General features: G+C 29.0%; 12 protein-coding genes and 3 long non-coding RNA genes across 30 annotated transcripts in view; 9 read left to right on the top strand and 6 right to left on the bottom strand.

The window, feature by feature from the left end:
• The window catches only part of LOC123274288 (beta-1,3-galactosyltransferase 1-like), a 3,095-nt gene extending 219 nt beyond the window's left edge, over nucleotides 1-2,876 (top strand). The window contains exons 2-4 of the mRNA XM_044741848.1: nucleotides 1-9; nucleotides 1,957-2,453; nucleotides 2,516-2,876. The exon at nucleotides 1-9 is cut by the window's left edge and continues 115 nt beyond it. Of these exons, the coding sequence (XP_044597783.1) occupies nucleotides 1-9; nucleotides 1,957-2,453; nucleotides 2,516-2,861 (852 nt within the window). The 3' untranslated portion in view covers nucleotides 2,862-2,876. The remainder of the gene's footprint in view (nucleotides 10-1,956; nucleotides 2,454-2,515) is intronic.
• A 1,301-nt stretch (nucleotides 2,877-4,177) lies between these two features.
• LOC123274305 (dephospho-CoA kinase domain-containing protein) lies at nucleotides 4,178-5,781 on the top strand. Its single transcript, XM_044741889.1, has 3 exons — nucleotides 4,178-4,598; nucleotides 4,669-4,960; nucleotides 5,380-5,781. The coding sequence occupies exons 1-3, from the start codon at nucleotides 4,487-4,489 to the stop codon at nucleotides 5,678-5,680; spliced, it is 705 nt and encodes a 234-aa protein (XP_044597824.1). The 5' UTR covers nucleotides 4,178-4,486; the 3' UTR covers nucleotides 5,681-5,781.
• Nucleotides 5,782-6,426: 645 nt separating this feature from the next.
• On the bottom strand, nucleotides 6,427-16,635 carry LOC123274303 (zinc finger CCCH domain-containing protein 10-like). The gene is made up of 3 exons (XM_044741885.1): nucleotides 16,502-16,635; nucleotides 7,524-8,085; nucleotides 6,427-7,249 (listed from the first exon to the last, which is right to left on the bottom strand). Exons 2-3 carry the CDS (start codon nucleotides 8,063-8,065, stop codon nucleotides 6,469-6,471), a joined length of 1,323 nt encoding a protein of 440 aa, XP_044597820.1. The 5' UTR covers nucleotides 8,066-8,085; nucleotides 16,502-16,635; the 3' UTR covers nucleotides 6,427-6,468.
• LOC123274301 (sarcolemmal membrane-associated protein) lies at nucleotides 9,508-12,305 on the bottom strand. The gene has a single exon (XM_044741883.1). The coding sequence runs from the start codon at nucleotides 12,297-12,299 to the stop codon at nucleotides 9,918-9,920; it is 2,382 nt and encodes a 793-aa protein (XP_044597818.1). The 5' UTR covers nucleotides 12,300-12,305; the 3' UTR covers nucleotides 9,508-9,917.
• Nucleotides 13,307-15,086, top strand: LOC123274304 (G patch domain-containing protein 11). Of its 3 annotated transcripts, XM_044741886.1 has the most exons (4): nucleotides 13,307-13,347; nucleotides 13,484-13,696; nucleotides 13,793-14,030; nucleotides 14,283-15,086. In XM_044741886.1, the coding sequence occupies exons 1-4, from the start codon at nucleotides 13,345-13,347 to the stop codon at nucleotides 14,843-14,845; spliced, it is 1,017 nt and encodes a 338-aa protein (XP_044597821.1). In that variant the 5' UTR covers nucleotides 13,307-13,344; the 3' UTR covers nucleotides 14,846-15,086. The 3 variants fall into 3 exon arrangements, with proteins under 3 accessions (XP_044597821.1, XP_044597822.1, XP_044597823.1); XM_044741887.1 differs by lacking the exon at nucleotides 13,307-13,347 and having other exon boundaries at nucleotides 13,600-13,691; XM_044741888.1 differs by lacking the exon at nucleotides 13,307-13,347 and having other exon boundaries at nucleotides 13,628-13,690; nucleotides 13,773-14,030.
• LOC123274308 (otogelin-like protein) lies at nucleotides 15,085-18,584 on the top strand (the record flags this gene model as incomplete). The annotated part of the gene is made up of 6 exons (XM_044741891.1): nucleotides 15,085-15,193; nucleotides 15,261-15,385; nucleotides 15,483-15,648; nucleotides 16,557-16,678; nucleotides 16,982-17,107; nucleotides 17,810-18,584. Coding segments are annotated over 6 exons (798 nt in total), but the record flags the coding sequence as incomplete, so codon positions are not given.
• A 2,347-nt stretch (nucleotides 18,585-20,931) lies between these two features.
• Nucleotides 20,932-40,366, bottom strand: LOC123274300 (eukaryotic translation initiation factor 4 gamma 3-like). 5 transcript variants are annotated; one of them, XM_044741878.1, is made up of 20 exons: nucleotides 40,257-40,366; nucleotides 39,292-39,810; nucleotides 31,815-32,176; nucleotides 31,466-31,729; nucleotides 31,258-31,381; nucleotides 30,978-31,175; nucleotides 30,705-30,892; nucleotides 29,774-30,611; nucleotides 25,491-26,329; nucleotides 25,300-25,404; nucleotides 24,056-25,088; nucleotides 23,696-23,963; nucleotides 23,561-23,613; nucleotides 23,164-23,471; nucleotides 22,908-23,080; nucleotides 22,726-22,805; nucleotides 22,113-22,486; nucleotides 21,932-22,007; nucleotides 21,669-21,818; nucleotides 20,932-21,569 (listed from the first exon to the last, which is right to left on the bottom strand). In XM_044741878.1, the coding sequence occupies exons 2-20, from the start codon at nucleotides 39,563-39,565 to the stop codon at nucleotides 21,382-21,384; spliced, it is 5,895 nt and encodes a 1,964-aa protein (XP_044597813.1). In that variant the 5' UTR covers nucleotides 39,566-39,810; nucleotides 40,257-40,366; the 3' UTR covers nucleotides 20,932-21,381. The 5 variants fall into 5 exon arrangements, with proteins under 5 accessions (XP_044597813.1, XP_044597814.1, XP_044597817.1 ...); XM_044741879.1 differs by lacking the exon at nucleotides 40,257-40,366 and having other exon boundaries at nucleotides 39,292-40,202; XM_044741882.1 differs by lacking the exons at nucleotides 39,292-39,810; nucleotides 40,257-40,366 and adding an exon at nucleotides 37,853-37,951.
• On the top strand, nucleotides 33,367-37,582 carry LOC123274309. Its single transcript, XR_006511487.1, has 7 exons — nucleotides 33,367-33,821; nucleotides 33,936-34,151; nucleotides 34,226-34,425; nucleotides 34,978-35,335; nucleotides 35,717-36,302; nucleotides 36,594-36,918; nucleotides 37,170-37,582. It is a non-coding gene; the product is annotated as an uncharacterized LOC123274309 (long non-coding RNA).
• A 137-nt stretch (nucleotides 40,367-40,503) lies between the features above and the next one.
• LOC123274307 (protein LZIC-like) lies at nucleotides 40,504-41,628 on the top strand. The gene is made up of 3 exons (XM_044741890.1): nucleotides 40,504-40,644; nucleotides 40,772-40,897; nucleotides 41,142-41,628. The coding sequence occupies exons 2-3, from the start codon at nucleotides 40,800-40,802 to the stop codon at nucleotides 41,620-41,622; spliced, it is 579 nt and encodes a 192-aa protein (XP_044597825.1). The 5' UTR covers nucleotides 40,504-40,644; nucleotides 40,772-40,799; the 3' UTR covers nucleotides 41,623-41,628.
• A 1,201-nt stretch (nucleotides 41,629-42,829) lies between these two features.
• On the bottom strand, nucleotides 42,830-48,827 carry LOC123274298 (zinc finger MYND domain-containing protein 11). Of its 9 annotated transcripts, XM_044741867.1 has the most exons (9): nucleotides 48,410-48,651; nucleotides 48,256-48,311; nucleotides 48,081-48,180; nucleotides 45,469-46,210; nucleotides 45,044-45,357; nucleotides 44,857-44,889; nucleotides 44,038-44,655; nucleotides 43,729-43,932; nucleotides 42,830-43,161 (listed from the first exon to the last, which is right to left on the bottom strand). In XM_044741867.1, exons 4-9 carry the CDS (start codon nucleotides 46,193-46,195, stop codon nucleotides 43,039-43,041), a joined length of 2,019 nt encoding a protein of 672 aa, XP_044597802.1. In that variant the 5' UTR covers nucleotides 46,196-46,210; nucleotides 48,081-48,180; nucleotides 48,256-48,311; nucleotides 48,410-48,651; the 3' UTR covers nucleotides 42,830-43,038. The 9 variants fall into 9 exon arrangements, with proteins under 9 accessions (XP_044597802.1, XP_044597807.1, XP_044597801.1 ...); XM_044741872.1 differs by lacking the exons at nucleotides 48,081-48,180; nucleotides 48,256-48,311; nucleotides 48,410-48,651 and adding an exon at nucleotides 48,658-48,827 and having other exon boundaries at nucleotides 44,038-44,352; nucleotides 44,449-44,655; XM_044741866.1 differs by lacking the exon at nucleotides 48,081-48,180.
• A 781-nt stretch (nucleotides 48,828-49,608) lies between these two features.
• On the bottom strand, nucleotides 49,609-62,327 carry LOC123274287 (protein I'm not dead yet-like). The gene is made up of 23 exons (XM_044741847.1): nucleotides 62,167-62,327; nucleotides 61,378-61,835; nucleotides 61,034-61,155; nucleotides 60,419-60,576; nucleotides 59,845-59,918; nucleotides 59,639-59,748; nucleotides 59,337-59,551; nucleotides 59,165-59,273; nucleotides 59,005-59,087; nucleotides 58,859-58,922; nucleotides 58,720-58,795; nucleotides 58,521-58,655; nucleotides 57,855-57,960; nucleotides 57,533-57,761; nucleotides 57,329-57,458; nucleotides 52,145-52,181; nucleotides 51,651-52,034; nucleotides 51,457-51,571; nucleotides 51,277-51,344; nucleotides 51,029-51,154; nucleotides 50,633-50,962; nucleotides 50,179-50,557; nucleotides 49,609-50,110 (listed from the first exon to the last, which is right to left on the bottom strand). The coding sequence occupies exons 3-23, from the start codon at nucleotides 61,073-61,075 to the stop codon at nucleotides 49,853-49,855; spliced, it is 3,228 nt and encodes a 1,075-aa protein (XP_044597782.1). The 5' UTR covers nucleotides 61,076-61,155; nucleotides 61,378-61,835; nucleotides 62,167-62,327; the 3' UTR covers nucleotides 49,609-49,852.
• LOC123274297 lies at nucleotides 52,144-53,010 on the bottom strand. Its single transcript, XR_006511486.1, has 2 exons — nucleotides 52,805-53,010; nucleotides 52,144-52,254 (listed from the first exon to the last, which is right to left on the bottom strand). It is a non-coding gene; the product is annotated as an uncharacterized LOC123274297 (long non-coding RNA).
• Nucleotides 53,088-56,253, top strand: LOC123274295 (GPI transamidase component PIG-S). 2 transcript variants are annotated; one of them, XM_044741861.1, is made up of 8 exons: nucleotides 53,088-53,500; nucleotides 54,055-54,285; nucleotides 54,549-54,743; nucleotides 54,812-55,030; nucleotides 55,095-55,283; nucleotides 55,359-55,654; nucleotides 55,713-56,065; nucleotides 56,152-56,253. In XM_044741861.1, exons 1-8 carry the CDS (start codon nucleotides 53,491-53,493, stop codon nucleotides 56,249-56,251), a joined length of 1,593 nt encoding a protein of 530 aa, XP_044597796.1. In that variant the 5' UTR covers nucleotides 53,088-53,490; the 3' UTR covers nucleotides 56,252-56,253. The 2 variants fall into 2 exon arrangements, with proteins under 2 accessions (XP_044597796.1, XP_044597795.1); XM_044741860.1 differs by lacking the exon at nucleotides 53,088-53,500 and adding an exon at nucleotides 53,597-53,728.
• A 1,754-nt stretch (nucleotides 62,328-64,081) lies between the features above and the next one.
• On the top strand, nucleotides 64,082-65,281 carry LOC123274296 (protein OPI10 homolog). The gene is made up of 3 exons (XM_044741863.1): nucleotides 64,082-64,386; nucleotides 64,470-64,599; nucleotides 64,666-65,281. The coding sequence occupies exons 1-3, from the start codon at nucleotides 64,357-64,359 to the stop codon at nucleotides 65,094-65,096; spliced, it is 591 nt and encodes a 196-aa protein (XP_044597798.1). The 5' UTR covers nucleotides 64,082-64,356; the 3' UTR covers nucleotides 65,097-65,281.
• A 651-nt stretch (nucleotides 65,282-65,932) lies between these two features.
• Nucleotides 65,933-68,081, top strand: LOC123274286. The gene is made up of 2 exons (XR_006511485.1): nucleotides 65,933-66,377; nucleotides 67,997-68,081. It is a non-coding gene; the product is annotated as an uncharacterized LOC123274286 (long non-coding RNA).
• The last annotated feature ends 18 nt before the right edge of the window (nucleotides 68,082-68,099 follow it).

Here is a 68,099-nt window from a genome sequence, read left to right as displayed (position 1 = left end):
AACTTATACATAAATCCAGAAAATAATACTTTGATACTGAGCCCGAAATTTGACATTTCAAAATGTATTCTTTGGTGTCGATGAAAAATTAAAAAAAAAACTTATAGAAATCATAATAGGTTTATCATACGGTTTATTGTGTATAGGCAATACTATATCATCGCGTTTGTTATTAAATAATCTTTATTTTGATATATATTTTGATTGGTAAACTGATTGATGCAGTCACTTATATTTACTTACCTGTTTACACCTGCTTACCAGGTAGCTATGAACGCAAACACGTAGGCAATACCTCATAGACCTTTTCTATATGTTTAAAACTTTTAGATTCAATAACATTTGATTGGTAAACAAGTGGCTGAAACTTGCTAAAAAAAATTAATTAATATTTTTAACTTCCCGCTAAGAAAATTTAAAATTTTCAAAAATCGGGAAGTTATTGTTTTTACCCCGTTTTTCGAAAATCGAGTTTTCATCAGATCTCGACGTTTTGAGGTCCTAGGAAGCTTCCCTGACTATTCCCGCGATGGTGTGTTTGTGTGTGTGTGTAAACCTCTCATAACTTTTGAACGGCTTGACCGATTTAATCGCGGTTTGTGCCATTCGAAAGGGTTCGACTAAACTTAGATTTAAAATACAAGTTAGACCGATTCGGACTGATAGATTTTGAGAAATCTTAAAAAAACTGCGAAAAAAAATTTTTTCAAATTGTTTTTTTTTTTTGAATAACTTTTAAACGGCTTGACCGATCAATTCCAAAAACTAATCAGCTCTTAACATTGAAAAACCACGTCGATCGCCACCAAGCCGTTCAAAATCTGTTGATTCGTTCGTGAGTTATCATTGACGAAAGAAATCGAAAAAAGTGATTTTTTCGAATTTCACCGAAATTTCCGGTCTGATCAATTTGTCTTAAACAATATATTATAGAATTTGAAAAAATGCGTCGAATGCCGCGAACCGCGTGAAAATCAGTTCATTCATTCAAAAGTTATTGCGGTTTGAAAATTCAAAAAATAGTGTTTTATTAAACTTCTATCAGACTTTTGAACTTGGATCTCCGAGACTCGGAGAGCTCAAAACTACACAAAAATTATATTTTTGATAGTACATAAGTACAATTTTGAGTGCTTAATTACGAAAGTAGCGGGAAGTTGCAGAGATGGCCTTCAGGGTAAACCGTTTTCCTAATTTTTTTAAGGATGGCCATGAACATATTTTGATAGGCACTACAAGCAAGACGTATTTGTCTATGTGTGAAATGTGATAAAAAAAAATGTTTCATTCGGTAAGCAAAGAGCTGAAGGTCGATTTATGTTCGGGTTTTAGACTATTCGTAAGTTCCCACCTCATGTATTATCAAGTATTATCATGTATTATCAGGCCTAGTCAAATACATATAGGTAGCCTATGGACTATTAGACCAATAGAGTAGAGTTTTTTTAGTAGTTATTGAGTGAACAAGTCTTGAATTTTTTAATTAAAAATATTATTTCAACCAACGACAGTCTTGCAATATTTATCTTTGTTTATATGATTTAGAAAAATTTTTCAATGAAGATCATAAGATTCAAATTATTTAAATTATTGAAAAGGTAAGTAATCATAATTTTATGATAAATTTTTTTTGCTCGACGGACAGGAAGCGTCAACTTTTATTTCGGCCCGCTGTGCTAAACGAAGTTGCCGCTTCCTGCTTCCGTCGAGCAAAAAAATAGTATACACTCCTCGGGAAGTAAATAAGAAATCCTTAACATTTCTTACTTTATTTTCCTAGGTGTGTAATATATTATTAATTTAGTTTTAAAAGTAAAATTAAAAAATTACAGAAATATAAAAACCTCAATTACTCTTGGTTTTATTCTCTACACTTTTGTTCATTACTTCACTCAATATTCACATGAGCAAGTGCCCGGATGGGAGTCCAATATCTCTCGAAATATAAACTTATACATAAATCCAGAAAATAATACTTTGATACTGAGCCCTAAATTTCCATGTATATCGTCTTACCTGTTGATTATTGTTCATTCCGCGGTGGCCAATGCAAAAGCGAGAACAGCAGTTCGAAACACCTGGGCCAATAAGCAAAATATATATTTTAAATATTTTAAATCTGTAAACAAAACTATTGAAGTTGCGTTTATTTTGGGCAAAAGTAAAAACAAAACACTGAACAATAAAATCTTAGATGAAAATTCTCGGTACGGTGACATTATTCAAGAAGACTTCATTGATACTTACAACAATTTAACTATAAAATCGATGATGATGTTGAAATGGGCGATAGCGAAATGTCCTCGAGCAACATTTATTATGAAAACAGATGACGATATTTATATAAATATTCCAGTTTTAATGAGAGCATTGAGGACATCAAACACAACTAGACTTTTAATGGGTCACATCTTAATTGATCCCCTACGAATAACCGATCCTGGAAATAAATGGTAGCAGTAAATTATTTCTTATATAATTCATAAAATTAATATTTTACTTACATAAATTGCAGGTATGTTCCAGACTATATGTTCTGGGAGAGAACTTATCCAAATTTTACCGCAGGTTCCGGTTACATTATGAGCTCAGATGTTGGATTAATCCTGTATAAAACGGCTTTGACAACTCCATTAATACACATGGAAGATGTTTATTTAACAGGAATTTGTGCTCAAAAAGCTAATTTAAGTCATACTACATACCCAAACTTTGAATATTGGCATCCTCCATTTTTATTAAAATTCTTGTATACAGAGCCTAGAAATTATATTACTGTACATTGTGAAAATATTTTTGAAATGTATAAAATTTGGAACGAATTAAATACTGTATTACACTCACCTAGGGAAGAAAAGTAAGAAATGTCTTAGATCACTTGTAATTGTTGATAATACTAAAGTTAGCTGACATTTTTAATTTTTTTATTATTTTTCAATAATTAAATTAGAACAAAAAAATATTTTTTTTTTTAATTGCACTCACAGTTTTTCAAGTTTTTTACAAATGAAATTTTTTTATAATATTTTTTTCAATGAAAAAAAAATTATTAAAATTTTCAGATATCAGGTAACTTAATTTTCATTAATTGTTGGCTTTCTTATTTACTTCCCGAGGAGTGTATACTATTTTTTTGCTATTTTGTCGAGGAAAAAAAAATTAATAACTTCTATTATTTTATACTTTAGTTTTTACGGTCCGTATTTGACATAAAGACACTGAAATTAATACCTGTCAATTTTTTGGATTTCTATAGCAACTAAAATGACACTGAAGTTAACAGACGTTAGAAATTTATTTATAATTTTGTCAGCTGATTTTAGTTTCACTTTAAATATCACTTATTATCATCTTTATCTTCGCAATTATTTATTTTTACACGCTTTATATTAGCTTCACTTGTATGTCAGTTTGTCAGTATGTCAGTAACTCTCCGTGGGTAATCTGCGCGCCTGCGGACTTCCTTGGTTCTGGTAGCCGTTTCTCAGGCTCGCTCTCCGAAATCGAACTCTGATTCCCCGTATTTATAATATTTATAAATAATTATTTTTTATTAGCTTCACTTGTATGTCAGTATGTCAGTATGTCAGTATGTAACTCTCCGTGGGTAATTTGCGCGCCTGAATATTTTTGATAATCAACAAATAATAGTTTAAAAAAACTAAAAAATCACGCTTTTATAAATAAACCAAACTAAAAAGTAAAAAATAAATAATAGTTTAAAAAAACTAAAAACACGCTTTTTATAGAAAACCAAACTAAAAAATAGAAAATAAATTTAAATTAAGAATAGTGTTAAAAATTTCAATAAATATAAATTAATAATAGTGTAAATAAAAAAAATGTATTTTATTTTAAAAAAAGCGTGGGGTGCTTTTTAAGATATTATCAAAATGATAATCACTCTACTCATATCTGTCAATAAAATATTTATAACTATTGACACCATGCACCTCACGCTTTTTTACACGCTTTTTTTAAAATAAAATACATTTTTTTTATTTACACTATTATTAATTTATATTTATTGAAATTTTTAACACTATTCTTAATTTAAATTTCTTTTCTATTTTTAGTTTGGTTTTCTATAAAAAGCGTGTTTTTAGTTTTTAAACTATTTATTTTTAATTTAATACATCTTACTTAACTGATGATCCTCGTTCAAATGAATAAAAATTTTCGCCGCTAGAGGCGCTCTAAAAATTTAAAATTTTTGTTCCCTCCTTTTAGCTGTTAGAGGCGCTGTAGTCGAGGTTAATGTGCTTTACGTGGTCGGTAAGGCTAAATTCTAACTCGTGATGTATCTGAATGTTCTGAATGACAACACAGAAGAGACAAATGGATAAAAATAATAATAATCTTGTGTAGCAAAAGCATTTACTGGGAAACAAGTTTATTCAGACCCGTAACGAATTATTAATTTATTGTAGTGAATTGAATAATTATTTATGATTTATATTGAATAAGTAAGTAAATAGAATAAAAAATGTTTATCGTCGGCCTGACTGGTGGAATAGCCACTGGCAAAAGTACTGTTTGTGAAATATTCCGTGAACATGGAATTCCTGTGGTGGATGCTGATGTTGCAGCTCGTCGAGGTTAGACATTTTTTAAATAAATTTATACAAGCTGTAAATTTAAATAATTTATTTAATGAATTTATTACAGTTGTGGAACCTGGTAAAACGGCCTGGTCGAAAATAAGAAAAGAATTCGGTGACGAAGTATTTGATGATGATGGCTATCTTGATCGGAGTAAACTCGGTGATTTAATTTTTAATGACATTGAAAAAAGACGGAAATTAAATGCAATAACTCATCCTGAAATTTATAAAGAATTGTGGTGGGAAACGTTAGATTATTTCTTTCAAGGATATCCATATATTGTTATGGATTTACCGCTGCTATTTGAGACTGGAAAAATGCAAAATTATTTGTATAAAATAATTGTCGTTACTTGGTAATTATATTTATTTATTTATAGTTATTCTAATTTTTATGACACTGAAGTTGACAGATATTAGAAATTTTTTAGAATTTCAATCACTTGATAATTTTTTAATTTTTTTTAACAAACAAATTTGTTCCGAAAAATAATTTAAAAAAAAAATTTTATGCATTTTTCATTTTTTTTTAATTTCTACATGTTGATTTTTTTTTGCCAATATTTATTTGTTAAAAAAATTATTAAAATTTAATAAATAAATTTTATGAAAAAAATTAAAAAAAATTATTAGTAGAAATTTTTTAAAGAATTTTTTTACTTCAATTGATTTTTTATAAAAATTAAAAAAATTGGCAGCTGTCATCTAACTTTGGTATCATAATTTTTTAATTTTTATGCATAATTTATTTTAATTAAATAAATTTTTATTTTAGTGAAGAAGACCAACAGCTTGAACGTTTAATGAAACGATCAGATATTGATGAAGCAAAATCTAAACAACGAATAACTTCACAAATGCCTCTGGAAAAAAAAATTGAGCAAGCTAATTTTGTAATTGATAACTCTGGTAGCCGGGAAGAAACAAAAAAGCAAACAATTAAAATAATAAATCTTCTGAATAGTTATAAGCAGCACTGGCGAATCCGCTTTACACTTGGTGTTTTCTGTGTTGTATTAGTGGGAGGAATTTACTGCCTGGCAACCAAATTCCTCATTGATGGCTCTACTCAGTGACATAATTGTAAAAAATAGTTACACATTTATCAATTCCATTAGCAATATTCGTTGATTAAGTTTTTTTTATTCAATTATTTTAAAAACAAAAAAACTCAAATTATCATTGTAATTTTTTTTTTTTATTAAAGTAAATATATTAAGACTATTTACAATATAAGAAAATTCGATACAATCGTATCTTAAACCTTAAATAATAAATATGCCTAAAAACCAATCTAATTTTTTATATACATTTTTTTGCTGAGAACTATCGCTACAATAGTGATCATTTTAATTAAATATTAACATTTTTAAACCCCGAAATATTTTTGCCACCTGAGAATTATAATTTATAAACAACAATTATGTTATCTAATTAATAATTTAATTTGATTACATTATTTTTAATTTTTAATGAATTGACATCTAAATTAGCTATAAAATAAAGTATTTTAATTTTATAATTTACAAATAATAACAATCCAAATTTAAAAATAATTCAAATGGCATTTGTAATTAAATAATTGTTATTATAAAATAACATTAAAAGCTTCTTATATTATTACTGTTATATTAAATATTAACAATAAATTTATATAAATAATTATTTTTTCAAATAACCAATGGCAGCTTGAAGAAAAAAAATTTCTTCAAATTTATAAAAAGAAAAAAAATAATTATTTTTTTAAATAACCAATATCAGCTTGAAGAAAAAAAATGACTTCAAATTTATAAAAAGAAAAAAAAAATATTAAAAATATTTATATAAATATAAATAAGGCAAGTTAATAGACTAAGAGATAGATTTATTGGAGCACAGGTCGAAGCTCTTGAGTCATAATCGGATAGGACACCATCGGAGCAGTAGCTCCAGAAATAGAAAGCGGCAAGCTAGCAGATTGTTGAGGATTTTGGGCCTGCTGGTTCGCGGACTGAGGTCCAGAGCCACTCATGGTGATAGTTTGCTGAGCCATCGTTACAATTGGCGGAGGAATTGACACCGGAGCCATAGACACAGCAGCAATTGACACGGGAGTAACTGTAGCAATGCTAACTGGAACAGTTGCTACGCTAGCTGTAACAGTCCTCAAAGTCCCGGCAGCTACAGCTGCGTTGACCATTTGCTGGGGTGTTGGAGCCTGCGAAGGTGGGACAGTGTTAGTGATCGTCACTGCGGGAACAGTCACTGACGTAACATTCGCCGTTCGTTTGCCAGACATTCTCAGCTGGGCATTCTGGTCAAGAAGAAATTCGTTTGTTGCCGTTAAATCACTGACTTGCTTCTTTAATTCGTCTATTTTTTTTCTCAGAAGTGAATTTTCGTCTTCGAGGACTATTGCCCGGGCCTCGTTCCTCGCGATCACTGGATAATAATACCCAGGAGTCACTGCTGAATGAGCAGTTGTGTGTTGACCTACAATTGGAGAAGTTTCAAAGTGCAAGATAGCTTCACCACCTGATATTATTCTTCTTTTAGGCTCCGGAGGTCCACCGATAAATTCGCTTGATTGTGGAGAAGCTGAGTAGCCTCCATGGCCATTATTATTTGTTAGGACATGTTGATGATCTTCAAACTGCCAGTGTACGCTAAAAAGAAAAATAAATAAATAAATTATGGAAATTAATTTAGCAGATATTTAAGAATTTTTTTAACCAATAAATTATAGCAAAAAAAAATTAGAATAAAAAATTTACATCTAGAAATTTTAAAAAAATTAAAAAGAATTTTTTGGAACAAATTTGTTTGTTAAAAAAAATTAAAAAATTAAACAGGTGACTGCTAACTTTAATGTCATAAATAAAATTAAATATTAAATATAAATTAAAAGAAGAAAAGTGTCTTTGAATTATTAGTACTTACTTTCTGTCTAATTCTTCAAAGCCATTGCGGATTCGATTGTCATTGTGGTTAGTCCCGTTGAAACAATGTTGCGAGCGCACTGGCTGATTAATCATCGGTGAAGCTACGTTAGTATGCTGCGGTTCTTCTTTTTTATAATGTCTGAATTTACAATTCACCCGCTGACAATTACCCTTCATGAAATCTTTGCACAATGGGAATTCCGTTTTCTCACTATTGTTTTTTAACCGCGCAATTATGTGCGCCGGCAGCTCACTGGTAGCACGAAAGTGCTTTTCTTCGCTCTCCGTACAGTGAAGAAATTTACAGCCAGGCCAGTTACACATGCCGTTTTGAAAATCATGACAAAATGTGTACTCTTCTACTGGAGAATCACCAGATCGCTCGTGGAGGTATTTGCATCTTTTACCGCGGTGACAAACATTACGCAAAAAGTCTCGGCATACTCGACTATTAGGTGGCGATTCGCTGCCACCTGTTGTTACTGATGTACCACCTGCCATTTTATTTTCACTTGGTGTATTTTTTATTTTTCGCTTCATTTGTACTCCATCGCTTTATCCTGAAAAATTATTTTTCTTAAAAAATTGTTTTTTAAATTATCTATATTATTAAGAGAATAAGCAAAATTTGAATCTAAATACATATTAAGAAATGACCTTGTATCTTGTGAACTATTGACATTTTTAAATATATAAGCTCACCCCGACATTACACTCATCAAGACCTTTCATTTAAGTACCCACATCAATTTTTCATATATTTCATATATTTATATATATATGAAAAATATATCAAACATGCATGTGGGTACTCAAATGAAAGCTCTTGATGAATGTAACGTCAGGATGAGCTTATATCTTTAAAAATGCCAATAATTAAAAAAGTACAGTGCAACTTAACAAAAGTCATTATTTAATAAAGCAAAATTTTATTTATTTATAGTTCACAAGTCACGGCAGTCACATAGTGACGGCAAGGTTGCTAGTAATTAATTAAATAAAAAATTCTAATTATAAATTAGTACCGACATATTATACTCCAAATTATTTCTACCATTAATCACTGATTTAATTAAAACTGGTGTGTCAAGAATATAATGTCTGATGAATTTTAATGAAATTTATTTTATTCAACTTTTTTATGTTCATAGTAATTGTTACATAGTAGCAAGATTGATAGTATAACAATATTTATATACAATATGAATTCTTATTGTGTAATTTTATGTGAAATAATTTTTTTAAAGAAAATTATAATAATTAAAGTAATATATGTAATTTATAAATGAAATAAAAACAATAAAAATATTTGTGTTATGATTTTTGTTGTATTTATTGATTGACTTTATCACTAATATTATTTTTAATAGTATAAATTATTTAAGCGAACATAAAAAATAACACATGGCACTCTACTTTCTACATTTACGATAGAGAATAACAAAAAATGTATAGAAAAATTTAATTACATAGTTTTTAAATTAAGGCCAGTGAAGCATCAAAAGACATGCTCATAGGCTTTTGTTTGTTTTAACATTTTTATTTTATAGCTTATTATTTTTCCATTAATTAGTATCAATCATCTCTTCACTAACTCTACAATACAATGTTAAATATAAAATTTTTATAAAAAAAAATAATACTAAATACAAAAAATTGTATTGTTTTTTTTTTTTTTTTAATTATTTTTAAAGTCATTTATTAAATGATCCACTATTAACTTATATATACTTATACTAGTAAACAAATTATGTCTTGTAATGAAAATTTAAAAAATAAGATAACATAAAATTTTTTAAATGTTTACAAAAATTGAAACTATTAATTAATATATTAATAAAAAATAAATTATAACACAAGAAAAATTTAAACTAAACTTAAACATTAGACGATATATATATATATATATATATTTACATTTAATAATAAATTTAAAGACGCAAAAAAACAATCTAAAAATAATCAATGACAAATAATAATAATAAAGGAACATATTGTTTTTATTTTTCGTTTAATATAAGAAAATTTTTAATTGATATTAAAATTGGCAGCTTATTACACATACAAGTATTGTCCTGTGATTAATATCTAATCTAATTACATTTTTAATTAAACACAAACTTAAATTTTACAATACGTGGTTTTATTGTTTTTATTGACTACAATGAGTCATTGCGTATTAATTATTCACTCATAAAAAATTTAATTCTTAGATTAATTAAATATTATTTTGAAATATTCGCAGTGTTAGATTAATTAAAATACAATGAATATTATTTAATACGAGTATTTACAACAATCGATGAAAGAATATGATAAATATAATTATTCAATCTCGTGATTAATTAACTATGTATATATTTTAATTTAATATCAATTAATAGTGAGTAAATTAGAACATTTTTTCCATGAGTAGCCACAAAAAGGCAATTAATATTGGTGCAATATACTGGATAGGAACACTGTAACTGGTGTTGATAAAATCACCACACTCGGACTTCAAAGTAGCATACTGCTTAGCCAGATCATTTTTATCTTCATTACACGTATTAAATTTCTCTTTAAGAATAACCAATTGTTCATTTATCTCTTGCATACGCGACTTTTCATTTTTAGCCTTGTAATATAACTCCTTAAGTTTATCAACAAGCAAATCGCTGGATTCATTGACGAACCAACTGCGCACTTGCTCTAGCTCTTTTTTAACAGCTAGCTGAGCTTCTGCGTCATCATCATTATCCAGAGAGTCAAGCGAAGACATGAACAAATCAAGAATGTACTCCCGAGTGTGCAAAGACTGAGATGAGCAGTCACAAGTTGTCTTTCCAACGGGCTTCAGTGTCTTGATGTAATCTCCATCCGTTTCTTCCTTTTCCTTTTCTTCAACGACCTCCTCCTTAACGTCATTCATTATCATCGTTAAATTTTCATTATCAGCAATAAATTGATCCTTGTCTGGCTTAATTAACGTGGACGGTAATGATGACAAGGCAGAAATAGTATCCGTAGATTCATCCGATTCATCCTCAATATTATTATCATTTGAATGATGATGATAATGATGATGATGATAGCTCTCAATGAGTTCTCTGCCGTTGTCATCTGCAAATGTAACTTCTAATTTATTAGTCACTTCCGATTGCTCCTCATCCAGACTAGCATTATTCACCAGTTTCATTTCAACGACTGACTTTTCTTCATTGGACCCTTCGCTACCTACCAAACTGTGCGTGTCTTCGCTAGTTGTACTAGAGCTATCATAATTAACTTCAGAACCAGCGTCGTCATCCTGCTCGGACTTTTCCGTGTGATTTTCATCATTTTTACCGTTAATAGTAGTCCGCGATGACGGCGGTACAATGTACTTCGCAAAATCATCCTCAGCGTTCTTCAACAACCCAAACTCAAGGTCGTTGAAGCTCTTCAATTTGTCCGGCGAGATGTCAATGGTCTCAGTCTCGGCTATCATGCCATTAAGTGTCTCAAGAATGGCATTTATTATTTCAATTGGATTGACACCGTCTTTAGACTCTTCAGACATCAATTTAGCGTTAATATCTTTGAGCGTTTGCATGTAATTTTTAAGGCCAGTTATTTTTTTATGAATTTTCATAGAATCAAGACGATTCATATCAAGCTTATGATGAAGCACTTGACCAATTTCCGAATGATGATTTACTTTTCGGGTCAAGTATTCTTTCTGCTGCAAAGCACGCTCAACCATCTCCCTGGAAGCTTGCTCTTTATCCGCAAGTGTAGCTTCTACCTGGGCTAAATTTTTCTGCGCGTTCGAGTACTTGGCAGCAAGCTCCTGCAACTCTATCTGAGCGTGCTTAGCAATCTCATGTAAACTCTGGCATTCTTCTTCAGTTTCATTCAACCGACTCTCAAGATTTATCAATTTTTCCGTAACTTGGAGTTTTTCTTGATGAACTTTCTCCAAGGCTTCTTTCGCAGCAATCTGGTACTGGGATTTTTCCTCCTCCAGCTTCAATATCTCATTCCTGACTTTGTCCTCGCTGTAATTTTTCGTATAAACAATAAGCTGACTCTCGACAGTTTTTATCCTTGACAAGAGACGGTCCTCATCAATCAAGGCCTTCCAAGACTGGCTGGCGGCTTTCTTGGTATTGTCAACAAGCTTCTCCAAATAAGCCAACTTTGACTGAAGAACTTTCTCACGTCTGCTGGCCTCTTGGAGATATTGATTAAGCTTGTAAAGATCCTCAAGCGTAACATCTCCAGCGGCGCTGGTCATGTACATGCTCCTGCTTGCTTTGGCCTCCTTACCGTCCGGTAAATACAGCTTCAAAGTGGCGATAATGCAACCGTGGGTCACTTTTTTGGTACTTTCCACCACGTCAACGCCAAATTGCACAATATCGCCCGAGCAAACTTCTTTAGCAGCTGACTCGGAGCCCGTGGCGCTGAGCCGTTGATTATTGACAAACGTGCCGTTGCTGCTTCTGGTATCTTGGAGGAAAAACTTACCGGCGTTGTACCACAGCAATGCATGGTTCCGTGACAATACCTTGCAGTCGAATATTGCATTATCATTAGCTGCACGCGTTCGAGCAACAGACCTACCTATCTTAACAGGTTGATCCAAATTAAGTGTCCTGTCTTGGAACGCGTGGGAATTATCCCGACACATAAGTATACCTTTGGCAGTCATTTTATTGTTATCCACCACAGAACCAGAGTTTAAGTTACTGTCATTTTGATTTGAGGGAAAATTGACATTTTGTATCCACCCACTGCTTGCCACAACCATAGCCACACTTGATCGGCTTTAATTATTATTTTTAAAGCTTTAAACAATCCACTAGATTATTTAGTTTTATTTTTTACAAGTGAGGATAATTACCGAGTCCTTTGGATAAACAAATTGAGGTTAACAATCATTTGTCTATTCTATTAGATCAATTGAAAGATTTTCAAAGAAATCTAATAGGGCGTAGGCCTCAAGTCTCCGCATGATATTATTCAAATCGTAGAATAACGCCATCCACTCGGCTGCCTAGAAAATAATAACCAAGTTCACTTGTTATAGTCTTACTCGATAAATTTTATATTTTTAAAAATACTATCCTGTATGGATTACTTTCAATGTTATTATTAACCTTTATTTTTATAATTATTATTATTACTATTTTTTTATCACACCAACGTTGCTTTCCACGAGTGTACTATTTTTAGCTTGTCCATTTAATCATTTTGATTGAGGTGTTAGTATTTGCATTTGCGTTGTATTACATTGCAAATTTCAAACACTAAAAATCACTTATTCAAACTAATAAATAAATAAATCACAATAATTATTATATGAGTCTATTTGACATGAATTATTAATTAATACTGCATCAAAGACTTTAAATCCAATCAACCTCTTTTTTCACTTCCTCTTCCTAGTAGTTTCTTTTTTTTTTTTTTCTCTTTTGCCAGAATATTATTTTTTTTTTTCTTCTCTCAGCTCGTGACCTTTTAGACACGAGTTAATTATCAAGATGACTTGATACTTGGACGATAATGATAATGATGGTAGTCAGGTAAACTGGCACACGAAGACGTCAATAATGAATTTATTTATAAGAAAAAAAAAAAATATATTTTTTCTTCTTTAACAAGAGACACACGATTGGTATAAGTAAGGTACTTGGAGATATTGCTACACATTTCCAACCATATTCCACACACGTTAAAAATAACACTTGGTATGTTCACAAATAAATTAATTATTGATAATTATATTCAATAACGAAACTGACGCCCGTGAAACAATATTTAATAATTGTCAATAGCGATAAATATGTATTAAAATGGTAAGTATGAAGCGTAATTGCTCTGACTAAACGACCAACGACAAAATACTTGTTTTGCGTTTCATCGTTCCCTTTTATTTTTTCTTTTTCTTATGTATGTATTTTTTTTTAACTTTTTTTTTATCATTAAATCCAGTGTTTCTTGTTCATTGCTGCTGGTTTACGGCTAGTTTCTATTTCACCATGTTCCTCCTGTCTAAAAATCAACCTGCCGAGTGGCTACGAAGCGAGCCGAAGATTTATGTTCAAGCGCAACTTTTCTGCGCATGTCATTCTAATTTTTGGATCAATGTTTTTTAAAATGGTCGTAACGTATTTTATGTCAGCAATTTGTAACACTGCAAGTGAGGTTATATTTTTTTATTTGATTATTATTAATTATTATTGTCATTATTGCTTTTTTATTTATTTTTAATTTAATAAATATTTTTATTCAATTTTTTAGATCATGTCCGACGAAGATGATTATATGTCAGATAAATTTCTTGAGAGTCTTCAACAAAATGCCAACAAAAGCTCTTCTAGTTTAATTTATAAACAATCTGAGAAAAGACGGCTTGAAGTAGCTAAACGAAAAGCTGAACACGATGCCAGGGTTAGAGAAAAAAATAAATCTTCACGGGTTATGGAGAAAGAATTGAGAGACAAACAAATGTCTGAAGAATTAACATCTGATAATAAGGGTAATTTTTTTTTTTTTATATTATAATAAATAACACTGAAGTTTACAGACATTAGAAATTTTTTTTAGAATTCTGTAACAATAAAATCATTGTAAAAAAAAATTTAATTAAAAAATTACACATGTAGAAGTTAGAAGAAATTTTTAGAATTTTTTTTTTATAAAAATTAACAAAATTGACAGCTAACTTCAGTATCATTATAATGGATATGAATTTACTATAAACAATAATGATGTTAAAAAATAATTTTAGGTTTTGAAATGTTAATGAAGATGGGCTACAAACCGGGTCAAGGTATTGGAAAAAATCTCCACGGTTCTTCGGAACCGATACCCATAAATATAAAATCTGATAGATCAGGCTTGGGTAAAAGTAACAACTCTAGTTCGATTAATAAAAAAAAAATAAATCCGACCGCTAAGCTGGAGAGCATGAAAACGGAGGACTTTCGCGATAGAATAGCGATGAAAAAATTACAACAGTTGCTGGAGATCGATTTATTTAAAAGCCAAAAAGTGTGTGAACAGTTGGATACCAAAAGTGGTATCAACGAACCCGTTGAGTTATGGTACTGGCCTAAAGTGGAGAAAGAGAAGAAATCTGATGAAGAAAATGAAGATGGAGATGAAAATAAAGATGATGAAGATGATAATGAAGATGATGATACTAATGAAATTCCTGCTGCGGAGAAATTACAAATTATAAATAAATATTTGAGGGATAAATATTTTTACTGCATCTGGTGTGGTACAGATTTTAATGATGGCGATGATTTAGCTGATAATTGTCCTGGAGATACGCGCAGTGATCATTAATTATTTTATTTATTAAATTTATATATAAGTTTTTTTAATTTAAATAATAGATAATAAAAATATTGTCATCAGCTGATTCAGAAAATTATTGTTTGATACTATTAACACCTAGCGGGAGTTAAATCATCGCAATGGGTGGGCAAAAAATTTCTTATAAAACCTGAACGTTGATCCAGAATTCTCTCAATTCATGTGTAATTCTTGAAGGTCGCTGATTGAAATAGAGTTTTTGATACTTAAACATGCTGATATATTTATTACTTTTGTTATCAATATTTAAAATTGAAGCGCTCCTCCAAAATGAAGAGGACTGTGAAACTCTTTTTTCAGAAGTTCATTTAACCAAAGGTAAAGTTTTTTTTTTCTAATTAATAATACTAAAAAAAATAATTAATTAAATTTTTTATGATTGCAGATGAGTACGACAATGACGGAGGACTTATTAGAACCTGCAGTGATGACGTATCTGTTACTAAATGCGAAGGATATTGCAATTCACAAGTCCAACCGAGTGTCATTTCATCAACGGGCTTCTCCAAGGTAACTATTGTTGTTAAGTATTTAGTAATTGATGAAATACTAGATTGATGGTTGGTTCTATTTATTCTATTTATTCTATTTATTCTATTTATTCTAGGAGTGCTACTGCTGTCGTGAGAGCTACCTCAAAGAAAAAGTCGTCAAGCTCAACCATTGTTACAACCCAGACGGTGAAAAACTAGAAACTGATAAACTCGCGAGTATGGAAATAAAACTCCGGGAGCCAGCTGATTGCAAATGTTACAAATGTACCGATTTTTTGCGTTAAAATTATTTATATGGAAATTATTAATGTAACATGATAATGATGATGAATAAAATTTAATCTATTGCAAAGATAAATTTTGTTTTTAAATTATTCAAAAATTGAAAAGTTTTATAATTAATTTAAAAATATTTTAATTATTTAAAAAGTCTAGTTTTAAAAATTGATTTAGAAATAATTTACTTTTTTATTAAAATTTATAAATTGAATAAATAAAAATATTTAATTTAAAAATTATCAAAACCAGTTATGAAAATAAATAAATAATAAAATAAGAATTTATTAAATACTTGACAACTGATAAGCAGAAAAAAAAATATAAGGAAGAATATTTTTAGCAATCAAATAATTTTTTTATGATAAATTCTATTTAAAAAATTCAGTATTGAATTAAATTCTATCAAATAATTATTTAGAAAAGGAAATTAATTGTTTTTTCTTCTAAATAACCGCAAACAGAGGTCAGTAATTTATGGCGGTGTAATAAAGCATTATTAACGTGGAATAAAAAAGAAAAAAAAATGTTAACAAGCTTCAGAGATTTAAGCTAGGGACCATTACAAGAACTGTTACTTAAATTCATCCCCTCTTTGAGTAAAGTGGCTAATGTGTTGGTCTAATGGGGCTAACTTAAGGGATATAAGAGTTTGTGATAGATTTTATAAATGCAGTGTTGTTATTTTTCTGCTACAATGTATCAGTTGATCATAGTAGCTTTCATGATTCAATACTTCGTATAAATAAAAAAATTCTATAAAAGTTTCTACGTGACAATTGAAGTTGTATTAATTATAATTATAAATAAAAAAATTAACAATAACAAATATAAGTAGCAAAAAATGTTTACTTACACAGCAAGAAAATTCGGTCTGCTGCTACTTGTAATTTCACAGTCAACTGTTGAAGCACTTGTAGGTGTTGATGAATGTCAGGTAACACCAGTTATTCATTTACTCCGATATCCAGGATGTTTGCCGAAACCCATACCAAGTTTCGCTTGCACTGGACGATGTAGCAGCTATTTGCAAGTAAATAATAATAATGTATTTAATTATAAAATACTTCAGCACTATTTTTAACGAGAAGGTGAAATAAAAATTTTGGCACTAAAAATTATACACTGAATGACTTGAATAACAAAGACAGAAAACCTAAAAAAAAAATACGATTGCAATTACAATATTCAAATGATATGTTGACAATGTGCGTGCTCGAGTTGTTGTTTAAATTTTTGACAGATTTATTTAGTTATTATTTTTTTAAAGGGCTGTGATATTTGTGTGTGTTATCATTTTTAAAAACAATTTATTATTTACCTGTATTTTTATTAGGTTTCAGGCTCAAAAATTTGGCAAATGGAACGAAGCTGTATGTGTTGTCAAGAAAGTGGCGAGCGTGAAGCTACGGTAGCCCTCTATTGTCCGGAAGCTAAACCCGGAGAGCGAACATTCAGAAAGGTTGTGATTATTATTACTATTATTTGTTTTTTTTTTTTATTTTTTGTTGTAAGTACTCTCACGTGACATAATTTAGAGTATCACGTGATTATTACTCTGAATTTATATAAATTATTTATTCTAGAAATATTAATTAATTTTTTTAAATAATTCTTATAGTTTTTTTTACTTTAAAAATTTAAATGTAGAAGTGGCTTGAAGTTAGATGAGAAAAAATGACGTTCTGAAGTTAGCTAACAATTTTTTTATCTTCATACGTCATAACAAATTAATTTTAATAAAAAAAAAAGTGCTTTAAAAAATTTTTAATAATAATTTTTTTTTTAATTTTCACACGTGGAATTCTTTAATTAAATTTTCTTCATAGTAATTTAATTGTTAAAAAATTTCTAATGTCTGTTAACTTCATTGTCATAAAAAAAAAATGACAGATCAAGCATGCGGCCATTAAATGAAAATTAATTTAGCATATATTTAATAATTTTAAGAATATTAAACCAAAAATTGACATGTAGAAATTTAAAAAAATAAAAAAATGCAATTTTTTAAAAATAATTTTTTGGAAAGAATTTTTTGTTAAATAAAATTAAAAAATTGTCAAGTGACTGCTAATTTTAATATCATAATCATTATAATTAAAAAAAAAAAAATAAAAAAATTAATTAATTGTAAATAATTATTTATTGTATGTTTTTATTTAAGATAACGACAAAAGCACCACTAGAATGTATGTGTCGTCCATGTACAGGCGTAGAAGAACATTCAATAATACCACAAGAAATAGCAGGATTCGATGAAGATAACATATTGACTTCTTCAGCCCACTTTTTACGATCATCAGATATTGATTAATAATCGTCTACATAATATTGATAACAATTAAAATAACAAAAACACAATAAAGGTTCCAAATAAAAACTATAAAGTGGGTAATAAAATAAAAGTAAATAATAAAATAAAATTGTCAGTCTGACATTAAATTTTTTATTTATCATTATTTTTCCTGTTGTCATAGAATTAATAACTCAATCATAATATACTTATGATTATGACTTATGATGATGGTAATTAATAATGGTGTTGTTAATGTTTATTATTGTATTTGTTCGGTGATATATGTATGTAATTATGCTCATATACATATACACATAGAGCGAGCGTTACGCGACATGTAATAATAGTAGGTATTATTTATTATTGTATGCTCGTTATATTTATTACATTCACACGCATCACAACTCTTTTTTATAGAATTGGCGCAATACAACGCGACACCGCATAGCTGCTTATTTTTTCATTTTCATTTTATTTTTTCGTTTATTTAAACGATTTTCATTCTTATTATGTACCCTTCACACTGTTTCCACCTGGCTTGCTCAGTATACTCATTTGCGTAATTTATATGCAGTACACTTTATTAATCTTCATTTTTCATTTAATTTCTTCAAGTGTCATTTAAAAAACACTGAGATTTTTTCAAATAAAATTCTTAATTTAATATTATTATTATTATAATAGTAATTACCGATGTATTCTACATTTTTCTAATTAATAACTAATATTTACAAGAAGTAATAAATTCATTTCATTTTCAAAGTTCAATTCACTTTTCTATTTTTTTTTTTTTTTTTTTTAATATTATACTTATTTTATTCATACGCTTAATTTCAATTTTTATTTTAACCCTCGCACATTCTATTTTATTTATACGCATCTCTCTTTCATGCACAATCTGTCTTGCCTATTTATTTTATATTAATTAATTATTTATCCAGTTAACAACTTCTGTATTTCATGTACAAATTAAACTAGTTATTTATTTTATCGTAACTATATTTTAATGAAAGGCATAAATTACCCGGAAAAATTAACCACGATGAGAATTAATCAATTAAAATTAATATAAAATGATTTACATTTATAGACGCGATTTACTTATTATGCGAATAATAATAATAATAATAATAATAATAATAATAATAACATTCGGTAACAAGCAAACAAATAAAATAAGATAAAGTAATCAAAATGTATAACTCGCATACGATTCAAAACATTTAAGTATAATTGGTATTATTAATATTATTATAATAATAATTATTATTATTATTATTATTATCATTATTATTTATGACATTTAAATTATTTTTGACCGCGTATGAGCCAGCGCGAAGATCCTTTAAAAAAAAAAGTCAACTAATTAAAAATAATTAATTTTTTAAATTACTGATAAAAATAATATAACATTCGTAAATAACAAAAAAATATATATATAGAAAGAAAAAACTAAAAAATAAAATAAAAACAAAGTCTTGCTCATTAAAAACATTACAGAGCACACGTAAATTTATTACGCACATCCACAAAAGCCCTGGTTTCTTATACTTGTCTTTGAATAGCATTTTTTTTTCTTACAAATGCATTTATCGTTCAATTATAATTATTCTCATCTATATAGCTGGATATTTATACGTGTATTATAATTAAATTTTAATGTGTATGTATAATGCGACTTTAATAAATTTGTTTCTCAAGTTGTTGACGTTTAACTGAATTATTTACATGTGAATAATATATCTTGTGATTTATATACATAGCGTGTTATTACGGTGATCGTTTGGGAGGTAAAAAAAATTTTGAATATTAGATTTTTTTTATCATTAACACGTGTATGTAAATATATTCACATGAGAAATACAATTCGCAAGGCAATCTATCATTATAATAAAAATAATAATAATAATAATAATAATAATAATAATATTAATAATCTTAATAATGTATCGCGTGTTTTATTTTGCAAAAAATAAAAATTTGAATATGAAATGTATCTATATACTTAACGGTGAATTGAAAATTAGAGAACATCATTTGGTGTTTTTATTTTCTCTTTTTGTACGACCGTGTTTTTTCAGTAAATATTTACGAATACACGTTAAGTCCTTTAAATCGTTGGATTTTACTGATTTTTTTTTTTTTTTAAATTATTACTCTTAAAAACTGTAATTATATTATATTATTTATATATTTATATTTATATATATTTATATTTTTTTATGTAAAAATCAGTTTAATTATTTTATCTAAATTATGTGGGAGTCAAACACTAAGAAACTAGTGCGATCCATTGAGGATTTACGTTAATTCATTTGAAAATTTATAATTTCATTAATCTTCTATCTACGAACAGTGTACGTGTGTATCTCGATGGTCTTAGCCATCGGTTAATAACTTTTTCACCAAAGCACAATTGTTTTCATTTTACACACATTCATTTATGTCATGATCCTAAGTCGATGTATACAAATTATCATTTAAATCATTTTATCTTATTAATTACTTCACGCTTGCTAATAATTGTCATAGTCATAAATATAAAGACGCTCACGTGTGACATTTAATCGCGGTTTCATTCTCACATTATTTTTTTTTTTGCTTTTCATTTTTAATCTGTTAATAATAAATATAAATGACAAGTTTTAAAAAATATTAATACCATCAATTGTGGTATTATACTCATTGTAACATTCAGCTGGTAATTAATATTTATTTAATTAAATATTTACCATAGATTATTTAAACTTTTATTTAAAAATGTTGAATGTTTTTCTGAACATTTATTCAAACGTTCATAGTCAGCAATTGCTGCCCGTCGGGTTTAACTACTGCCACGCAGTAGTTAATTTTTTTTTTTTTTTTTTTTTTTGTAAAATATTTATATTTTACCTAGATTAATATAAATATATTAGACCATATATATTTGTTTGTCTTTACAATAGAAGAGAAAATTAATTTTTTCGTTCTTCATCATTTTTTTTTTATTTTTATTTTTTATTTATTCATTTGCGGATTTTTGTTTTATGCAGCAAAAGTCACGTTATATTGTTTACACGTGTTATTTCTCCTATACTTTTTAGTACAGACATTTCAATTATGAAATAGAGTTAATTGCTTTAGTCAAATATCTTATAAACATGAGCATAAATTACCGAAGCAATTCCAGTGACAATTTTAAAAACAATAATTATATAAGTGTAATAATAAAATAATAATATAATAACTAATTTATTTAGAAAAGAAATAAAATCGTAATTTAAATATATCAATATCGAATATATCAAAACAATATCTCTTATGAGAATTATAGTAATATAAAAAAAAAAGAATTTTTTAATTTTTTTTATTAATTATATTAAAATTTTTCACTTCATACGCAAGATTATTTCAACTAATAATATAGTTATAGTTAGTATATAGCTATCCGAGGGTATATCTCACGCTTCTTCGCTCGATTCGTCGGGTATTTCCCGGAGGTTTACGAAAAATGACGTAAGGGACGTCACAGCTATCGAGTGTCCTAGCGCCGTTTCTGCTGGGTCTGTACATTGCTGCCAGGCTAAGAATGCGTCGTCGGATATCAAATCTTCATTGTATACTGCGTCAATAATATTACTAAGGATACCTAGATAAAAAATGTTCCATGTAAATCCATAAATTAATTAATTTCCTTACAAAAAATTAAGAATTAAAAATAAATTAATTATTGGATAAAATTATTTACCCCGTGGAAAATCTATCTTGTGGAGATGCGATTGTATCGCATAGAGGCATTGGAGCTCAAGCTGAGGCTCTGTGTCAACATACCGTCTTATTATTGGTAACCAACTTTTCAACACTGCAGTGTTAAGTTTGTATCCATTTGCACTGTTTTCTAAAATAACATTACATACATTATCAGCTGAAGAAATAATTTTTTTAAATTACGATAAAAGAATTAAAAAAAAAAATAAATAAAAAAAAATAAAAAAAAAAAAAAAAACTTACCAACTGAAACGATGAGAATAGCGGTTGTCAAAGTTCTCACAAATTGTGGTTCTTTTAATCGTTGACCAACATTGAGCTGATAAAAAATAATTTATTAAAATTGATTCATAATATTTGGAATTAAATTTTAATTATAAATAAATAAATAATGTTAAAAAAAAAATCATTATTAAAAACTTACATTGATCCAACTTGTGATATTGTCAAAGTCACTCTCCCTCATTAGTTTTACAAGATGATCGCAAACATCTGCGTAAGACATATTGCTATCTCCAGACGTCATTTCGTCAAAAGAGCCACTGCTTCCTTTTGACATAAATTGCAAGTTATGGCTCTGAATCATCTTGTCAAGATTTTCACGTTTTGGATCCACAAAATCACTCCATTGGAGTTCACTTTGGTCCCAATTGTCAACAACCCATTTAGGTCCTTTTTCTTTCGCTAATGTTGCCAAAAGTCCACCCAATACTAGGCTACACGTTCCTGAACTCTTTAGCACTGTTAAAGTTTTCTTCAATTCGGAAAATGGATGTGCTCCAGATATCACCATTCCCGCTGTAAGTTAAAATAATTTTTCTCGATTAGTAAATAATGTATTATTCTTCATTTGTAGCTTCAAATTTATTTTTTATCAGACCTGTTGAGCATTATTAAATAACCATCACAGTAATTATGGTTAAGTATTAACATCATTAAATTCAAATGATAATAATAATGCATGCTTCATATTTTTGGTTTTTTTTTTCTTGTTAAAAATAAAAAAAAAAAGTACAATTAAATGTTGGAGAACTTACATAATATTTCTGTGAGGTATGTCCAAATCATGGGAATATCAATGACTAGGTCGTCTGCAATTTCTAATACTTTTTCATATCTAAAAAAAAAAAATAATGTTTATAATCAAACCAACACTCTTTTCAAGATTGTGATAATTTATATACATAAAAAAAAAAAAAAAAAAAAAATGATTACTTACTCCAACTGGAATAATGATAGTGAAACATAGTTTTCATTAATTAATTTAGAGAGTAAGACTGAGAATCGCCTGCGAACTTCAGTCGATCGTTCAAGCACCTTGTTAATAGTTTCACTAACAAAAAGTGGATATGAAGAACTGTCAAAGCTGTCGTCAATTGTTTCCATTGCAGTCTAAAAATATAGAAATAACAATTAGACATAACAAATAAATTTTTAAAAATTAAAAAAAGATATGAAAGATTAATAAAATTTACCTTTATGAATAGATCTAAGCTTGATATATTTGTACATTCACTCAACAGTGAATGAATGGCTGTAAGTAACTGTGTTTCCGTTTTAGGAGTTTTGTTACTACTAACATTACTATTGCTACTTGACGCAGTATTTAACATCGGAGGAGCCATAGAAGTAGGTGGTTTCATCTTCATCGCTGACGATGGCATAGAAATACTTTGACTTCGTGCACCCTCCATTAATAAAGAACTTTCTCTAGAAGACGATGAGATACTACTACTACTGCCCATTTGATGACTGCTTCCGTTTCGTGATCCTCGTGAGCCATCTAAAAATAATAAACAGTTTCACATTTATATTTGTACCAATTATTTCTTTATGAAATTATTAAAACATTTTTTTAGTCATGAAACTTACCACCCCAAGCTTTGTATTCCGATCTATACTCCCTTGGGCCTGTCGACCGTGATCTAAAGATGAAAAAATAACATTTTAATTAGGAAATAGAATTAATAAAAAAAAAAAAAATAAATAAAAAAAAAAAATACGAACCCTGACAATGGTATAGGCGGCCGTTTGTCTTCAAGAGACATACTCTCAAGAATAGCATATTTGTTAGGAGTTACTGGAGTTACAGGTTTGCCTGACGTAGCAGACGAAGAATTCCACACGTAGTTATGTCTGCTGCCCAAAGTAATTTCATTTAATGGCATACTCTTGGTGTTTAATTTAGAAGCTTCTACCGAGTAAGACTGCCTAACTTTGCTGCTGCCTACCGGTGTACTCCAGCCACCTTCATCAAGGCTTGAGCCTGCTCCTCCTTTAATAAAAAAATGAATTATTAATTCATGAACAACAGAAATGATTTTATTGGATATTTAATTAAAAAAAAAAAAAATAGCTGAGACTTACTTCTTCTTCGGTCGTTACGATCATCTTTGCCACGTGGTGTGTTCATCGAAATATTATTCAATTGAATATCGATGCGTTCTGACTCAGCTTCTTTTTGAATCTGATCCATAGTCTTTGGATTACTGTCGTCTCTACGCGGTATCCAATTGCTACGTCTCAAGTCAATAACGTCTTGAATCATAAACCTAACACGCGAACTTATTTTACGACCAGTCTGACGACCTGATGCAAGATCGTTAAGTGTTTGGAAGTAATTATTTAAATCATTTTTAACTTCAAATATTTTACCAATAGTCGTCAATAATTTGCACAAACATTCTAAATTGTCTTCATCAATATTATCCAATAAATGAGTAATACACTTTCTCATAATATTTGCGGTCAACATATCTTGTTTGTAAAGTTCACCGATAAATCTAATATTACCAACAGATTTTAATCTTATCTGACGGTCACTCTCTGCAAGATTTGTTTGCAATTCTTTTTTCTTTTCAGCGTCTACACAATTGTCAATTTCTTTAACTTTAACCAACCGCGCCGACTCTTCAACAGAATTTTTCTCAAATTCCATTTGACAACGTGTCAATAGTAATTTACGGAAATTAACGAAGTTATCTGCTTCTTGTGCAGATTTTTTCTGATTTGACGCTACTTTTATCAAGGCTAATTCTTTACACATTAGAGCATAGGCAACTGAAAAGCTTGGCTCGTCTACCGCTTTCTCAAATACTAAATCAATAACACCCTGTAATTTATCTTCCGAGTCAATTTCTAATGTGCGTACTTGATTAACTAATGTATCGAATTTCTGAGGTGTTAGCTTGTTAAGAACACTTCTCACTTTTTTATACAAAACTTGCGTCTTCTTGTCGTCTTCAGTAAGTGTTTCTCCTTCCTTCTTCAATCTAGCCGGCTTCCACGCGTTTTCAGTCTCCCGTAATTTAACGTCTTCACGAAGCGACAACGTGACATGAATTAGGCCTGATTTGCTCATCTTGGACTTTCCTTGGTAGCTCTTTTTCGAGGGTAGAGGCTTTGATTAAAAAAAAAAAAAAATTTATAAATTAGTAAACGACCATTAAATAAGACATTATCATTTATAATTATTTTTAATTATCAGTAAATATTTTCCTCAATGTATATATTCAGTCCACTACTTCCAATATTTTGGAACATCATATTAATTTTTTTTTTTTTTATTTTATTTTAATAATTAAATTATTTAATAAAAATATATAACTTACTAATTTAGGATTGTACGATGATTTCATGAACCCAGGCAGTAATTGCTCATGAGCTCTGGAGTCTTTGAACATTCGCATGTCTAACGATGTATTACGAGATGTTTGCTAAAAAAATAAAAAAATAAATTAATAAATAAATAAAATAATATAATTAAAATATAGTTATTTATTGTGAAAATATAAATACTCACTCTCGAACAGTCTTTAAGAACAACATCCAAATCTGGAAGATTTGGAGGCTTAATGCGACTTCGTGGATCATCCTGTAACTTCATCAAAAAGTCACGATCATACTCCTTTTTACCAGAAGTATTTTTGGGACTCCATTGATTAGGGCTGTATTGATACCGTAGTAACTGTGGTACAGCGGGTTTCGCTGGAGCTCCAATTTTATTGGAAGTTTCATTTTCACTTTGTTTGTTACTATCAATAACAGCAGCTGGATTAACAGAACTATTATTACTTGCCAAAGTGGATACTTTGGCATTTTCTTCATTTTTCTGAGCAACAATAGCTTCCACTTCACTACTAACAGTGTCATTACTAACAATTTTAGAATGGTCAACAACATCATTCGTCTTTTGATCAATCATACTCGCACACTTGTTACTATCCTGAATAATCGCGTCATTACTAATTGTTTCATTGTCTGGAGTATTTTTGTTTGTCGTCACTATTAGTTTATCATCACTACTGTCAATATTTTTAACTACACATTCACTTGAATTTATTATTTTATCCACTGGCTGTGGTTTTATTTGAGTCTCGGGCTCTAAGTCGTCTATTTTAACTTCACAGACTTCTTTTTCCTCTGTTAAAATGTTGCGGGCAGGTGACTGTTCGCTATTCGACGTCGGGGACGATGATGACTCCTGGAGCTCTTGGGATTTAGCCACTTCTGGAGTCATACTCTGCAGCGATGGGTTCACGAAAGCATCCATATCCGTGCCTTCTTTTTCCGCACCCTTGCGATTAATATCTCGACCTTTAAATTTATTTTTATTCTTTTGTTTTTGCATCGTTTTATTACCTGTGAAAAATAAAAAAAATATATATTAATTTTATTTTTAATAAAAATAATTATATACGCAATTTTATAATATTATAAACAATGAATTATTATTTTTTTTTTACTATAATAATAATTTTAAAAAATATACTGCGCACTTTTTTATCCTATCAATCAAAAGTAATTGATGATTTAAAAAATAATCATTCTAAGCAGTTAATAGTATTCAAACGCTAAAGAAGACTACGTTGGTTGGCTTCATTTCTTTTTCGTCAGGATACGTTTTATTTTTAGAGACATATTACTCGGACCACACGTGATTAACACACAAAAAAAATATTATAAATACATATATGGATGGATGTAAATTAAATATATCAAGAAAAAAATTAATAATATTTTTTTTTAATGATTCTAATGAGGAAAAAAAAATAATTAAAAAAGCAAAAATAAAAATTAAAACAATAAAGCAAGGGGCAGGACATATGTACCATGATCTCGGGAACCTCGATGTCGATTACGACTTCTCGATCTTGATTTACTGTTGGCACGTTCGCTACAATTTTTTGTACTCTCACTCATTCTCACTGACCTCACTGGATTCACGTTCCCAGTACTCGACTTACAAACGAACAAACACCGCGATCACTCTTTAATTTATTCGCTATATTGCGATCGAAATTCATGAAAAATATAAATTTATAAAAAAATTTAAGACAATTAATAGAAAATTTTTTAATAATAAAAATTAAATAAAAGGAAAAGTGGCTCAGGTAAGTATATGCGAGGCTTCACAGATCTCCGATTTCACGAGGTCGCAAGCAACTGCACTGATTCAGAATTTATTTATAAAACCATCGCGGATCTTTGCCAACGTCCATGTAAATTTGCTTTTATGAAAGTAACAATATGTCCCGATGAAAATCGACATTAAAATATTTTTTTTTTCGTTGGCCCGCTTTTATTATCTTCACATATGGATTTATTTATTTTTTATAAATATAAATTAAATAAATAGATATCACTCCACAGAGAATATAATGATTAATTAATTAAAAATTTTTCCATTAACAGACTCTTAAATCTTTAAGAGAATTAACTCAAATTATCAGTGAAAATTAAAATAAAATTCTATTTTTTTCTCCTTTTTTTATAATTAAAATAATCCATTTACACAATCATCACCAAGCGTAATAATAATTATTAAAAGTAAATAAATTATCGAGTTTATTTAATGAGAATTAAAAATATAAAAAAAAATTATAAATAACCCATTGAACTTGTAGGTGTTGGATGAATGCTTGTAGTTAGACATAGAACTCGATGAGATATCAGCGTACACGACTTTCACGTATCTATTTTAACTTACAAACTGAGACAAACCAACAGGCACACGACATACAATTTCTTAAATTAGTTCCCCCAGAGTTCGAGGGCCGAGGAGCAGGCGCATTAAAACATTTATACTCTTAACTTTTTTACTTTTTCATTTTTTTATAAATCAGCTTCGAAAAATTTATACTTGATAAGATAATTTTAATATTTTCGATTTATTATCCCGGTGATAAATTCTACCGACAAAAAAAAATTCATATAATAATAATTATTATTTTTGATTAATTAAACATGTAATTCAAATAATCAACCAAAGCAGCGCTCGAATTCCAAACTATCCAACTTGAAAATCCCAGTATTAAATGTCCTTTCATTTTAATATCAATATTCTACCATATGGTCACGATTAAAAAATATACATGCGAGTCTTTACGCACGATTAATTAAATAAATTTAATTTTTAATTAATAATAGACATATTAATTTTTAATTTGATGTCTGTGATTTTTAAAATAATTTATAATTGTAACAATGATAAGAGTAAGAATTGTAATAAAAGAAAGAATAAAAGCTTCCAAGCAAGTTCGACCGCATTCTTAAATGAGCGAAAGGTGCTTGCCTCGCTTTAATATATAGTGGATTTTCTTTTATAATCAATACGATAATCATGTATTCACCGCAATGCTGTATAAATCTTTTCAAATTCTCGATCTAATTTAAACCAAAAAATTCTTTTAATATTAATTAAATATAATATATTATTATTAAAAAATCGTCGACAATAACAACGATTGATCAATTAATTAATTTTTTTATCTTTTGTTCATGTTACTGAGTAAATATTTGTTATTTGTCGGATATAAAAAGCTTGATATTTATTTAAATGTTTGGTAATTTATTTAATTATACAACTAATGTGTACTTTCAATTTTACACTCTATTGACGGGCTCATTATGGACAAACTACTTTAGTATTATTAAATAATATAAAACAAAGTTTTAAACGAATAAGAAAATTATCAACTCATTCATAAAAAAATAAGAAAAAATAAAAGGTATAACTAGTGAGTATCTAGAGCGTAAATTGTCACGAGTCGATAGATTTTTATAATTTATTGACATATTAATTTAGATAGTCAGCTTTGGCAATAAAATTAACTTCAGATGACCCAATAAACTTAATTTAATGTCCGACTATTATTTAAATCTCAACATTTATTTGACTATATTAAAAGCAATTATACATTTTAATTGATATTAAATTAATTGTATACGATTCGACCTTGTGTTACGACATTACATCATTAATAAATTATGTATTTCCTCATACCGTCATTTTTCTCCGGTTTTTGTTAATGATCATTGCCCACTACTTATTTATCTTTTTTTTAAATAAAAATATTTGAAATAAATAGTTGATTAAAAAAAAGTCATACATACGGGAAAAGAAAAATAATTTGTGCTATTATTTGAGTTAAACGCGAAAAAATTTGAAGATTAACTCACCGTGTATTTTCTTTTCCATCTTCAAAGTAAATCTTCATCAAACAGATAATATGATTAATTCATTCTTATTTATAAAAAATTTCAACTTTTGTTTTCCTCGTTAGCTTTCAATAGTAACAATTATATTTTTTTGTCAAAATATTTTTAAAAATTAATATAAATAAAAATAAAAAATAGATTTTTTTAAATTTGGATGATAGCTAAATCCTAATTGCACGTAACAACTATATAATTCCATGCGCAATTAGTATAATTATTACATAATATGATTGAATTAATAATAAAGTAATTTGATGAAGAGCACACTCATATCCATACGAGCGAGCAATGATTGAATACTGATGAAGGTAGAAATTGAAAACTAGGTTAACTTAAAAACTTAATTAATACTCAAGACACTGAATGTATTTTGGTATCTTGATATTAATTAAAAATAAATAATTACCCAAAGCGAAACAATGAACCTCGAGAACGTAATTTTTGCTTTTAAATACGCGTATAAATAATAATTTTTCATCACAATAAATACCAGTTTGTCAAGTAATTTACAATAAATATGAACTAAGAATACATTTCAGACATAAGCATCAATGTGAGGTAAAAAGGAAAAAAATATTGTCTTACCGTCTGCAGATTTTTGTGGAAGATCCAATTTGCCTCCAACTTCAGTGTCAAGTTTGTCTTCAATTCTCTCTCCATTAGCCTTTTGTTGCTGAGTTACGTCAGATTGAGGTGGTGTAGATGTTTGCGAAACTCCTTTAGGTACAAATGGTTTATCGAAGACTTTTTTCTCCTTTAAATCTTTACCAGCCTCGGCAGTAACATGAGCGTTATTTTGAAGTACTGAGCCAGTACTCGAAGGGATTGCTTGGGATGACTGAAATTGTTGTTGAGAGTAATTGTTATTTTTTCGTCGAGGTGGCGAGCTCGAAGAACTTTTAACGGTTGAAGGTGAAAATGAAGGAACATTTGTCGGGGACAAACTCTCGGGGCTGCTTGTAGTTTTAGCTTCAACCTCTGACACAGAATGAGAAGCTGATACTCCAACATTGTACTCAACTTTAGGAGAGCCAGACGTCGGAGATGTTGATTCAACTTGTGTTGTCGGCTGTATCTCATTATGAGATTTAGAATCGACCGCTTGAGCCATAGTCGGTTTGGATTCCAGCTTAGGAACTGACGAGTCTACTACCGCAGTAGCTGTTGAATGCATTAAATCAGGTGGTGCAGTTGATACGGTATTCGCGTTAACCTGCGTTGGCACTGAAGAATTTTTATTGCACTGACTACTAACAGAATCTTTAGTGAGGTTTGACTGTGATTTTGCGTTACTTTGATTAGAGCTTTGCTGGCTATTCGTTTGGGCACTAGTGGCTACAGAATTACTCGTATTATTTGAGGAATCTTCGTGGGCCGCTTGAGCAACACGCGATGCAAATTCGGCAGCGATTACTGAACCCTGCTGTAAATATTAAAATTTTTTATTTAATATTGTAAATTAAAAATTAAATTTTTTATACCTTAAATAAATATAAAAAATAATTTTAATGCTTACAGTTTTTTTAGAAGTCTCTCGAGCGCCAGCGTCATCATTGGAAGTATTTAGGGCTTCTCTATAAATCAACTCCGATATATTTTCACCGGTAGCTGGATTAACAATATCCAAGATAGCCTTCGACCTCTTTGGCTTTTGATACGCATTACTCAACGAGTTAGCAGTAGTTGCATTGTGTCCAGCGTAAGCTGATGAAAATAAAAATAATAATATTAATTAATTAATATCAATTAATTAATGTTTTGCTTGAAGAGAAAAAATTATTTGACTTACCTGGTTGAGTTAGAGGTATTGCCATTTGAGGTAACGCCTGTGGCTGTGGGGTAGTTTGTTGAAGAGTACCTTGAGGTACAGCAGTAGTAGCTTGGGCACCGGCCAGCGGGCCTACATGTTGAGCGCCACTAATAGTGGTATTATTCGCTCTATTCGAATTTATAATAGCGTTTGGTGGCGGGTGAGAAGGGTAACAAACTGAAATATCAAATTGTTTTTTTTTAATAATTTAAATGATAAATTTTTTTAAGTATTAAAAAATATTGTTGTGAATACTTACATGTGAGAGGCGTTGTCGCGGGTCCTGTTGGGAATGGAAACACATTTGGTTGTATCAGTGTATGGCCCTGATAACTGAAGAAATGTTGACCCGAGTGTGTTGGATGCCTGTGTTGTCCGGGAAACTGAACAATGATAATAGCAAATTTTTATTATTTATAACAATATTAATAAAGAGTAATTATATCAATTGAATAATAATAACTTACTGTAATTTGAGCCATTTGATTGCCTACGGAATACATTTGTTGATGCTGTCCAGGATGCATATTAGGAACCTGACTCGGAATATATATAGTTTGTGCACCAGGCACATTAATACTTGTATGATGTGCTTGAAACATTGCAGGTGGCTGTCCAGCACCTCCTGATGCACTTTGCATACCTACAACGTGAGTTACTCCACCACCTTGACTATTTCTGTGAATTGAACTTCTTGGCTGCACTGGTCTTGGTCCCATAGAATAGAAACCCTGGAATTAAAAGAAACATCATCATTATTATTATCAGTAGCATCATCGTAATTTATTAAAAAATTATTTTTGAATGTAAACATACCTGTGGAACCGCTCTGGTTGGATTTGAAACATAAGACTGCTGTAAAGAAGCTGCTTGGGTCTGGTGGTGAATTGGTTTTCCCATTTCTTGCGGTGAGGGTGTATGACCAAGAGGTGTCGTGGTTGGAGCTTGTCCCTGAGATTGTTGCTGTTGGACCCCGGTTGTGGGAGGTTGATTAGACTGTTGCTGACCACCACTAGGTCCACTACCCGACTGTATTCCTTGGGTCGATTGACCTATAGACTGAATTCCAATAGAAGGTGGTCCTCTACCACCTGATACTCCTATACTACCACCACCACCTCCCACCTGCCCCCCTGGCTGGGCGCCGTAATTTTGTCCGGGTACATGAAAATCTGAACCTGCAAATAAATAAATACATTAAAATTTTTTTCTTTAAAAAACTATTTTCATTTTACGAATAGTGCTAAAAAAAATACATAAATATAACTGTGTAATTTTTTTTTTTTTTTTTTTTATATTGTGTTATTTATATGTATAAGTAAACTATATATAACTCGGAGTAATGAAATGGGATATTTCATTTATTTCTTACGAGGATTACTCGCGACAATTCGGTATTGCGGAGACTGTTGCCCTGGATGATGATGATGATGATGATGATGATGTTGCTGCTGCTGCTGCTGTTGTTGTTGCTGCTGTTGTTGTTGCTGTTGTTGCTGCTGCTGCTGCTGCTGTTGGACAAGATTCATTTGTCGCAAATGATGTTGTGGACTTAGCGATTGTGGTGGTGGTACAGGTGGCGGATGATTATGCGGATGAATGTGATTGTGATTAGAATTATTTTGAGGATGCGTTGCAAAATGTGTGGGACCACCACAGTGAGGTAAAAGACAGTGCATCGGCCCGATACCAACGGCAACTCCGACAGCACCATCCTTGGTAACTCCGTACCTTGATACCATTCTTGCGAAATAATAATTTTTTTTCTCAATTTTGACTTTTTTTCAAATATTTTTTATCTCAAATTTTAATTTCACGTCTCCTTAATTTATATTAATTAATGCCGAATATTTAATTTTTATTTTTTTATAAATTTGCATTTTTAGGCTCTCGCACTTTTTTTTTTTTTTTTTTTTTTTTTTTTTTTTTCCCAATGTAAATTTATTTAAATAATTAATTAGATTTTTTGGCTACTTTTTTAATTAGTGAATTATTTCACAACACTGTTGTATTTTAAATATTATCGACATTTTTAATTGATGAGAAATCGTAGCCAGCCACTCTGGCCAGCAAATATCGATCGACTCAGCCGTCGTCAAATAATTCCTATTTATTTTCATCACACTAATTTTCACTCGATAACAAATTGATAGTCTATCAAGTAAATAGATTACAAAAATTATAAAATAATTAAATTAATAATTATTATTTATCATAGCATTAACAAACATTGTTATATTTAAAATATTTAAAAAATCAATATTAGCATAGATTTTGTTTCGTAAAATATTTCATGAAAATAATTCCCAAATTAAATTATAAACTTAGCCATTTGCAATTTTCATATGTATATATAAATATTCCCACCAGCATTATTATCGATTGTTTAGTAATATTTTTCAATAAATTTTTAGCCTGTATTTTTGTGATTGCAAAAAAATTTATTTCTCTGAGTTTATATATCACATGCACACCCCGACCTAGGCCCTTTTCGACCTATTTAATACCAATGAATTATTTTCACAAGCTTAATATCTCAGTTCGGTATTCAACTTCCGTCAATCACATGCCTCTTGCATTTTTTTCTATCCGATTTATTTAATTATTGCACTCCATTTTATTACCGAGTTATCTATCAGTTATTTAATTCCAAAAAAACGTATAAACACGCTTGACAAGTAAAATAGTACTCAAGGTACATATAATGCAAAATGGCACACTGTACATACACTTTGAAATATGACCAAGTGATAGTCGCCACAGGATAAGAGCTAAACTAAAGGCGCCGCTTCATCAGTCGACAAAATATTCCTCAATCAAGGAGTTAGTTCAGTTGGCGGTTTTTACCACTAAAATTATTTTAATACTCACTTATTTTTTTATTTTCAAAAATTAATTTTATCTCTATAAATTTTTAGCAATTTTATAAATTTTCAGAATTTATTTACTCCAAAAAACTGGCAGTGTAAAATAAAATTTAAAATTTCCACCATTTTGATTTGAGTTGGTACACAAAGTCACGACATTCGTACCGCCATATGTCAGTTTATCCCTTCCTATTCTTCCATCACCAACGCCATAATCACCACCATCTTTCTACTCCGCTTTCTTTTCAAGCCAGCAGGGTGCGCGCGCATGTATACATACGCTCATGTAAGTATTTATAGGTATGGGAGTCATACAGATGATTTGGTATATTATATATACATCTTTCTTAATCCCTCTAGCATGAAGCTCACGTTGTCTGATCCTGTACAATGGTAATCCAACATCCACCACAAATTAATAGACAGCCGCGGTTGTCGCATGTGTCTTGAGTCTGCTGCTGTGGTACTGCTGCTATTCAGTACCGGCGGACTTACGTCAGAGTCCCTTCACTTTTACTCTTCATCACATAATTTTATTTTCTATCATCATCATCCTTCAGGTATGTCTTCTTTTTTAATTATTTCTTCGCTTAATTTTATTTATTTATCTGTCACTACTTAAGTTTTGCCTGCTAAAAAAAATTTTTTTTTTCTACAAAATTTTAACAACTGTAATTTTAAACAAAAAAGAAAATTTTGTCATACAAGCATGCGCAATGACACTTAATTTGAGTTTAACGTATCACGTTTTTCTATTACATTATAAACTTTCTCTTTACATGTCCTTCAGTATGATTTACCAATTTTTGTTGTAAATATATAAAAAAAAAATTTAATATATCATTCGAAAATTTTTCTTCTTAAGTTAAACAAGTATCAAAGAGATTTAAAATTAAATAATTAGATAAAAAGTCAATAGAATTCATTTGAATTACATTAAACAGTAAGAAGATATGGTTGAGTGATTTAAAATTTAATTATTGTGCATTGTAAACTTTTTATAAAAATTAAAAAAGTAAGTAAAAGGAATTATTGTTACTGAGAATTAAATTTATTGCATAAAGAAAAATTTTTAATTATGAAAATAATTTTTTTTTGTTTCTATTTTTCAGATTTTTGATGTTACTATTGACAATCTACTTGAATAAGTGCGCTGGAATTCCTAGATCAAGTTATTGTGAATCGATGACAACAGATGTACCTTAATCTAAAGAGTATTCTCATCCCTAGTCTATCATTTATTCTAATTGTCTGTTTATTAGTTTACTTCTTTTTGGCAACTGTTCATAATCTTCTACGAATGACTGTTATGTGTCAGATTAATTACTACAAGTAATTTCAGATGTAATTAACAACAAAAAAAAAAAAATAACAGAAGAGCGTGATAAAGAAGAAATGAAACAAAAAGGAAGAAATGTCAATTTGAGAATTTTGAAGATTTTAATGAAGAGAAGAAAAAAATAATTTGTGGTAATTTTTGTGTCATCTACGATCAGATGATAAATTTTTATAACTTTGTCTTATTATATAAGAATAATAACAATCATGGCAGTGTTACCTAATATTGAGTATTATCCAATAGTAAAAGGAGTTTGTAAATGTATAATATAGGTCATGAGAAATAATTACTTTAAATAATAATTTTTAGCATGTAAAAAGTGTAACATACTTTTAATATTTAACATGCGAATACACTTGCATTTATAATTTTGTATTTTTTAAATATTTATTTTTCAAAAAATGTTTTTCTAAAAAAAAAAATAAAATTTAATTGTTGTAAAGTTTGTGATTTTTAAATCAAGATTAAATTTATAACAATACGAGTTTTAATCAGTAAATGTCACGTTTCAGAATGTTAACAACGAAGATAGCAAACAAAAAAATATAAACTAACAACAGATTGTTACTTTAAGGCGCGTGGGCCTTCAAACCAGAAATTCCTTCTATAATCATGCCTGAAAACATTGTCTTCGGTATTTAAGAGCGACATCTACGTGAAATACCGATGAGAATTGAAAGTAAAGAATTTTTTTCAATCCAAGGAATCATAAAAATAAATTCATCATTCGACCGATGACGAAAATAATATACATACATATGTAAACATAAATACATGAATAAAAAAGCCGTATCAGGAGATAGAAGATATTCTGAATTATGTTGAGATGTGTTATCTCAATTCCGAGAAAACTTATCAGCGGTTCACGATTTTTTGGACCGACTATGGAGCCTAAATATCAATTACACAGCAACTTTCTATCTGAATAATAAATAAAGTAAAAAAAATAATGAATAATGATCAACCAACAATCAGTAAGAAGATTAAAAAATATATTATTTAAAATTGAAGAGATAACTAAGCAATTACAGCTGGTTAACCGATTAAAGTATTAACATATTGTGCAGTTACTCACCTATGCCAGCGGACATACTAGTTGTGAGTTATAATAATAATAACAACTAGATAATATACATACGCGATACCGATACGTGTTAAAAAAAAAGCCAAGACCAAAGTAAAAAATCAAACTCGCCCAGTCCAGGGGTACAGTAATTTAGGACGTATATTTAAATTGTTATCAATTTAAGATACCATTCATTGTTATTATTATTATTATTATTATTATTTTTTACTGTCTTTTTAGCTTCTGGTGTATTATTTTTATTATTAATATTGTATTATATTATAATAACTTAAATGAATTTTGTTTATTATTATAATTTTTAGGATCAGCCAGAATTTCACAAGAGTGCGCGCAACGATCCCACACGACAAGCACGTGCTCCACTCGCGCACTCGTGGAAAATTTATTTATGTTAACGAACAGTACTTGGGTTGACCTTTGTCAACATAAAATTAAAAAAAATAATTATGATAATTACTTTAAACAAAAATGCTTAATCGAGTTTAAACTTAAGATACTTCCACACAATACACATTAACAATTCACGTTTAACTGTTTGAATTATATAACCTCACTTTGTCATGGATGCGTGGTCGGTAGACGAGAGTGACAAGAAGGCCGCCGATACAGTCGGCAGACTACCGTACTGTAAGTACAAGTTAATATGGACAAGTATATACATTCATCTAAATATACCTATATATACTCGGCATTGTACATTGAGAAAAAAAAAAAAAGTAAAAATATATATTTTCTCAATCGGTAAAGCAGACTCAAGCCAAGATCTTTTTCTGTCGACTATATAAACTATCTTTTACTTACATACAATATACATACATAATATAATTGCACATATATACATATAAAACTACTATACACTGTCTTTACTTCTTATTTAGTGCCGTCGCAAGATCGAGTTCCCGTGAATCAGTCAAAAGAAGATAGACATATGTGATAGATTGCAAGAAGAAAGAACAAGAGAGAAGAAAAGAGAAGGATGAAAGCATTTGTCCCTCAACACGTTGTTAAATCATTTATAAAAAAATTTTTTTATCCATCGCATAAATCATACAAACATTTATTATTAATTTTTTTATGATAAGCTACTATTCTTCAATGTTTTTTTTTTTTTTTTTTAATAATAATAATTCCAAAGAAGTAGGATGATAAAATACAGCTATTTAATTTTTAACACTTGAACATATGCTTTTGCTAAAATTATGTTAGCCGAACGTTGTGCCAAAGGCTAATTATTTTTATGTAATACTATTTTTTTATTTTCAATGTAAAAATTATTTATTTCCAATATCAAAAATTATAAACAAAATTTATTAATAATTAAACAGCGATTACTGATTTAAATTTTTGATAAAAATACTTTAATTAATAATTAAAGTTATGACAGTTGCGATGGATTATTTTAAAAAAAAAAATGTATTAATAAATAATTACTCAATTACTGACGTTTGAATGTTAATTACTAATCAATTTTAAATCGTATGCACAGTGTACATATGTTAGTGTAAATGTAAATATATATTCATATAGATATTGCAAAGTAATATGGGTAAAATAGACTCACAGTTAAACAAGCACGCTTGACAATAGTCGTGTGAAATTACAACGTGTGTGACGTGTGGCTTGATTGCCACATGTACACTGACTACGCTCCGATAAGTACTTAGACGATCAAGAAGAAGGTCTACAGGTATTCGGACGGATTCGATGTACTTCGGGTCTATACGCGTACTACTGTTACTCTCGAGTTCGTCATTTAGTCATTCATTTTTTTATTCATTTTTTATTTTATTACTAATATTTCTTCTCAAAAGCATCCCAATTTTTATTATCAAGCTACATGAAACTCTCGGATAATTTAGAGCAATTAAAATAGTCTTGGTGGTAAAAAAAACTCCTAAAAAAATAAAAATAAATTTTATAGACTGTAAAATAATAGTTGCGCTGAATAATACATTTTGTTGTGAATAAATCACTATTTTAATTAGGATGAAATGCAATTTATTAAAAGCTACATGCTAACAGCAGGTGGAAAAGATTTCACCACGCGGTTTAGCCAACGTAACCTCGAAAATTTTCGATCTTTAAATTATTAAATCATGCTCCAATTTTCTCGAAATTATTTATAAAATAATCCGTCATATGTTTCAATAACCTGTCATTTTTTTATTTCTTCTTTTAATATATAAAATTGACATGTAACTGAGATTGATATAATACAATATGGAGCAGACAAAATATAAATTCTTATTAATTTGATTTTAGTACCTTTAACAACTATGATTTCTAAAATGAAATATGAGTATGCATAAATAAGTTTTTATCGCGAATGAAAGATGACGTTAATTATATTTATTGTAGTAATTATATAAATAATAAGAGAAAGCAATGTAATAAAAAAAAAAAGTTTTAGCTCTTTAAATATATACACATAACATACTTGGTAATCTACATCAGAACTTGTTGATTACAGTCCAGTTTCATGAGCCCCAATTAACCTGTAATCGATGTCAAATCAACAAAATCGACTACCAAAATTACATAGTTGTTGTAACTATGGTTACGGCTGGTTCTATAATAGTATAATCCCATAAAACTGGTCCAAGTATTTTATTTTTTTATAGCAGAAAAAATATATCCATCCTTCCACCAAAATTAATAACTAAAAATTCAGCTACTTTTTTTGACTCGGATAAATTTGAAGAAAAAAAAGCTAGCAATTTTCATAGAGTTTGTGAAATCTCAATGATACTAAAGTTAGCCGACGTTTTTAATTTTTTTATTTTTTTTTAATAATTAAATCAGAACAATAGAATATTTTTTTAAAATTGCACTTACAGTTTTTCAAGTTTTTAACAATTGAAAATTTTTTTTCTAATCATTTTTTTAATAAAAAAATTTTTTTAATTTTTAAATGTCGGCTAACTTAATTTTCATGAAATCTTATAACCTAGAAACCTACAAAACTATGGAATGTAAATGATCTAATGATGAATGACTTACCGGCATGTGAAACGTATGCCCTCGGCGTGGCAACAACCGCGTTGTAAGCCTGGGGATTACCAGATATCCCAGACTGATTGACATTAACAAGGTGTTGCTGCTGTTGAGGTGGCTGCTGTTTCTGCTGCTGTTGTTGGTGTTGTTGCTGCTGCTGTTGCTGATGTTGTTGTTGCTGTTGCTGCTGCTGCTGTTGCTGCTGTTGCTGCTGCTGCTGCTGCTGCTGCTGCTGATGGTGGTGGTGGGACAAGTGGTGGTGCTTCCCCTTGGCAGGCATGCTGTTTACCGCAAGCTTAATCTGCCCTTCGAGCTGTCCTCTACGTGCAAACCTTTACTCTTGCCGTCTGCTTCGGTCCACATATAGAGACTTAAATAATCTTTTTTGTTTTTCACAGTGACCAACCCCAATTATATGCGACTGACGTTACTAATTAAATACGTAACACTACTGTTAACTGGTATACACGTCCGCAATTTGGGTTTTCACGCGAATTCCATACAATAGTATGAACCATAAAGTAACTAAAATAAAAATAATAAAACAATTATTTTTAAAGGTATCTCTTATAACTCTATCAGTTATGATGATTATAGTAGCAGTTATAATAATAAGAATAATAATAACCAACTCCCAGTTTCATTGAAAATTTAGAATACAGCCGAATTTTCTGGTTCAAGCCAGGACATTGGTTAAAAAAATCTAGATTTATTATTTATTAATGGATGGCTTATCCAAAAGTTAATTGCATGTGTCGTGATATTTTGTGCCAGCAGACATTATACGTTAACTGACCATACCAATCACTCTTAACTTCTCACTTGGTTTATATTCGAGTCTTGTTAAACTAAAAAAAAGTTACTGCACACTTTTGGCTAATTAGCCTATTAGTGTACTCGCTAACACCAATAAAAGTCACACTAGATTTATATTAATATTGTATAAAAGTTAAATAATATTGTATATTTACCAATATAAACTTATAAAATCTTACTCGTTTCTATTGTAGCGATAGAAAAGAATGAAATACGTGTGAACTGAAACGTAGACGCATGGAATATTTAACTGTAGCATGAATCGTAACGGATAGAGTGACGACTTGTGGTGAGATCATGCCGTACCAGTCTACAGGATGTGTATGGATAATTTTCATGCTACTACTAAGGCTCAGTATATTTATATATATACTGAATATATACAATAGTTTGCCGGTAAATCCGATTCAGCAGCACACGCGCTTACTCTACAGTTTGGTTAGGTACCGTGTTACCAACTGTCAAAAAAAAATTGTAAAAAATAATATTTTTCTATCAAGAAATTTTTTGCTTCAAAAATAAACTCAAAATTAAAATTTTTATGTAAGTATTTTATTTATTTAGATTTAATTTAGAAGAAACATATTTTTTTTTTTTTGATAATTTATTTATTTATTTATTGAATTTATATACTTGTAAATTTTATTTATTGATAAGATTTTATTTTTAGATACTGATAAAATTAAGAAAAAAAAAAAATGAGTCACGGTAAAGATGAAACAATTGGATTAAGAAAAAATTTAGAAGATCAATTAGAGCGACTGGTTCAGCAGTTAGAAGATTTAGAAGAATGTCGGTGAGTATTTAATTATTATGAAAATTAATTTAGCAGATATTTGATAATTTTAATAATTTTTGTAACAAGTAAATTTTAGCAAAAAAAATTTTTTTTTAAATTGACGTAGAGATTTAAAAAAAAATTAAAAATGCATTAAATAAAATTAAAAAATGATCAAGTGACTGCTAATTTTAATGTCATGAAATTATTTAAAAAAAAAATAAATATATTATTTATACTGATTGAATCTATTATTTTATAGAGAGGATCTAGAGCCGTCAGAGTATGAAGAAACTAAAAATGACACCATCGAGCAGCTAAAAGAACTGAATGCGAGTCTCAGAAGAATAATATCAGGAGACATAACTCTGATTGATCAGCTGGGTGCGATGCAACTGGCAACTCAAGCAGCAATTAGCGCAGCCTTTAAAACACCGGCTGTAATAAGGATGTTTGGGAAAAAAGAGCCAAAGTTATTGAGAGAACGGCTGTCATTAATTGAACGAGACGCTAAACTTGGTAAATTAAGTAAAGAAGCCAGTGACAGACAGAGAAGCGAAGTATTGACGGCATTGAAGCACTTGGGTGAAACGTTAAGTCAATCTGAATTGGAATTAATACAGAGGCTTACTCTTGATAATATTGACACGACAGATTTTATTCAAGTATCTGATTACAAGGAAAAAAGTCAAGTAGCTCGGGCAATAGTTAGTCAAGAAGTTAAAGATAATAAAAAAGATTGAATTTTATTCGTTTATTTATTGTTATTAAATTTATTTTACATAGTAGTTATAACAAATAACATTGTTATTTATTTATTTTATTATACCTTTTTTATAAGTTTTATACTCATAAATATAATAATGATACTTTTTGATACGATAAATCAACAAAAAAACTGTCAAAAATCAAAGTAATTCTTATTAAAAAGATTATCTCAGTATGTTTATTATAATACCATACAAGTACGCGCACTTTTATTCTATATATAATAATTACTGATATTTATTTTACTAAAATATCTATATATAAAAAAAAAAAAAAAAAAAAAACATTGCATTTGATTTAAGTTTTTTAGAAAAAAAAAATATGGCTGCTTTAAAAGTAACGAAACAAATGGTGCAATTTATTTTTTACATGCGACACTTTTTTCCATTACTATAATTATTGAATAAATATATAATTTGTTTTTGGATTATTTAAATCTTTAACAAAGAATAAAAAAAAAAATATTTATAATAATTAATTGAAACTACCCTGTGTACCGATTGCACTAAAAAAAAAAAAAAAAAAAACTAATTGATATCGCAAACAATCGACACAAAAATAAAATAAAATTGCACTCATTGGGCATATGCTAATATTACAAAAAGAATAACAATAAAAATAATTATAATATAATTGTTATCTTAAAAATGGAACTTAACTTCTCACAGATATATTTCTCTTAGTACTTAACAGTTTTTCTATTTTTAAATAATCAATTAACACCTTTCTTTATAATAACGAGATATAATATGAGATAATTCTGCATTTTTAATTTTATTTAATTAATTATTACATTGCTAATGCATTATTTTTTTTTTTTTGCTAACTTTTGATTCAAGCAAATGCTTCTACAATCTGTAGCATAAAGAAACGCTACTATATGCTCTATGATAATTATTTTAATAAATTCAAGTCAATATTAATATTATCAATTAATGAAAAAGTAAGTATTATTTTTTAAAAAATGGAATTTCATTTTAAAAAAAAGTTTTTTATGGAAAAACTTTTATAAATTTTAATATTTAACTATTAAGTTTTAGTTAAAAATGTTAAAACTAGATTAACATTAAATATATTTGTAATTCATAGTAATAATAATCATAATTTCTTTAGTCTATTAAGCATATTTGATAATATATCAGTTATTAAATACATATATTATATGTATGATGTTTAATAATATAATATTAATCGAAACTCTGAACAAAAAAAAAATAAAACAATAATAAAAAATGAATTTGATCAGACTAGCTGAATTGCCTACGGTAAATCTTTTTTGATAAATTTTTTCTTAAAATAATAATTTATATCTAGTACTGGATATATTATGACTAAAAAAACTGACGGCCCAGTTTTTTTATATTAGTCGTATTAGCTTGACAATAGCTTAGCTAACGTTTACGCCGACAGACACGTTTGTGCTCTCGTTGCCAATGAACTTGCTGGCAATCAGTACTGCAATAAGCTGTATTCCAACAGCAATGGTAAATAGCTTCAGCTTCGCAATTGTAACACTGTAACATCATGAATCATTGATTAAGCATTCGATTAAATATAATATTAAATAGACTCGCCAAGTCTGAGAGCAATTGTAATTAATTTTACGTCATTAATAAATTGTTTCACACCGTAACTATTATTAAAAAAAAATAATGGTTATTATTTACAAGTGGGGTCAAATCTATTTTTGGCCATATCTAGGTGAAAAATTAACATTTTTTAATTTTTTTTTCTGCTTGTTTTTACGGCGAATTCATGGTGGTGATATCAAAAATATAAAAAAATTAATATTTCGATAGCTTTTTTGTTCAAAAGTTGGAAAAAATTTTGGCTCTCATGTTTTTGGATAAAATTTCTAATTTATCTTTTTTTAATACATTTTTTTTTTTGAAAAATATATAAAAAAAAACGAATAATTTAAAAAAAAAAAATTTGAATATCAAAAAATTTATAAATTTTTTTGAAAATTTGTTAAAATTGTAGAAATCAACTTTTTTTAAAAATTATTCATTTTTTTATGTATTTTTCAAAAAAAAATTTTGTTCCAAAAAAATAAAAATTAAAATAATAAAAAATTTTACCCATTGCTTTTTTTTAATTTCAGAGATAACTTGTTGATGTTTTTCCGTAAGCTGTCGTAATTCTTTGGCATGTTCCGCCTGGAGTCTCTCCAACTCCCGACATTTGTCCAGTTCAAATTCCCTGCGTAGTTTCTCCAAAGCTGGAGCAGTCGTAGTTTGTTCTGAAGTCCTCCGTTCTCTCTTCATCTGGAAGCATATTACATACTACTCGAGTACTTTTATAGCGCAAATTAATCCCCATCAATACCAAGCCCGACAACAGATTTTTTTTCTAAACATATCTGCTAATAAACCTCAAAAATTCCTTACCTTTGCTGGTGCAGTCTCGGGCTGAACTTCCTCAGTTTGAACAAGTACGCACTTGGACCTGGGTTCTTGGGAACTCGACGTGACCATGTCCTCCTGCGAGCCCTCTTTCTTGAGCCCCTCCGGACAGGTACTGCTGCTTATCCTCAGCGGTGGCTCCTCATCGATAGCGACTGGAAGGAATGGTACTTGTCGCTCCTCGCTGGTGCTCCTGCTGCCGTCGTTGACCTCCGGCTTCTCGTCTGGTCCTCCATCTCCATCTCCGACTCCGACTCCATCTCCATCCCCGTTGGCACTCTCCGACTTTTCCTGATTAAGCTGTATCTCGGAATTTCCATCCGACATCAACCTCTCTACTCTCACTCTCAAGTCTTTTGTAAGTTTGACGGGAGACACGCCGTTCGGCGACGCTACCTGTGATCCTTGCGATGACTCCGATGACTCCTGGTGACGCCGCATCTTTGACGGCTTCGGACCCTCCACGTCGTCAGTTGTTCCCGCGGCATTGGTGCTGTTGTTATTGTGAGCTACCGATGAAGAACTCTTGGGGAGCTTCGTCAGCAAGCTCTGGTGGTGCTTCAGTTCCTCAAAAGCCCGGTTCCATGCGGTTGATCTTTTTATCTGTATAATAAATACTTGTATTATATATTTATCCCACTAAAATTATCAAAATTATCAAGAGCTTGCAAATAAATAATTTATAGCTGCAGCTTATATCATAATTATATAATTAAAATTATAAATAAAATTTTAAAAAACCCATTCATTGATAAATAATTGCTTGCTAATATTTCAGCAGCATATCCATTAATTTTAATATACCTTAATGTCTTTCCACTTTCCCTTATCCGAATGCTGTGTACAATAATTAACTATTAAAAATATTTAATAATTTTTTAACTTTACCACTGTCATTATTTTTAATTTAATTAGCGACTACTAAAGTTTTTCGAAAACCACACAGTAATTAATTTATAATATGAGTTTCCTAAAGTACTTATTTTATTACCTGTAAACTTTGTAAACTAGAAGTAATAGAGCGTATAAAAATTTTTTCAATATTAGCCCTCATGTGATGACCACCAAAAAATCTGACGTCATAAATATTTCCCTTAATCTCCATTACTTTAGCCGGCCAGTACGGGTAGCCTTTTTGTTTGGCATAAACAAGCTGATGAGGGGGATTGCAAGGTATACAGAACCACATTTTTTCAGATTTTTCATTGGATATTCTGTAGCAGTCAGCGCACCGGCGGATTTCCTTCAAGTCGTAGCAACAATCTTGGTACATTATTTTACCCATTTCTCCGATCACCGAAGCTTCTGAATAACAAAGGAAATAAAAATGATAAGCAAAAAATAAACAATATTTACAAAAATAAAAATGAAAAAAATAAAAAATAGTCTAATAAAAATGAAATGGTCGATTAATACCTCCATGGTATACAATAATATTATGTAATATATTATGTGCATCTGTCTGAAATTCAGCGAGACTTTTGTACTCATTTCTCTTGGTTTTGGCTTCCATGATAGCAAGGTCCATGTGATTTTTAATCAAAATTCCCGGACGCCAGGAATCCTCGCCTTCACTGATCCAAGTTGGTCCGCATAAACCACCAGCTGGTTTTTCAACAACCGAGCTGTCTGGCACAATGGTTCTGTTTGTTATCTCAGGCGGTAGTTTTGCTTTAAGATGACCACACGTAAATCCTAGGATATGATTGAGTGCATTTACATCATGATAAGTATCAGCACTGATTTGCTCACAAAACTGGCAAATTTTTTGGTCAGAATTATTTGGAGTGTGGCATCTGGGATGATAAACCCGGAAGCATGTCTGACAAGTCTGAACAAGTCCAGCTTTTTGGCACTTAAAGCAGTACCAATCGTTACCGTCATCCTCCCTCGGGTCCAACGGCAGTCGGTAGCTCTCTTGGTCAAGCCCTCCTTTGGATTGTGACTTTTTCAGGAAAACCAAACCATCCTCAACAGCCTTGTTCAATTCCTCCTGAGCTGCCAGCTCAGTCATATTATAAACGCGAGCAAAATGCCGAACTATTCGTTCGTTGCTTGGTAAACTTCTTTGGTGAACAGTTAGCTTTATTGCGTCCCATATTCTCTGGGTTGGTGCAGGATCTGTTCGTCGTCGGACTGACATTTTTTTAGAATTCAACTGAAATAAAAATTACAGATTATTTTATTTAATTAGAAGAATTATTTTTCATTAATAAAAATCATTATCAAACCCGTATTGAATAAAATAATTGTACCGTTATAAATGATAAAATTTTCCACAGATATCAACCCTCATAAAATATCCTACCCGCATTAAATTTTTTAGTAGCTTATGCAAAAATAAATTTTAGTATTAGTTAGTCATTTTACGAACAAGTTACTCGATGACAAATAAAAAATGTACTTTAATTTATTAACAACCATCGGAATTATTTTAATAACATCAACTTTTGTTTCTTTAATACTGTTACTGCGAAAAAATTTAAAACAATGTGTTAAGTCATTTATTTTTGTTTTGATTTTATCAGACTTATTGAGCAATATTTTTATAGGAGTACTGTTACTGCTGAAGCAACAAAATATTACTTCCAGCGAACAAGAGACGGAAATCGGAATATTACGTGATTACAATAATGATGCCAGTGACAATCACACAAATTTAGATGATTCTAACGAATGTGATTTTACAAGTCTTTTAATGAACTACGCCATAGTTATAGTTCCATTTGTTAATAATTTTGTGTCTGTACTTAGTAAATCATTGTGTTGTAATTACAATGTCGGATGTGTTAAAAATAAATTAAAAGAACTATTGTCGTCAAAAAAAATGTCCAGCTATTCAACAAGTATCGAAGAACTTGGCTCGCAATTTCGGTTCTTTAAAAGCCGAAGTAATAATATATTTACAATAGTAAGTATTGTTGGTCAATGGATGGTACCAATTGTATCACTGATGTTATTATATTTAACTGGATACGAAAATATCAACAGTTATGTAAGATCATACGAATTAAAGTGTCTTGATATGATGAATTTTCCATTTGATGATTGTTATAGCAATATTAGCAAACCAGAACAGGAACAGTTTGATGGATTAGATACAATTGATGCATTGGATGATATCAGTGTGATGAATACTACTGATTTTATATTTCAAGATGATGATGATGATGATGATAATAACACGTTAAATGCAGTTGAATCTACGGCTACAAATTCGTCAGAGACCAATAAAATAATCTTCAAAATTCAAGAAATAGTACAGTCTGCTTTAAATAACTCTCAAGATATTCCAGAATGGTATTTTTCAAACTCGATATCTAATTCCAGTAAATTGGAACTAAAAAAAACAAGAAAAATAAATAATATAGAAGAGAATTTACTTGATAATGAAATAACGATAAAGTGTATGAAAAATAATAAATGTTTAATACCACCGAATGTTTTGAAAACTCACATGATTCTCTTGATATTTATTATTTACTTTGGATCAATATTGCTGTCAACTGTTTACTGTATAAAAAGTAATTACACCTGTTTTAATATCAAACAACATTTACTCGCTGTGGAGTCAATGGATAAAGTAACAGGTGATAAACAAGAATCTGTTGAAGATGAAAAGGATAATAAAAATCAACAACCCACAAGTTCTGATGCTATTCAATGGACAAACAGTTGCATTGATGTACAGTCAGCTGAGAATATTAAAGAGGAAACTTGTGATGTAGAAAAAATAATATTTATTTGTAAAACTTCTGTATTGTTAGCGGTACTACTATGGACACCAATTTTTATCCAACTTATCGGTAAAATATTTATGTGTATGGAGTCATACTGGTCGATGAATTTTTTTTATTTAGCGGCCATGAGTTATGGCGTGATTAGAAATTTTTTAAACAATGATATGGTGAAAACTAAAAAAATCGTCCCACAAATTTGATTAAATTTAACCACAAACTAATCAATATAAAATTATAATCATAAAATTAAGTAATTAATATAGATAAAAAAAAAAAAAAATGTAATACCTTTTTATTTTGAGTAAATAAAATTATAACTTGATATCACGGGTATATTTGGATATTAAATAATTTAATATGGCCATCGATGAGGTTCAAATGCCAATATCTATTAGCATACAAGGCCTACGTATGTAGACTAAAAGTATGTTCGTTTTCTTATCTTTAATAAAATAAATAATACCTGTACTGCATATACCAAAGTAAAATAATAACCGCCCGAGTAATTGTCGACCGTACCTTGAACGTAACAATGACAACGAAATTTAATAATAAATATAAATAATAACAATGATAACAGTAATGATGGAGAAAATAAAAAAATATGATAAAATTACTTGATGAGCGCAAGATATTGGAAAATAACCATCAGTCCATTTTTATTTATAGCAGATAGTGGACGTTTAATTATGACTGGAAGATTATCAATTTGTGCTCCAGCCGAAATTTTATCGGGGATTTTATTCACAGTCACAGAGTCGGAGCTTTTTTTTTTTTTTAAGAACAAAATTATATGATATGACAAGATGGTATAGCTTCTATGTACTCGCTTTCGCCGCTATACCGACCTACACTTATTACTTACATGTACTCCGTACTCCGTACAAACCCATACACATTCGGGGTATATATTTACTCCATAAATATAAATTGTTAACTAAACACGTATACATATACCTATACCATGTAATATACTTATGTTCATTTTAAATATACGTATGTAGCGTATTCACATATCCCTCTACCCCTTCTACCCCCTCTACCCTTTCTACCCGTAATAAAAAATTACGTGTATTATAAACGTAACTTTAAATGTTGCGCACGCAGCTAATAATATTTTTACTTGTTATTGTTATTATTATGTCAATAAGTGATCCATCAATATATCAAAATTATTTGAAATTTTCTTGTAATTTTCTTAAATAAATTAAATTAAATTTATTTTTTTTACTTTGCATTTTGTTTATCATTTTTTTTAATTACTTTTTTGATTTAATCAACACTGAGAGAATTGATTAAAATAAATTAATTTAGCTGGTAAATAATATATAACTGACACTAGTTGGTGTAATTATTTAAATAAATGAAAAAAAAAGTTTGACAGCTGATTTGAAGTTTCGCGCGCAGTTTTAGAAATTGAGGTTAGAACGGTTGTGATGTTGGAAAAATAATATAATTATAATTACAAGTTTTTTGTTGGAGTTTATAAATAAGATTAATTGAAAAATTATGGATAAATAAAGTTATTTTGTATAAAAAAAATTATTAAATTATTTTTATTTATAAAAATATTTATAAATTACCGGTATTAGTATTAAATTATCAGCGGTGTTTATAAAAAAAAAAAAAAGGTTATATTATTTAATAAAAGTGGAATTGATAATTTAGATCGATATTATTTAATCGGACTTTGATTTTAAATAAAAATAACAATTATTAATCAACACAATGGCTCCAGGACAGAATACTGAAGAAGTTGACTTTGATGGTAAGTTTAAAATAGCTTTGTTTTTTAAAAATAAAAAAAATTAAATAATTTATTTAATAAATATTATAATAAAGAAAGACATTTTTTATGTACAAATTTCGTATAATTTTTTATTTACATTAAAAACAGTGACAAATAATTATCTTAACAGGAAGTTATAGTGTATATTTTTTTTTCAACAAAAATATAACCATCGAGATTTATCTAAATCATTACTGAATATCCATATTATCACGGCATAATATAATTAATACTTAGTCATCAGACAGGTTGAGAAAAAGTGCAAAAATAATTAATTTTCATGAGCCCATGAGGGAATTTCATGTAAGTCAAATACGTAGACACCCCAAGTGATCCATGATATGCATATAACTATCAGAGTTATTACTGTTGGGCCTATTCCTGCAATAATGAAATCTTTAGTCCTGATGTGGCCAGCTGCACTGACGATTGCATTGGGTGGAGTGCCAACTGGCAAGTGAAATGAAAACGAACAGCAGAGAGCGACCGGCAGCATCAAGTACAGTGGATGAACTTCCATTGAAACACTCTGAAAAAAATAATTAATACTAGACATAAATATCAATCGTTGAAGCTAGTTGAAATGAATTTATTTACCATATCAGCTAAAACTGGCACGATTATATTAGCAACAGCAACGTTAGCTGTTAATTCAGTGACAATTTCAGCGAATAAACAGACAATAAATAGAGTAATGGTACGATTAATACTTTTCAAATGCCCTAGTTCTTCTCCAAGCATTTTAGAGAGTCCAGTATCTTTACTGCCAATAGCAATGGCAAAGCCACCGCCGAGGACAAAAATTAAACTCCAGTGCATTTTCTGGTGAATTGTCTTCCAGTCAATCAACGCAGGCGACGGTCTGGTCGGTCGCTTGCTCGGATCTTTGTCAAATGCACGAAGAAAGTCTAATTTTGATGGTATGATGAATAGTAAAATAATTATCCCGACAACAGCCGTTGAATCTTTCACTGGTCTGCAGAAAAATAAATAATTATCGACACGAATAAAAGGATAAATAATTATAATAATTGTATTTAAATGAACTAACAGGCCTGTAATGTAAGTAGGCCAACCACGTACGAATCCAGGCTCCCTGAAGAACCAAAAAAGCACAACGGCAAGAAAAAGAAAAGCGACGATCGACTCGTACCACGTAACAGGTCCGAGATCTCTGTATCTTTTATCAATAACTGACTTAGCAACTTTTTCCCCTTCCTCGCCGATATTTATGGCACGCGCATCTTGACTTTTTGGTCTAAAAAGTCCCATGTACATTATTTGGAGCCAAAGCCACGTTAGGAATCCCATAATAAGCATCGGTGGTACGGCATAAATCATCCAAGAGGCGAAATTTATTCCAGGACCTTCGGAGAATCGCCTGGAGAATTAAAAAATGAATCTCTAACATCCAAGTTTTAATTGCTGACTATTAAATAATATTTACTCTTCGTATAATCCTTTCAGGGTTAAATTGACTCCACTTCCGACTATGGTACCAATCCCACCGATACTAGATGCATACGAAGCTGATAAATAATATACCATCGTACTGCGTGTTGGTCTTTTTGATCTAAAAATATTTATTTAATTTAATTAGTGATACTTTTTTCAACGCAAACTAAAAATAATAAGAGGAAGCACAGTTGTAATAATAAAATTAAATTGGTTTTGTTTTAATGGATGGTAACGAACCTTTCATCATGATTTGTTGTTTGGTTAATCGGAGTATCATCAAACACAAACATGTCACCGAGACCTTGCTGTACAAATAATATATTATTATAAGCGTACGTTATTAACAAGCAATTAATTATAAAACTTGAGTATTTACAACTGTGATATAACTTAATATTAAATAATTCTTTTAATTACCGCTTCTAATTCAACAAGAACTGTTTCAATAATAGGAATCATCATTGCTGTGGCAGCGGTATTTGAAATCCACATTGAAATAAACATTGTGACATAGAAAAGACCAAGACTCAATCTGAAAATAGTTGACGACAAAAAAATTATGGTAGCTGAATAATGTGTTCTATAAAAGAAAATAAAGGGGAAAATCCTACTTTCTATGACTGCAGCCAATTAATTTGATAATGAGCAAAGCGACTCGCATATGTAATCCTGAATTTTCAATGACAACTGCTATAATAAGACTGCCCAAAAACATAAGAGTAGTGTCATTAATATAAGCATCGCATGTATCAGCCGTGTTTAGAATTCCCAATAGTGGATAGAGTACTACTGGTATCATTCCTGTTATTGGCAATGGCAAGCTTTCAGTGACCCAGTACATGGCCATTATTGCAATTACATATAAACATTTATACATTCGCTCATTGTTTATTATTATCAAGGGTAATAGAATCAATGGCCAGATGATTAAGACAAACGTCTTCCAGTAAATACAAACAAATCTTCCAAGCAGCTTGCCGCAGCCATCTTTCTTCCTGAAATACAAAATAAAATTTATTTAAATAAATAAAATTATTCTGCAATTTAAATATTAATTTTACAAAGTTAATATTTATTCACTGATTAATTAGGTTTATTTACTTACTCTTTAACATCATCTTCGACTTTTACAACAATTTCGTCTGCTTGAGTAACCATCTTAATCTCAATCTCTTGTTAATTCTCTAGTTTTTGAATCTTCAGCCTTATATGTTACTGAAATAAAATAAATTATTATTATTATTATTATTCTTTAAAAAATAATTTTTATGATTATTTTTTTACAACTCAGGTGTTATTACTCCGGGCGAGTTACTCGTAAAAAAAATAATAAAATTTTTCTCATATCTAAATGTATACAGCTTAGAATTAGATAACATTGTTATAATATTCGAAACAATATTTAACAATTTTCAGTTATTTTTCATCACACATTTAAGTAACTAGAATTTAATTTAAACTTCGCACTACATTGACAAAACGATGTGCAGCTGCCGTTTTAGTCTGCCATAGCTTCAATTGACACGCTAACCCTCTACATTAACGAGCATTTTTCACCATTATTCACTTTTTTTATAATTTTACATAGCTTAGCTCACTGTTAAAGTACTGCAGTACTTAATATCTTCATCGCTGTCTTAAAGATAAATTATATTTTTTATTTCATAATTTTTTACACTAATCTCTACTAAGTTGCTCCAAAATCTCAAAAATTCCACTAAAAATTTTACAATTAATAATAATAATAATAATAATGATTACCTACCTTCATGTTCAAAAATTTGTAACTTTTTTTTTTACACAAAATATTTTATCCAAGTCACAATGGCGTTTAAAAAGAAGACATAAACAGCGACCACGTGGTTTTCCGGAAAATATTTCCCGTATCACAAATTCATTAAATTTTAATATAATTTCTAGAAAAAAATTATTTTTTATTTAATTAAAAGACTTTTTTTGAATTTTAAACTTTAGTTTTGTAAAAAATAATTTTTTAATAAAATAATTTTGAACTAAACATTTTTTAAAAATTAAATTTTAATCGAATAAATAAAAATAAATTCCAGAGTTGGAATAAAATTAAAGATGTGACAATCCGAGCGGTAGAAGAATCAGCAAGAACTGTGGACCCTCGCGTTTGGGTTCTGGTTATGGACTGCAATGGGTTGTAGTGTGTTGCTGTAACTTATCCCCCTTCCCTTATTACCCTATTCATTGTCATGGGTTTTTCGTCGTACTTCTTTCAGCAAGTTCAGAAGCACTGCTGTGACGTTGTACAGCTAAAGTTAAAAATACTTTACAAAAACTATCCACTTAATATATTTATATTTATAATATTTAAGAAGATAAATATTTAATTTTTCTTCTGTAATTTAATCACAAACATAACCAATGAATTAACATACAAGTCTTTGTAAATTGACGTTATCTTTATGCCCAATAGATATAAAAATGTTTGGAGGTAAATTTTAAAAAATCCAAAAGCTTAATTATCTTCAATTTAATCTATTATTTAATAAAATAAGACGTAGAAATTTATTTAGTGACAGTTACTGTAATATATAACATGTTTAGTTATGAAGAAATAAACCCGGATCATTTATGACGCTAAGCGATTATCAAGTTTACTTTTTTAAATTATACTTAGATAAAAAGTTAGAAAATTTCAATCAAATGGATAAATGTGAAGGTATAAAAATAATTTTGACTTATAAATAAATTTTTGTTTTTTAAAAGCTCCATCTGAGAATAGAAAATTTAAACATAAATAATTATGTATAGTTTTATTTATTTTCAGTCACTAAATTTATGTGAAAATTAAAGTAGCAGATAATTAATAATTTTTTTAATAAATAAATTAGTGCAAAAAAAATTAGAAAATAAAAATTGACGTGTAGAAATTAAAAAAAAAAATTAAAAATGCAATTTTTGGGAAGAAATTTTTTTGTTAAATAAAATTAAAAAATTTTCAAGTGACTGCTAAATATTTATTTACTTAACTTTAATTTGTTTCAGAAAAATATCGATTGTATGCAAGTGTATCATTTGCATTTTTATTACTTGGAATTGGAGTGCCTCTATGGTGGCATACCACAGCAGTACCACGTGTGACACTGCCGTACTCCGGAATCGGGGAATTATCAAACCTAAATATCAAAATACGCGGTCATGTTATAATTGCATCGGCTTCCGAGCAGCATGCTCAAGTTATAACAAACCAAATTAAAATGGCGTTTGAAAATTCAAGTAAGGACAAATGAATAATTTAATTAACTTGAAAATTAAAAAAAAAAAAAAACATTTATTTCCCACGTCCAATATTAGATAACATATCTTGATAAGTATCACAACAACAAAGCCAGAAGATATAAAAATTAAAATAATCTTATTGATCATACCAGCTGAGATATCTATCAATAGTACATTTGTTTATTTATTATTTATTATTTATAGCCTTACGTAACAATTATCAAAGACACTAGTTTTTATTTATTTTTTAATTATTCCAGCGCTATACAGCCTCAGTGTATCATATGAAGTTATATCTAAGAATCTTGTAAATTCAGTTTTTACGCAATATGACCATGAGAAAATCGCTCGTACGTTTGACATTGGAATCGGAGATTTGTTATTTCTCGAAGCGCCCAATCTAAATGAGATTATTGTTGGTCATCATCGGGCTATTTTTTTCCCAACAAATACTGGTAAATAAATTTATTTTTATTTTAATAATTTATCTGCATTTAAATTTAATCTTTAAAAAATATTTCAGATGCGTTTAAACTGGTACAAATATTGTCTCACATGATTCTCAGGGATGAATCACTGATTTTGACAAGAAACGCTATGACAGATCCAACAAAATACAGCTTGGATGAAGAAAATCGTCGCAGATTTCCTCCGAGTTCCACTTACGATGTTTTACTTACAGTAGTTAATCCAGACCCTCAAAAATTAATAGTTAAATGGGATCTGTCTAATATAACTCGGGGTACTTTTAATTATTATTTTTTAATCTTTAATTTTTATTTTTATTATTGTTTAATTTCTTTCAGACTATCTTGAGCCATTTTTGGATCAATTGTCAGTCATAGCAAATTTTTCTGTCAAGTCGCAATGGCTGTACTTGATGCCGCTGGATATTACACCGAAGCAAATACCCGACAGCAGTGAATTGGGAAGACACTTTGCTTTGTCAGAGAGTATTTTACCGCAATTAATAACACCGCTAGAAAAAAAATTGGGTAAATAAATCAATATTAACAAAATACTCTAATAAATTGATCGGATTAATTTATAAAAAATTAATTTATTTACAGCTTCTCAAGTAAGTTTGCATCCGTGTATAAATCTCGTAATGTACTCAGTTCCTTGTGATCAATCACCTTTGTATATTTATACCAAGAGCGGGCACAAATCAAAATCTGTAAACAATGTCAAAGCATTTTTATCTCCTCGTTGGGGAGGTGTAGTAATTTCAAACTCTCCGACTGACGTTTGTAAACAGGCAATTAAAAGTAATTACGAAAAACCTGCTGAAGTTGTTCCAAATGCGGTAACGATCATGGGAGTTTTCTTGTCACAGCTGAGACTTTTATTAGGAATTCCAGAGCCGGTAAGTTTTGATTTAATTAGAATTTGAATGTTTTTATGAATAGTTGATTTATTTTTAGGATGATAAAATTCCGGGGATTATGGTAACTCCCACGCCCGGGGAATCGATTCTCCGTGAATGGGAATTCGACGCGCTTTTACGGGTTCGCGCGATCGAACAACTTACATCAGCAAAATTAACTTTACAGTCACTGGCACAACTTTTGGAGGAAATTAGTAATATTGTTATTACTGAAACTGTCGGAAATAGAATAAAGACTGCTCTTGACCTTATTCATCTATCAGCGGAAAAATTACTCGATGGAAAATTAATGGAGGGCTTTTCTTTGAGTAAAGAATCTTTTGTTACCGCAGAGAAAGCTTTCACAGATCCGTCGTTATTGGCGCTTTTATACTTTCCTGATGATCAAAAGTAAGTAACGCCTACTTAAAACATTCTTGATGGTAAAGTATGATAAAAATCGTACGATAATTAACTCTGATTTTATTTCTATCTAGATATGCAGTGTACATTCCTTTATTTTTGCCCGTAATGATTCCAGTATTATTATCTTTGAAAAATATAACCCGGTATTTTTTAAATAAAAAAAGTCATTGAAATATTAGGCGATTTATTTTTCATTTGATAAATTTATTCATGGTAAGTTTTTAACATTTTTGTAATTGAAAAAAATATAAATAAATAATATACACTTATAATTAAAATTTTATAAGTTATTCAGCTAATTAAAATAACTGAATTATAAAATATCAATTTTTTTTATTGATCCAGTCATTATTTGAGTTTTAAAAAATTATTAGATTGTTTACCATCAAAGAGTAAAATCAAATAATTAAATTTTTATATAATATATTTTTTTTTGCTGTCAGATAAGATAAAGCTTTACGTGTTACTTATATTATAATTAAGCGAATTGAGGTTTCGTTCGATAGATAATAATTATTTGATCATTAACGTAACGAGTAATTGTCTTTTTGTCAGTGAATATTAAGTGTTCAATAATTGCACAACGGTGATTATCTGATCTCATATATATTTTTTTTTTATTAAAAATATTTTCTAAAAAAAAAAATAAGTAAAAATAGTCACCTTAAACATAATAAAATAAAAAAATTTAGTAAGGCAACAAAACGTTTTTTTTTTTAAATTATTTTTACAAAATAAATGATCTAATGATAAACAATCGTACAGATGTAAATCGCAAATGAATAAAAGTTATGATCGAAATGATAATAATAATATTAATAATAATAACAATAATCGTAATAATTAGAATAAAATAATGATCCTTAATAAAAATATTATATTGATATTAAAGCTCAAAATTTATCATTTATCATTTGCACGAATGTGTAGTAAGTACACAGTCATTATCGGACTTTCATGAATATTAAACTATAACATAATAGTAATAATAATAATAATAATATATTAACAAATTATTAATTAAGTAAAAATATAAAAATTAATAACGACAGATGATAAAATGGTGGTTCCTCATTAGAAAGGTTGATAAAAAATCAACTTAGAGATATTAAGGAACTTGAGAGTAGCGTGAGTGAATAATGAATCGAATAAAAATAAATTAGTTAATTGTATCGATGTACCTAAATTGTTATAGCAATGTAAAAACATAATTTTAAAAAATCATAAGAAATAAAATCTAAATTCAACTTTGAACTAGCTTTATCGCGTGCTGTAACGCGTCAGCGATCTTCTGAAATACAGGTACATTTTCGCGCTTTGCATAGTCCGAGAGATACATTCTACCACGATTGTAGTCTTTTGTAGCTTGCTCGGTTAACTGTGGAATTAATAATAAAATTTTACTTTGAGGAATAATTAAAATTTTAATAAGAATTAAAAATATAAAATTACCTGTTCACCAGAAACAACACAGCCATCGGGCATTAATTGTATACAAAGGACAAGCTTAACGCGTAGTCCAATTAAATGAGCTGCCAATGCGGCTATAGCAACACCCCTAGAATGCTGAGGTAGTACCAATAAAATAACTCGTGAGCTTTTCATTCGTTGTAACTCTGATGGCATTGTCATAACCGTGTAGTCATTTGCACTCGGTCGGTTTAATGACAGGCCTACTGATCTGAAGATTTAAAACAATTTAAATCAATTCATTTTCCTATATAAAAGGCATTGATCTGCCATTAACCTTTTTAAATTATTATATTATACTTACTCAATCAGTGGTATGGCTGATGATTCTAACCAAATGTGATCTTTCCCAACGACTCCAATGTATAAATCACATTTCTCGGAATCAGGCACATGGCTTTGTGTCCAGTCTAAGGCATAAATAAATTTATTTAATGATTAAAATTAATTGATTAATAGACATTGAATAATCTATATTATTAAGAGAATAAGCAAAATTTTGTGGCCAGTGTATTTATATGATAAAATCGGTTTTTTTAGTATCATTTCAAAGGTCTTGATTTAAAATTTGTGCCTTTTCAAGGTTTCATGTCATTCTCACTGATAGTCAATTTATTATGATAAGTATTTAAGCTGCATTCAAAAATTCTCTATCTCTAGATATGTAATTAAGAAATGACTTTTTATCTTGTAAACTATTGACATTTTTAAAGATTTAAGCTCATCCCATTGTTACACTCATCGAGACCTTTCATTTGAGTACCCACATCAATTTTTCATATATTTTATATATTTATATATATTACATATATGTATATATGAAAAATATATGAAAATGCATGTGGGTACTCAAATGAAAGCTCTTGATGAGTGTAACATCGGGATGAGCTTATATATCTTTAAAAACGTCAATATTTAAAAGAATACAGTCACATAGTGACTACAAGGTTGCTAGTTGTTTAATAATTACCTTCACATGTGGTTATATTATTTTTAAATCGCTGCATCCATTCATTTGCTAACGCCCAAAATTGCTCTAAATTTATTTGTTGTCCAGCTAAGTCTTCTATACTTGAACAATTTTTCATTACACTCTCATAGGTATCTACAATAAATTTATTTCTGTATAAAATTAAGATGGTAATTTTTTTTTTATTTAAATTACCAACCTGATTGACTAATGGCATTAAATAATTCAGACATGGACATATTGCACTTAATACTTGATTGCAGCGCTCTCCAGGCCTGGAAATATAGATGCAAAATTTAAATAATTCGTAAAATTAATTTTTATAAAAAAAGACTTACATCTTCTAAACGAACAGTTCCTGTGTCGTTGACGTCGATAGAACCAAACACCTCTTTTAATTTTCTGCACAAAAATAGCCAGAATAAATTTTTTTTATAACAATGATCGTTGATAAAAGTTAAGAGTGTTGAAGAATAATATTTACATTGTATCGATGCCGTTTTTTCGCGTAGGCTTTATTCCGTCTTCGTGGTTCAAATCTTGAACATTAATTGCTTCTCGGAGAATCTGGAAAAAAAAAAATTGATTTTTTTTTTAATTATTTACAATAACATAAATAATAATTTTATTATTGTAACTATTACTTTGGAAGTTCCATTTAGGGCACCGGAGATACTTTCAAATATGGGAATTCCTTGTCTCTCTGTTAAATATTCAAGTACTAATAGCCCATTCATTAAATCACAATATTCCCTAAAAATATTGTAAATATTTATTGATTGATTTATTTAGATAAAAATAAAAAATAAATCTTACAATGCGGAAATAGTTTCTCCTAAAATAGTTTGATTTTGTTGATAATGATAAACAACAAGTACTAATGAATGACTTCTTGTAGCCGCTAGTTGAGCCGCCTCAATTATACCCGCGGTATTACGAGTTTGATTATCTATTACGAAAAGTAAAACTTGTGCCGTTTCTTTAGCCTCGTATTCTTCGGCGATTAATTCCGGTCCCCATTGAGAGACTTGCTGTAAATAAATATAAAAAAAAAGAAATTTAATAAATTCATCCGAAAAAATTTTGAATATATTAATAATAAAATAAACAATTCTAACCGGATTATAATAAGTAATTCCAAGTCTTTGAAGCGTAGGGATTGCTATCTCTGATCGCCAAGTTGTGGGATTACAAGATCCACCCAAAAATACTTGATATGTCATCCTTTCTAATAAAGATGAAAAAAAAAAGATATAAGTGAATAAGATTAAAGCAAATAAATGTAACCTGAATGGGCTAAATTGAGTTATTGTGGCTCACTTACTTGATCCAATTTTACCATTATTTTCCTTTCCATTACAGTGTAGCGAGTGAGAGGCACTCATAGGAACAGTTGCTCTGCAAAAAAAAAAAAAAAAAAAAAATTAAAAAAAAAAATAAAGTAAAAAATAAAAAATATAGGTTGTTATAGAAATGAATTTAGTCGCTGACTGACTCAGGGTATATTGAAAGCTTATTATTATTATTATTATTATTATTAAAAACAAAGTACAGCCGCAGATGGATTTGATACTTAAAAAAATTAGATGCTTAAAACACACCAACGCACGTGAATATTAAGTAAATGTAGTAATAACAATAATAATAAATGTGTTGTAATAAACATAAATTAATGTGAAACTAAAAACAGTTATTCAAAAGAATAAAAAACTGTTTTAAATAGACATACTTTTTTAATATCAAATCCTTTTGCAGTAAGACACATAATGTCTTATTTCGTCATCTTGAATAGTCTCCAACATTGGAGTTGGCTACAAAATAATTACAATTTTTATTTTGTAACAAATAGAGAGATTTTATATTAAACTAATAATTATTGGATATTTAAATAATAATACCGTTGTTCGCACAATTGTGCAAGTATCCTTGTAAATGTACTCAAATTTCCAATCATTATACAGGTATCAGGATTGTCCTCAGTGCAGTCTTCTGCTTGCTGCAGCATTTCACGCACTTGATGCTCGGTTACTGACAAATTCATGTCTACTAGATTCACCTGGGTACAAAAAACCAACAACAATAAAGACCAACACTCATTATAATAAATTACAAATAATTATAAATAATAGTGATTTATACACTCCGATCGATACTTTACTTCGCTCGAATGCGTCATACCGGACAATTTTTTATTAAATTCACTACTGTACAGAGATGACCCATCGTTTTTTTTTTTTTATAATCTATAATCACGCTATTAAAACTCAATAACAGGGAGAATCCACCATTCATAGCGTTGAATAATGTTACCCAAAATAAATGACTTTTAGTGTAATTTAGATTCTTATCTGTTCAAGACGACATTAAAAATAAAAAATAAACGCATTGGCTTGTAATATTACACACGTATAACGAATAAAAAATTTATTTCAACGAAATAATCTTTTAAGTATTAGTTTATTATTTATTTCAAAGAAGTAATAAATTTTTTGTATGATCAAAAAAATACTTACGTAAATTAAAATGAGATTGTAAATAAACTTTGATAATAACATTTACAATTCCCATTGTTAACACACTTTGAAAAAAAAAAAAATTAAACTGTAATTCGTAGGTCTAGTTCATTCTTCGTATTCTGTAACAGTAAAAAGAAACAAAGTTAAAAATCAATAATAAATTTAAATAGAACAAGACTGAAATTGCGTGTGCTTAATTACATCAGTATAATATTAACAAAAATGAAATTTTTGCGTCGGTGGAATAAATAGAAAAAAAATACACGTTATTACTCCAGATTTTATTATAAAATAAAGCAAAATAAAAGTGAATGATATTTATGTATAGCTTATTGACTAACCTTGCTGAAACCTCGAGAGTATAGACCCTACACTGTTTGTGTATTACACTCTAAACAAATCCGTATGTATATATATGTATACGTAGTATAACTTTTTAATTCAATCCCATCGATTGCTTTCATTTTCTCAATTCCCCGATCTTTCTCTCCATCTCTCTTTTAAAACTCAATCCAACAATTATTTATCTCTTTCTCGATGCGTACTTATTTTCTCTTGTCTATTTACTCAATATCTCAATGAGCCATTCCACAATACAATACTATTGTATTTAATTACTTCCTTCTTATACTTGTTCGATTAAAAATTAACATGAATGGTAAATAACTATTCAAACTCTCCGCAAAATCATCATCGACGACAGCAACCTTGCGTACTCGCGCTATTGCTCATACTTATTTATACACACCGTTATATTTAAAATGAAAGAATCAACACACACGGCATCGTGCGCTCAACTCTGAAAAGCAAAAACGGAATTATACTCTGAGCAACATACACACACTCACATATATATATAGAGACATATAAATTTTAATATAAAAAAAAAAAAAAAAAAAAATCAAAAATTAAAATCTTTTCTTCCCAAAATTGTCACACGCTCCAACTCGGTAAACAATTGACTGATATATTTATTTTTAAAATAAGTATATCACTCAGTTAAACAAATATTTTTATTCATAACTAAAAAATAATAATAATCTGTTTGACAGTAATATTATCACTTGCTATTGTTTCCTGTTTACCCACTAGTTTAACTGGATAATTAAAAAAATAATTAACAAACTTACCTTTAAAATTAAATATTAATTCCAATGAAAATTTAAATGCCTCCAAGAATTATAATAATCAATCAAACTTGGTGATATTTCCACGTGACATCAAACATCAAATAACAATAAAATATTCCATCAGACGAGTGTTTTATTTGTGGAATTATTTATTTAAAAATTTGCTTTTTAATTCAGCTGAAAATCAATAGTGATTGCTGATCGATAAAAGAAGAAATAAAATAAACATAAGTATATATAATATATCACCGTGAATATTAATTAATATCTTAACACGTAAATGTAATTGTTATATTGCAATTAATGTATAACAATTGTTTGTATTGCTGAATATAATATAATATATATATAGATATAGATACTGTGATGCTGATTATATATACATATTATGATAAACAACGCGAGTAGTGTAGACACCGAGACAAGATTGTGGCGAGTAAGTGTTTTTGCGGTAGCAGCAAAAAAATTTGCGTGTGCGTTGTCTCCACTCACGGTTCGCACACGTACTACTGTATACTGTATATAAAATGTTAAAATGTATAAAAAGAATGACGTAAACCTCTAACAATGAAGCGTGATGTCACACTGTCAACTTGACACACTGCTATATATATCTATATATATATATATATATATATGTATTTATGTATACATCTACATATATACATATTTTTAAAGCACACATATAGTATACGGTTAGCCAGAGTAGCTTATGTACGAATACAGGCGGATAAACACGAACTGCGAACCGCCAACCGACGGGTTTCATTTTTCTCCCCACTACTTTTATATTATTGTTATTGTTTTATGTTATACATCGCAATTCATTTATCTCTTTTCACTGACACTCGCTCTTTATCATCGATTCGTCGCTTTATCTTTGTCTTTTTTGTTGTTGTTTAGATCTATCCAGTGTAAGATAGCACAAGATAGAAATAGAAAGGAACGAGAAAGCGCTCTACGCCAAACGTTATTTCGTTTCTTCTCTTGATCAAATATGGTAACGGAGTTTTGTAGGAAATTCAATATATATCTCCGACATATTTTATATTTATAAATTTTTATATGTATATATCTTTATCTTGTTTGTTTATTAACTAATAAGTTTATCATTTAATTACGGAGCTCACAAGTTATATTTTTTATTGATTAATTATTTGTTTTGTTTCAGAGACCCTGGAAAAAAAAATTAAAAATATTAATCGATTTCTTGTTTATTAATTTTGGCTGATTTATCTAAATTTTTATGGAAAATTACACATTTGTCCAACAAGGGATCAGCTGATCAGTAAATAAAAATTATTTTTTCATTATATTTTTTAGTGTAAAAAATTTTAAAAATATAATGTTGCACTTGAAAACTGAAGATAACATAAAACATTAAATTGTACGAAGATAATAAGTTAATTCATTTTTTAATGATATGTAAGTAGAGTTTGATTACTTAATTGTATGTATATATGTTATATATTATATATTTTACGCCGTATAAACTCAATAAGTGTAACACTTATCTTTATGTTACCATTAATATGTTCAGATAAATTATAAAGCGCAACGCTGGCTTCATTATTCGATATTTATCAACAAACGCAGTGGAGATTTTGATGCGTTCATATTTATATATAATTCATGAATATGTTTTATCACCAAAAAAAAAAACTTTTGTATTACGTCGCAAGTATTTTTAAAATTTCCTGTTATTTTTGAATTTAGAACTGCACACTAGCGCCATTTGTTTAAATAAATTAACAATGATAAGAACGAAATCTCCTGGATTTATTTTTACAGCAAGTAAATTATTTTAATTATTTATTTCATTTTTTTATAAATAATTTTTAAAAATAAATTTTTAGTATTGAAATTTTATTTTAAAAATTAAAAATTTTGACAGCTGACTTAAAAATTTTTCCAGAAAGTTCAAGAACAAAAACGATCAGAGCGACTCTATACTTGTGAGGTTGCGACTCAAAACAATCGAAATAAACCTTTTTATTGTAAACTGAACCCTATATACATAAACTAGCGTATTGTGATTGTGATTATAAATTGTTATTTTACAAATAATAATTGTATTTATCAACTATTTTTTTGTTGAACTGTCAAAATATAAACAAGCTTAATTGAAGACTAGGTTTTTTATTATATTATCCAGCTGATGATGTTCTAAGAATAATTAAACAGAATAAAATGTTGGGAATAATTGTGTCCGGTCGTCTGGTAATAATTAAATCACTATAAATATTTATGTAATTCAATTAGTCAATATAAATAATTAATTAGTAAAATAATTTAATTTTTAGGTGCAAACAGACTTTCAGCAAATAAGTGAAAATCAATTTTTAATAAATGTACCCGATGCTGACAATGTCAATCACATTGTTATATTTCTCACGGGTACAGTGCCTCTTCCTGAGGGAATGGGTGGTGCAGGTAATCATCAAATTATTTTTTTAACCCTATAATTAATAAATATTAATTGTCTAAATAAATTTTAAGTGTACTTCAGCTGGCCAGACACGAACGCTCCTCCAAACTGGCAGTTTCTAGGTTACATCTCCAACAACAAACCATCGGCGATCTTCCGGATATCGGACCTAAAGAAGAACCACGAGTTCGAGAACGCGAACCTGGGGATCTTCGGTGCTAAAATATCTCACTCAGCGCAAATAGGAATCTCTGTGGAGCCGCTTTCAGCCATTGAACCTTTATCGGCGTTAGTCGCGAGCACGACTACTGAGTCACACGTTAAATTCGCCCAGAAGATGATCATCAACTTTATGAATTACGTGTCTAGTTTCTCAGTAACTCAGTCGCAGATGACTCCCAATCCTACGGAGAATTTCGTACCGCTGTCGTCAGTCCAAGGCTGGTATGAGACTTTCGAGCGACGGCTGCAACAAAATCCAAACTTTTGGAAACAATTGTGATGGTTAAATGGTTAAACACTATGATTAATTCTCACCATTCGTCTCATTTAATGTCTTTTATATTCTTATACTTTTATTAAAATCAATCTTTATTGATAAGTACGCTAACTATTAATATTTATCATTTCTTTTTTTATGTCCAGTTAAATAACAAATCAGTTCAGATCTAATAAAAAAAATTCATTCTACATTTTTATTTAAATTTTAATTATAGTTAAATAAGTTAGTCGTAAGTTTTTTTTTATTACAATATTTAACATTAAATATTTGAACAGTTTTATTGATAAGCGATTTAAAATTTTATTACCGCTTCAGTAATAATTATTTATTTAAGCAGTAGAAGATAATTTTAACGTCAAAAATTAAAAAAAAAAAAGAAGTTATTTGCTGGTATGAAAAAAATTATGACATTAAAGTTAGCAGTCACTAGAGAATTTTTTAATTTTTTTTTAACAAACAAATTTGTTAAAAAAAATTGCATTTTTTATTTTTCAAAATTTCTACATTTTTTTTTCTAATTTTTTTTGCCGTAATTTATTTAAAAAACAAAATTCTAAAAATTATTAAATATCTGCTAAATTTATTTATGAAAATTAATTTAGCAGACATTTTATAATTTTAAGAATTTTTTTTATAAATAAATTATGTCAAAGAAAATGAGAAAAAAAAATGACATTTAGAAAATTAAAACATTAACTAATCGAATTTTTTAGAAATAATTTTTCGGAGCAAATTTATTTATTAAAAAAAAATCAAAAAATTGTCAACTGCTAACTTTAATATCATAATTTATTTTTCATAAAAATTATCTTAAAAAATTATTTTATGTACTTAAATAATAAAGGTCAATAACTTGCGGTAAAAAATTGTAAATGAAATAAAAAAAACAAAGCTTGACTAAAAAGTATCAGATTATATCGTGGTTTACCACTTTGATATAAAAGAAATAGCAATGTTTACATACTTACTACGAATAAGTGACTTTTTAAGCACCGGTATAAATATAAAATATAAAATTACAAATAAAACATTAAGGCCAGTATCCAACGATCAACGCGACATAAAAAATTACAGCAGGCAGGCAGCAGACAGTACACAACTTGGATGCCCAACTGTAATGTAATGTTATATTACTCTGTAGCTCTCCGCACACCTAATCAGTACACGATCCACATAAAAGGACATTATTCTCGGTGATAGTAAGAGACGTATACTCACAACACGATTATTGTAACGTTTAATTATGAAAGTGTCACCATTAAAACTTCTTGCAATCGATAAGTAAGTACCTGTATTGAATTGCCTATAAAAATCTACGTTTTATATCAATCATTTACCATAGCATACATATATGTGTATAAGTATATATATATAGATACAATGACTGTTGGCCGCAAAAAAATTTTGTTTTCGAAGAGTGTTTACTTGGTGTTGTCTCGCTGCATGACTTTTATATTTATAAAAAAACTCCGAGTGTATAAATAGATTTTTTTTAATGCTTCGTGTTGGATCATCTGTAATGAAGTAATTAAATGTCGACTATAATATGATATTATATTATATTGTAGGTATAGTTGTAAAACAGTGAATGCGAATGATTACGATATGAGTACGCCTTGATGTACTTTGACTGGCTTTGACACACACTCCATTTACATTTTGCCATGTGTGTGGCTTAGTTAAAGACCTGCCAAGTTAACATGTCTTGTGAATATAATCTAATGTTCAGCTGCTGCTAGCTGTCTTTTGCTATTGAATGCCGTGTGACGTAGTGCATCTCTAAAAGTATATAATATAATAATAAAAAATATATATATATTCACATTTATATTTATGTGTATGTACATATCACTATTGACACATACATACATAAATAACATGCTATATAACACTAAATATATATCTGTATTCATTTACATTTATATTATACTTATACATATATATATCTAAGCATGTACATATGTAGTATATATGTATAATTGCAAGTCGTGATCAAGTACATTTGCGCGCGCGTCTCGTCTACAATTGTGTCTTGTTGCTCATTGTTGTAAATTACCATTTAGAAAAAATTTATAACACTGAAGTTGGCAGTGATTAGAAATTTTTTATTGTTTTATTTAAATAAAATTATTATTAAAAATTTCACATGTGAAAATTTTTTTTCATTATTTGGAATTTTTTTAATTGTAATTGATTTATTATAAAATTAAAAAAAAAAATTTGACAGTTGTCAGCTAATTTCAGTATAATAAAAATTATACTGAAGTTGACAGATATTAAAAATGTTTTTAGAATTTTATAGCAATTAAATTATGAAAAAAATTTAATTAAAAAGTTCCACATGTGAAAATTTATAAAAATGACAAGTGAAAATTTTTAGAAGCATTTTTTTATTGTAATTTAGTTAAAAAAATTTTTTAAATTGACAGCTGACGTCTAACTTCAGTATTATTAAAAATTTACCTCTATTTTTAAATTTTATTGTTGTTATAAATTTAATAATTGTTTAAATTAGACATTTAATTGTAAAAAAAAATGAAATTCGGAGTTTTATTGAAATTTTCTTAAATTTTTTAGTGCAAGCGGACGTGTTTGGTGTTTTACTGGTTGTAGATAAGAAAATCGTGGAATATATATACTCGCAAATATATTTCGCGTATGAGATGGTATTTTTGTTAATTTACATGTTGCCGTCGCAATGAAAACTGCTTATTTCGTCATTGATGTGAAAGACACGATAATTATCACGTACGATTAATGTACTACGTTACGATTATTGTTTACAGCTGTGTGAATTCTTTATAAATTAATGTGTATTAATATTGTTGTTATTGTTAGCAGTTTATTATTATTATTATTATTATTTAGTAGTAATGAAAATGTTTTTGTTTTATTTTTAGAGAGATCAGTGGGATATTTAGAGTGAAGAAAAAATATTAATAACAGACATAAGAAAATAATCTTCTACATAAACATAAAGAGAAATAAATGATATAAAAATAA

The sequence above is a fragment of the Cotesia glomerata genome, unplaced genomic scaffold (genome assembly GCF_020080835.1).
Source record: "Cotesia glomerata isolate CgM1 unplaced genomic scaffold, MPM_Cglom_v2.3 scaffold_29, whole genome shotgun sequence".
In the NCBI taxonomy this organism is placed as follows: domain Eukaryota; kingdom Metazoa; phylum Arthropoda; class Insecta; order Hymenoptera; family Braconidae; genus Cotesia; species Cotesia glomerata.
The sequence above is the reverse complement of the archived record's forward strand: the minus strand, read 5'-3'. Positions and strand labels throughout refer to the sequence as shown.

Bases quoted from the DNA above. Each gene is read 5' to 3' on its own strand.
- LOC123274295 (XM_044741860.1), top strand. From the start codon at position 53,641: ATGACGCTAAGCGATTATCAAGTTTACTTTTTTAAATTATACTTAGAT. The intron at 54,744-54,811 runs GTAAATAAATTT...AAAATATTTCAG, and splicing joins TTTTTTCCCAACAAATACTG to ATGCGTTTAAACTGGTACAA. The intron at 56,066-56,151 runs GTAAGTAACGCC...ATTTCTATCTAG, and splicing joins TACTTTCCTGATGATCAAAA to ATATGCAGTGTACATTCCTT.
- LOC123274298 (XM_044741864.1), bottom strand. From the start codon at position 46,195: ATGTCAGTCCGACGACGAACAGATCCTGCACCAACCCAGAGAATATGG. The intron at 44,890-45,043 runs GTAATAAAATAA...TATTGTACACAG, and splicing joins CTAGTTTACAAAGTTTACAG to CATTCGGATAAGGGAAAGTG. The intron at 43,162-43,728 runs GTAAAATTTTTT...ATGATGTTACAG, and splicing joins AAATTAAAAAAAAGCAATGG to TGTTACAATTGCGAAGCTGA.
- LOC123274300 (XM_044741877.1), bottom strand. From the start codon at position 32,740: ATGGTATCAAGGTACGGAGTTACCAAGGATGGTGCTGTCGGAGTTGCC. The intron at 30,893-30,977 runs GTAAGTCAAATA...TATTTTCATCAG, and splicing joins AATACCTCTAACTCAACCAG to CTTACGCTGGACACAATGCA. The intron at 21,570-21,668 runs GTAAATAATTTT...TTTTTTATCTAG, and splicing joins CAAGATAGATTTTCCACGGG to GTATCCTTAGTAATATTATT.
- LOC123274303 (XM_044741885.1), bottom strand. From the start codon at position 8,065: ATGAAGCGAAAAATAAAAAATACACCAAGTGAAAATAAAATGGCAGGT. The intron at 7,250-7,523 runs GTAAGTACTAAT...TTTTCTTTTTAG, and splicing joins TTTGAAGAATTAGACAGAAA to CGTACACTGGCAGTTTGAAG.
- LOC123274307 (XM_044741890.1), top strand. From the start codon at position 40,800: ATGAGTCACGGTAAAGATGAAACAATTGGATTAAGAAAAAATTTAGAA. The intron at 40,898-41,141 runs GTGAGTATTTAA...ATTATTTTATAG, and splicing joins GAAGATTTAGAAGAATGTCG to AGAGGATCTAGAGCCGTCAG.
- LOC123274296 (XM_044741863.1), top strand. From the start codon at position 64,357: ATGTTGGGAATAATTGTGTCCGGTCGTCTG. The intron at 64,387-64,469 runs GTAATAATTAAA...TTTAATTTTTAG, and splicing joins TAATTGTGTCCGGTCGTCTG to GTGCAAACAGACTTTCAGCA. The intron at 64,600-64,665 runs GTAATCATCAAA...ATAAATTTTAAG, and splicing joins TGAGGGAATGGGTGGTGCAG to TGTACTTCAGCTGGCCAGAC.
- LOC123274287 (XM_044741847.1), bottom strand. From the start codon at position 61,075: ATGTTATTATCAAAGTTTATTTACAATCTCATTTTAATTTAC. The intron at 59,088-59,164 runs GTAATAGTTACA...TTTTTTTTCCAG, and splicing joins CCCTAAATGGAACTTCCAAA to ATTCTCCGAGAAGCAATTAA. The intron at 52,182-57,328 runs GTTGAATTTAGA...TTACTCAAGCAG, and splicing joins CGCGATAAAGCTAGTTCAAA to ACGAAATTGTTGTAAAAGTC.
- LOC123274304 (XM_044741886.1), top strand. The intron at 13,697-13,792 runs GTTATATTTTTT...TCAATTTTTTAG, and splicing joins TTTGTAACACTGCAAGTGAG to ATCATGTCCGACGAAGATGA. The intron at 14,031-14,282 runs GTAATTTTTTTT...AAATAATTTTAG, and splicing joins ATTAACATCTGATAATAAGG to GTTTTGAAATGTTAATGAAG.
- LOC123274301 (XM_044741883.1), bottom strand. From the start codon at position 12,299: ATGGTTGTGGCAAGCAGTGGGTGGATACAAAATGTCAATTTTCCCTCA.
- LOC123274305 (XM_044741889.1), top strand. From the start codon at position 4,487: ATGTTTATCGTCGGCCTGACTGGTGGAATAGCCACTGGCAAAAGTACT. The intron at 4,599-4,668 runs GTTAGACATTTT...AATTTATTACAG, and splicing joins TGATGTTGCAGCTCGTCGAG to TTGTGGAACCTGGTAAAACG. The intron at 4,961-5,379 runs GTAATTATATTT...TTTTTATTTTAG, and splicing joins AAAATAATTGTCGTTACTTG to TGAAGAAGACCAACAGCTTG.